Here is a 72,089-nt window from a genome sequence, read left to right as displayed (position 1 = left end):
TAAAACCATAATAGGATTCTTCATTACTTGAGAACAATAGATTGTTATATGCTCAGTTGGAGAAGGCATTGCTTTCAGAGGAAAATCTTTTGATAATGAAAGTATGCTTGGGGCGCCTGGGTGGCTCAGTCGTTGGGCGTCTGCCTTCGGCTCAGGTCATGATCCCAGAGTCCTGGGATCGAGCCCCGCATCAGGCTCCCTGCTCTGCGGGAAGCCTGCTTCTCCCTCTCCCACTCCCCCTGCTTGTGTTCCTGCTCTCGCTGTCTCTCTCTGTCAAATAAATAAATAAAATCTTTAAAAAAAAAAAAAAAAGAAAGTATGCTTGACTTGATAAAATATCCGATACACCCTGCCATCTCACATACTTGTTGAGAGTGGTGGTGATTCCACTAGGAGTAAATAAGCTTAGTGCCATTTGGACATGTCATTAGTTACTAAAAAAATATTCAGGGAAGTAACTGCTTTTATATTTATTCATTCATGCACTCATGCATGGATTCCACAAATCCTACTGAGTGTCTGCCGTGTGTCAAGCGCTGTCCTAGGAACTATGATTATAGTGGCATGAGGGTGAGTCCGAGGTTCTCTTTCTTTACTTTCTATTCTTGGAGTTTACATATAAAATATTCTTGGTCTCAGGCACTTCTAAAACTCGAATGTTCTGGAAGTTGTTTGAGGCCGGCCAACAAGGCCAGACACAATGGGAACCCTCCTCCTATTCTCAGCCCGAACAGTCCTCCTTCTCTTTCTTAGATGGTTTCTCTGACTCCTGACACAATTTCCCACATCCATCCAAAACAATGCCCATGGGTGAAGTCTTGCGAAAAAAAAAAAAAATCACCTTCTTTAAACTATAATACCACTTGTCTGCCCTGAAATAGGATTGACTGCTCTTTTTTTCTCTTTCTGAAATTCTTTTAGCAAACCCAAGTAATCACTAGAATTCTGAAATGTGAATATATATAATCTTTTAACTTTGGCTTATGTGAATCATAAAGCATTAGAGAAATTAGCTTTACAATCTTTCTTGCTGAAAAAAATTCAATTTTCTTTTAGTCTCACCAAATTGGCTGAAGGGATTTTTGCAAAAAGGCAAATCTATCATTATCACATTAGGATTTATCGGAGGCAAAAATGGGACCATGATTTAGAAACTACAATATAGACTATATTTTGGTGTTTATACTTTCAGTGAAACTGTGTAAAACAAAACAATGTGTAAATAAGATTTTAGAGTAGCAGGATAGGGGCGCCTGGGTGGCTCAGTTGGTTAAGCGGCTGCCTTCGGCTCAGGTCATGATCCTGGAGTCCCGGGATTGAGTCCCGCATCGGGCTCCCTGCTCAGCTGGGGGTCTGCTTCTCCCTCTGACCCTCCTCCCTCTCATGCTCTCTGTCTCTCATTCTCTATCAAATAAATAAATAAAATCTTTAAAAAAAAAAAAAAAGATTTTAGAGTAGCAGGATAATTTTAAGATCTACTGAGTCCATCCCATTAGAGAACTTAAAAAAAAAATTTTTTTATGAAATTCTAGTCATCCTTAATATAAGAATGCTAATTACTCAAGGAATAATTAAAAATTTGTCCAAGCCCAAAGAGACTGCCTATGTGGGCAACTGAAAAAGGTAGAAATTTCCCTTCACAGCTATAATTTGGAAAGAAAATTTCTAAACCATACAATTTACAAAGATGTCTTGCTTCCTCTTTGGAAAAGACTTGGACTTGATATAACACTTACCTGATGATGTGGAATTTTGAGAACTTTCAGAGCTATGGACAGCACAAGCACGATGAGTGCGGAATAACGAGCATGTCAGTTCTACCTGGCACTGCAAATACCAGCGTTTCCTGGCTTCCTTAGTAATCTTGTTGCTGCTGTAACACATTACCACACATTTAGTGTCTTAAAACACACATTTGTTCTCTCACAGTTCTGCAGCTCAAAAGCCCAAAATGAGCCTTACAGGGCTACAGTGACGGTCCCCCTTCTGGGCCCTACAGGGGACAGTCCATTCCTTGCCTCTTCCAGCTTCTGGAGGCTCCCACGTTCCTTGGCTCATAACCATTTCCTCCCATCACTCCAATCTTTTCCTTCCCTCATGGAATCTTCTACTGCTCTCTCTCATAAGGACCCTAGTGATTCCTTTGGACCCACCCAGATGATCCAGGATCATCTCCCCAACTCAAGATATTTACCTTTACCTCTACCTCTGTAAAGTCTCTTTTACCCTGTAAGGTAACATTCACAGGTGCCAGGGATTAGGGTGTGGACATTTTTAGGGCACCTTTATTCAGCCTATCACACTGAGTAACCAGAGTCAGTTATTTAACTTCTGCAAGCCTCTCAAATGGAGAAAAAATAAAGATATTTTGTAAACTCTAGAAGGATGATACCCATGTTAATATTTATTCCATCTTTAGCTCTGTGGATCTATGAAAATCTCACCCCAACCAGAAAAGTCTGCATCACTGATTTTTTCAGCCTTATTTAGGCATAATTGACAAATTGTACATCTGCAAAGTCTACAGTATCATGTGAATATCTGACAAACATATACTTCATGAGATGATTACCCCAATTAGGTTAACACGTCTATCAACTTATATCAAGCTACTTTGTGTACATGTGAGAATGCTTAAGGTCTACTTTCTTAGCAAAGTTCAAGCACACAACACAGTAGCATAAACTAGTCACCATGCTGTACATTAGACCCCTAGAACTTATTCATCTTCTAACTGAATGCTTGTACTTTTGATCAGCACCTCCCCATCTCCCCCACTCTTTCCCTGTTCTGTTTCTACGAGTTCAACCTTTCTTTAAGATTCCACATTTAAGTGAAGTCATATAGCATTTGTCTTTCTCTGTCTGGCTAATTTCACTTAGCGTAATATCCTCTAGATTCATTCATGTTGTTGCAAAGGTAGGTGTTACTTGTATAGCAATTCTTTCTCAGCTGGAGACTCTCCTAAAATTCTTAGAGTCTTAACCAAGGAGAGGGGTTGAGTCTATGCTTGATCTTAAAAGAGAACCTGGCATTTCATTGCCCATAATGCTGAGACAAGCTGCACAGAGGGTAGGGCTCACTAAACACTTGCAGCTGAATGGAACTGCACACTATCGTACTCATATCATCTGATTCTTTTTGACTAAGCGCTGTCCCACGGGCTAGTCAAGGTATGAGGGGTGAGTGAGAAATTACTGAGATTATAAGATGCAGTTGGGGTGGAAAAATATCCTTTGGCTTCTACTTAACCTACATGTTCAGATATCCCAGAACATATTTTTATTCTCACCATCACAATATGCCAACAGTTCTAAAATCAGCAGCAGTTGATCCAGTTTGGAAATATGAGGGTAGATGTAACAGAATGGAACAAAGGGACATGGAGGTAAGGCAGTGAGTGCTGAAAATGGTATGTGGGTTGGAGAAGGAATTAAAGGACAGTGAGATACAGATTAACCATGCAGCTGGTATCTGCCAATTAATACTATAGCTGTGAAATAAAAAAAAAAAAAGAAAGAAAAAGATGTGATAGCAAGTTAGTGATTATTTCAGGATGAAAGACCTACCAGTACAATAATTATTTGTTTAAGCATTGGTTTTTACAGAATATCACGCTCATTAACAACTTGTGACAAGATTTAGGTACAGTCTGAAGCTGATAATTAATTGGTACCATATATATCTTGTAATGTAACTAAAAAGAAAAGTAAATTTAGTTACAAAAATGTAATTACACACAAAGGTTACAACTTCTCTTGGGAGGTTGATTGATGGTGCTTGAAATGCTTCCAATTATTTTAAAATCTGCCTTTTGTTATAATATGAACAAACCTGAGGGTGTTTAAAAGTAAGCATTAGGGGTACCTGGGTGGCTCAGTTGGTTGAGTGACCGACTCCTGATTTTGGCTCAGGTCATGATCTTGGGGTCCTGGGATTGAGCCCCACCCCATGTGGGGGCTCCACTCTCAGTTTGAGATTCTTTCCCTCTGCCCCGCCCCTTTCTCATGCTCTCCCTCTCTAAAATAAATAAATCTTTTATTTGTTTTTTTAAAAGATTTTATTTATTTATTTACAGAGAGAGAGACAATGAGAGAGGGAACACAAGCAGGGGGAATGGGAGAGGAAGAAGCAGGCTTCCCACTGAGCAGGGAGCCTGATGCAGGGCTTGATCCCAGGACCCTGGGATCATGACCTGAGCTGAAGGCAGACGCCCAATGACTGAGCCACCCAGGTGTCCCTAAAATAAATCTTTTAAAAAAGTAAGCATTAAAATCTTTGAAAGTATAAGTCAATGGAAATTTTAAAACTGCTTCATAAATATTTTATTAAAATCTGTGGAATGCTAGGAGGGAGGCAAGATGGTGGAAGAGTAGGGGCCTCGTTTCATCCTGGTCCCTTGAATTTAGCTAGATAACTATCAAATCATTCTGAATACCAGTGAATTCAACCTGAGATGTAAGAAAAGAATTGCTGGAATCCTACAAATAGAAAACCAACCACTTTTTGCAAGGTAGGCAGTGCGGAGAAGTGAATCTGAGGGGATATATCTGAAGATAAATGGTGGGGGAGGGAGTCTCTGTAAACTGGCCATTGGAACATGATATAGCCCCGGAGCACAAAATCCGAACTTTTAGAAGTCTGCTCCAGTGACAGACATCCCTGCCTGAAAGGTGCTCAGGTGGCGCAGCGGGGCAGAATCCTAGGTTGGACAGTGTGGTCTCAGATCCCTGGGGTCACAGAAAGAATGGGGGGGCCTGAGCCAGCAAAGTTCCCAAGCATCAGAGCGGGAAACCAGCTACAAATAGCGAGCCCGGGAATGGGCTCTCAGCTCTGATTGCCATAAACCGCAAACTGCGGCATGATAGGGCGACCACCCTGTACAGGGACCCTGCAAAGGGCAGAAACTGCGGCAACCCTCCTCCTTCCTCTGGGAGGGGCGGCATGGGTGTGCGCAGGATTGGGTGACCCCTCTCCAGGCAGGGGCCTGCAAGCGCAGCTCCAAGGTGACCCCCTCCCTTTCCCGGGAGGATTGGCACCGGCGCACACCACAGGAGTCTGCAGAGTTTGACTCACACAAAAGTGAAGACTGCTTTTCCCTGAGGGTTTACTGAAGAGAGGGGGCCGGGATCTCTCAGCTCTGGGGCTGGAGATCAGGGCTGGGCCATTTTTATTTTCATCCTCTAAAGCTGAGCAGAAAGACTTCAGGAAACAAAAGCCACATAGAACAACCCCAAGCAGCTTACACTGAGCCCGGTCCCCAAGCAAGGGGTGATGCAATCCCACACAGCCAAAGATACCTGAGAATCAGTGCAACAGGCCTCTCCCCCCAGAAGACCAGCTGGAACATCAGGCCAATACCAAGTTTACAGAGCATAAAGAACTACGAAACTCCATTGCTACGGGAAAATAATATATAGAATTCAAGATTTTTGTCATGATTCTTTTATCTTTCAGTTTTAAGTTTTCCTTTTCTTTTTTTCCTTTTCAACTAGTTTCTTATTTTATCAACTCTTTATTTTTAAGTTTTTTTTTAACTTTAATTTTTACATTCACATTTTATAGATATATTCTTATTTTTGGCTTCCTTTCACTGTATTCAATTTTATCTCTGTACATATATTAAGTTTTTCTATCTTTACAATTGTGGGATCAAGTGTCTTCTAACAAACAGACCAAAATACACCCAGGACCAAGTGTATCACCCTGTTCTGTCAACCTGTTTGATTATATTCTTTTCCCCCACTTTTTTGGTTTTTGATCTCTTCTGATTTGTCTAGTGTATATTTTGCTGGGGTTGTGGTTGATACATTTTTTTAATTTTTAATTTTTTATTTCTTTTTTGTTCTCTCGTTTATCTATTCGTCTCTGGACTAGCTAGAGGAATGACTAGAAGGAGGAATTCACCACAAAAGAAAGAACCAGAAGTAATACCCTCTGCCATAGATTTATATGGATATATGGATATAAGTAAAATGTTGGACCTGGAATTCAGAATAATGATTATAAAGATCCTAGCTGGGCTTGAAAAAAGCATAAAAGACACTACAGAATCCCTTAGTGAAGAAATAAAAGAACTAAAATCTAATCAGGCCGAAATTAAAAATGCTTTAACTGAGATGCAGTCTAAACTGGACGCTCCAGTGGCTAGGGTAAATGAGGCAGAAGAGAAAGTCAGTGACAGAATACAGAATGTTGGAATGTAAGGAAGCTGAGGAAAAGAGAAAAACAACTAAGGGATCATGAGAGGAGGCTTTGAGAAATCAGCAATACCATAAAGCAAAACAATATTAAATTGATTGGGGTCCCAGAGGAAGAGGAAAGAGAGAGAGGGACAGACAGTATATTCGAACAAATCATAGCTGAGAACTTCCCTAATCTGTGGAAGGAAACAGGCATTCAAGTCCAGGAGGAATAGAGAACCCCCCTCAAAATCAACAAAAATAGATCAACACCCCAACATATAAAAGTGAAGCTTGCAAATTTTGGAGATGAAGAGAAAATCCTGAACACAGCTTGAGACAAGAAGTCCTTAACCTACAAGGGTAGAAACATTAGACTGGCAGCAAACCTATCCACAGAGACCTGGCAGGCCAGAAAGGACCGGCATGATATATATATTCAGGGTACTAAATGAGAAAAACATGCAGCCAAGAATCCTTTACCCAGCAAGGCTGTCATTCAAAATGGAAGGAGAGAGAGTTTCCAGGACAAACAGGAACTTAAGGAATTTGTGATCACTAAACCAGCCCTGCAAGAAATATTAAAGGGGATCCTGTAAGCAAAGAGAGAGTCCCACAGTAACATAGACCAGAAAGGAACAGGGACAATATACAGAAACAGTGACTTTACAGGTAATACAATGGCATTAAATTCATATCTTTCAATAGTTATTCTGAATGTAAATGGGCTAAATGCTCCAATCAAAAGACACAGGGTATCAGACTGGATAAAAAAAACAAAAAAAGCAAGACCCATCCAAATGCTGTCTACAAGAGACTCATTTTAGACCCAAAGACACCTCCAAATTGAAAGTGAGGGGATGGAGAACAATGTATCACGCTAATGGACATCACAAGAAAGCTGGGGTAGCAATCCTTATATCAGACAAATTAGATTTTAAACCAAAGACTGTAGTAAGAGATGAAGAGGGACACTATATCATACTTAAGGGTCTATCCAACAAGAAGATCTAACAATTGTAAATATTTATGTTCCTAACTTGGGAGCAGCCAATTCTATAAACAATTAATAACAAAATTAAAGGAACACATTGATAACAACACAATAATAGTAGGAGACTTTAACACTCTGCTCACTGCAAAGGACAGATCATCTAAGCAGAAGATCAACAAGGAAATAAAGGCTTTGAATGACACATTGGATCAGATGGACTTCACAGATATATTCAGAACATTCCATCCTAAAGCAACAGAATACACATTCTTCTCGAGTACACATGGAACATTCTCCAGAATAGAAAACATACTGGGTCACAAATCAGGTACCAAAAGACTGGGATTATTCCCTGCATATTTTCAGACCACAGTGCTTTGAAACTGGAACTCAATGACAAGAGGAAATTTGGAAGGAACTCAAATACTTGGAGGCTAAAGAGCATCCTACTAAAGAATGAATGGGTCAACAAGGAAATTAAAGAAGAATTTTAAAAATTCAAGGAAACAAATGAAAATGAAAACGTAACTATTCAGAACCTTTAGGATGAAGCAAAGGCCGTCCTAAGAGGGAAGTACATAGCAATACAAGACTTTCTCAAGAAACTAGAAAAGTCTCAAATATACAAGCTAAACTTACACCTAAAGGAGCTGGAGAAAGAACAGCAAATAGAGCCTAAAGCAAGCAGGAGATGAGAAATAATAAAGATTAGAGCAGAAATCAATGAAATAGAAACCAAAAGAACAGTAGATCAGATCAACGAAACTAGAAGCTGGTTCTTTGAAAGAATTAATAAGATTGATAAACCCCTAGCCAGACTTATCAGAAAGAAAAGAGAATGGACCCAAATTAATAAAATCATGAATGAAAGAGGAGAGATTATGACCAACACCAAGGAAATACAATTTTAAGAACATATTATGAGCAACTATATGCCAGCAAATTAAGCAATATGCATTCCTAGAAACTTATAAACACCAAAAGTGAAACAGGAAGTAATAGAAAACCTGAATAGACCCATAACCAGCAAAGAAATTGAAGCAGTAATCAAAAATCTCCCAACAAACAAGAGTCTAGGGCCAGGTGGCTTCCCAAGGGCATTCTACAAACATTTAAAGAAGAACTAATACCTATTCTTCTGAAGCTGCTTCAAAAAATAGAAATGGAAGGAAAACTCCCAAACTCATTCTATGAGGCCAGCATTACCTTGATCCCAAAACCAGATAAAGACCCCACCAAAAAGGAGAATTACAGACCAATATCCCTGATGAACATGGATGCCAAAATTCTTACCAAGATACTAGCCAATAGGATCCAACAGTACATTAAAAGGATTATTCACCATGACCAAGTGGGATTTATTCCTGGGCTGCAAGTGTGGTTCAACATCTGCAAATCAATCAAAAGAAAGGACATTAACAAAAGAAAGGACAAGAACCATGTGATCCTCTCAATTGATGCAGAAAAAGCATTTGACAAAATATAGCATCCTTTCTTGATTAAAATTCTCCACAGTGTAGGGATAGAGGGACCCTTGATATCATAAAAGCCATTTATGAAAAGCCCACAGTGAATATCATTCTCAATGGGGAAAAACTGAGAGCTTTTCCCCTAAGGTCAGGAACACAACAGGGATGCCCACTCTCACCACTGTTGTTCAACATAGTACTAGAAGTCCTAGCCACAGCAATCAGACAACAAAAAGAAATAAAAAGCATTCAAATTGGCAAAGAAGAAGTCAAACTCCACTCTGCAGATGACATGATACTCTATGGGGAAAACCCGAAAGACTCCACCCCAAAATTGCTAGAACTCATACCGGAATTCAGCAACGTGGCAGGTTATAAAGTCAACACAGAGAAATCAGTTGCATTTCTGTACACTAACAATGAGACAGAAGAAAGAGAAATTAAGGAATCGATCCCATTTATAATTGCACCCCAAACCATAAGATACCTAGCAATAAACTTAACCAAAGAAGTAAAGGATCTGTACCCTAAGAACTACAGAACACTTATGAACGAAATTGAGGAAGACACAAAGAAATGGAAAAACCTTTGGCTCAGGCCATGATCCCAGGGTCATGGGATCGAGCCCCACATCGGGCTCCCTGCTCGGTGGGAAGCTTGCTTCTCCCTCTCCCACTCCCCCTGCTTGTGTTCCCTCTCTTGCTGTGTCTCTCTCTGTCAAATAAATAAAATCTTAAAAGAAAAAAAAAGTACCATCAACCTTTTTCACAGAGCTGGAACAAATAATCCTAAAATTTGTATGGAACCAGAAGAGACCCTGAATAGCCAGAGGAATGTTGAAAAAGAAAAGCAAAGCTGGTGGCATCACAATTCCAGACTTCAAGCTCTATTATAAAGCTGCAGTCATCAAGACAGTATGGTATTGGCACAAAAACAGACACATAGATCAATGGAACAGAGTAAAGAACCCAGAAATGGACCCTCAACTCTATGGTCAACTGATTTTCGACAAAGCAGGAAAGAAGATCCAGTGGAAAAAAGACAGTCTCTTCAACAAATGGTGTTGGGAGAATTGGGCTGCTATATGTAGAAGAATGAAACTGGACCATTTTCTTACACCATACACAAAGATAAACTCAAAATGGATGAAAGACCTAAAAGTGAGACAGGAATCCATCAAAATCCTAGAGGAGAATGCAGGCAGCAACTTTTTGACCTCGGCCGAAAGACACGTCTCCAAAGGCAAGGGAAACAAAAGCAAAAATGAACTATTGGGACTTCATCAAGATACAAAGCTTCTGCACAGCAAAGGAAACAGTCAACAAAACTAAAGGGCAACCAATGGAATGGGAGAAGATTTTGCAAATGCCGTATCAGATAAAGGGCTAGTATCCAAGATCTATGAAGAACTTATCAAACTCAACACCCAAAAAACAAATAATCTAGTCCAGAAATCTGCAGAAGACATGAACAGACATTTCTCCAAAGATGACATACAAATGGCCAACAAACCCATGAAAAAAATGCTCAACATCATTTGGCATCGGGGAATACAAATCAAAACCACAATGAGATACCACCCCTCACCAATCAGAATGGCTAAAACTAACAAGTCAGGAAACAACAAAGGTTGGCAAGGATATGGAGAAAGGGGAACCCTCCTACACTGTTGGTGGGAATGCAAGCTGGAATAGCCACTCTGGAAAACAGTATGGAGGTTCCTCAAGATGTTAAAAATAGAGTTACCCTACAACCCAGCAATTGCACTACTAGGTATTTACCCCAAAAATACAAATGTAGTGATCTGAAGGGGCACATGCACCCCAATGTTTACAGCAGCAATGTCCACAATAGCCAAACTATGGAAAGAGCCAAGATGTCCATCAACAGACGAATGAATAAAGATGAGATATATACATATATGTGTATATATATATATATATATATATATATATACATACAATGGAATTTTACTCAGCCATCAGAAAGGATGAATACTTACCATTTACACTGACGTGGATTGAACTGGAGGGTATTATGCTGAGTGAAATAAATCAATCAGAGAAAGGCAATTATCATATGGTTTCACTCATTTGTGGAATATAAGACACAGCACAGAGGATCATAGGGCAAGGGAGAGAAAACTGAATGGGAAGAAATCGGAGAGGGAGACAGACCATGAGAGACTCTTAACTATGGGAAACAAACTGAGGGTTGCTGGAGGGAAGGTGGGGGGGATGGGGTAATTGGGTGATGGGCATTAAGGAGGGCCTGTGATGTGATGAGCACTGGGTGTTATATGCAAGTGATGAATTACTGATCTGTACATCTGAAACTAATAATGTACTATATGTTGGCTAATTGAATTTTAAAAAAAGGAAATAATTTTAAAAAATCTGTGGAAGGCTAATGTAGAGAATTCCAGACCATGGCCAGTGAGCAGAAATTATTAAGATGAAACTGGTCCTAATTTAAAGTCCTCAGATCCAAAACCCATAAATCCAAAATATGTATCTGTGAAATTATCCAAGGGGGTTATAAAATGTTACCATTGGCTCATGGGGTAAAAGTCAACTAGCTGTTCAACCAATCAAAACTTGAAGACAATATGCCAGGAATAAAATTCAGAGCTCTACCACTTCATGCTTCATAGTTGGATATAGCCTGGAGGAGCTAAGAGGAGGATGGGTATTTTTTAGGACATTTAGATAATCATATATATTATTGCCAATAGAGATATTGCCAAGGAGAAACTTTCTGGCAGGTGAGCATTATCTTGGATAAATTCATAGTCCTCAGCTTTGTTAGGCTCAGAAAAACAAATATTACTGGTTTGTTTAAAATTGATGCAATTCTGGGGGGTTGATTTATTCAAACCAAAAAAGAGACTAATAGACCTGAAAACTGTTATTTATAATGGGGGCAATAGCTGGCAGAATAATTTGGTAACTGCCATTTGCGCAGGGCACTCTGTCCTGGTATCTGCTCTGAAGAGTGAATCAGAGGCTAAGCACCACGATGGAAGGGGATGAGTTATTGACCAATGATGAATGCTCCTTGCAACTCATCCAAATATTGGCTATTCCTCAGTAACCCTCTAGTATCTCAGGTGGTTGAGGGCCTGTTTGGTCTTCTTGATATATGTATGTTACACCTCTACAAAGCTTATCTTGCTGATGTATATCTATAAATAAAGTATTTTGAGGTTGGTTAACCTCATCAGCATTTTGTTAATTCTCTGGTTTTCATGTTAGATGGTCATATTTTCTTTCTTCCTTCTTTTCTTTCTCTTTTTCTTTTTCTTTCTTTCTTTTCTTTTTTCTTCTTCCTTCCTTCCTTCCTTCTTTCCTTCCTTCCTTCCTTCCTTCAGATTTTATTTATTCATTTTAAAGAGAGAGGCAGAGAGAGCACAAGCAGGGGGAGAGGGAGAAGCAGATTCCCCACTGTGCTGGGAGCTGGACATGGGGCTCGATCCCAGGACCTGGGAACCATGAGCCACGCCGAAGGCAGACACTTAACCATCTGAGCCACCGAGGCACCCCTAGATGGTCATATTTTCTGACCTTACCCTTAAATTTTCAGATGTTTTCTTGCATTGTTCTACAGACTGGCTATATATCTTGGTATTCAAATGGAAATTCTGTCTTATGGTTTGTTTACCTACCACACCAATGGCACATGATATATCTTAAAGGCAAACTATGTAACTTCCCAGCTTAAAAACCCTTCAACAATTTCCTGCTGTCCATTCAGTAAGGCCTAAACTTCTTAGAGTGGTAGACAAGTGCCTCATGGGCTGACCCCGTGATTCTCTCTCCAGTCTTATCTTTTACTATGGACTCAACCCTTCCTTTTTCATGCTAAGGCCATGTGAAACTTTTTTGAGGTTCCTCTAACATGTCATATGATTTCATATCAATCCTCTCTGCACACACATGCATACTTCTGCCTGGGATGTCCTTGATTTCTCCTGCTGGCTTGGAAATACTTTTTCTATGAAGTCTTTTCCATCTCCTCAAGTTTCAGAATCAGTCACTCCTTTCTTTGATCTGAATATTTCTATCACAGCATCTTTAGCACTATATTCCATATACTCATTCATATACGTGTCTAGACAGCAAGATGTTTTGTATATTCATTGCCTGAAACAATCTCTGGCATATAGCAAGCGTTCAATGAATATTTGCTGAAAACATGAATAAAAGTCCTAAATCTATAAATTTTCAGTCTATAGCACTGAAAGGAGAGAGGAGAAAAAAAGGAGAAAGAGGGAGGCTACATGCTAAAATCTTTGAAAGACGAAGCCGGGGACTGCTCAGATATTGCAAAATTCCCATGACTGGAGAAAGGAATATGATGGAGAAGAAATTTCTGAAGCAGATTAAATGCTCTGATGACCCTACCATATTTTATCTCCCGAATTTTGACAATTGTGTATATTTATTCATATTTGCAAATTTCTTTACCATTCCTTCTCTCAGTTCTACCTTCTAGAATTTTACTTCTTTCTAAAGTATATCCTTAGGAAAATGTCTTTTTATTTTTTAATGTACAGTCTCTTTTCCTTTTTTTTCTGTAAAAAATTGAGCATAGTTGACACACAATGTTACATCAGCTTCAGGGATACAGCACAGTGATTCGACAAGTTCACATATTATATGTTCCTCACAAGTGTAGCTACCATTTGTTCCTACACATCCCCACTACAACGTCCCTGACTACTCAGTGCTGTGCCTTTTGTTCCCAATGACTTATTCATTCCATAACTGGAAGCCTGTATCTCCCTCTCTCCTTCACCTATTTTTCCCAACTCCCCTCTGGCAAGCATTAGTTGGTTCTCTGTATTTATGTCTGATTCTGCCTTTTGTTTGTTTGTTTAGATGCCACATATGAATGAAATGGTATTTGTCTCTCTCAGTCAGACTTATTTCACTTAGCATTATACCTTGTAGTTCCACCCATGTTGCTTCAAATGGCATGATCTCATCTGTTTCTATAACTGTGTAATATTCCACTGTCTATATACATACCACATCTTCTTTATCCTCTACTGATGGACACTTAAGTTGCTTCCATATTTGGCTACTGTAAATAATGCTATAATAACCATAGGGTTGCATATATCTTTTCAAATTAGTGTTTTTGTTTTCTTTGGGTAAATACCCACTAGTGGAATTATATCATATGGTATTTCTATTTTTAGTTCTTTGAGGAACTATTTTTAGTTCTTTCAGTTCTTTGTTTTCCACAGTGGCTGCACCAATTTACATTCCCACCAACAGTGTACAAGGGTTGCTTTTTTCCCCATTCTTGTCAACACTTGTTCTTTCCCAAAACTGCCTAGTCATTTACAGTACTGCTATTCTTTATTCATATTTTTGATACCTTTAAAGGAACCACAATGAAACTGACAGCTGGCCTCTGTAAATATTTATTTTATATTATCCATCTGATAATTTCAGTGTCTGAATCCTTTCATGTTTTATTCAGCCATTTCAGTTTCTGATGACTTTTGCCCATGGTGGTTTATTTGCTCATGTGTTTTGCCATTTCATACTGGGAGCTATACTTGGCTGATTTGGGGCATCCTGAGTTCTGAGTTGAAGGCATACTTCTCCACAGAGGACTTGTATTTCATTCTGTCAGGTGCTCCCGTTCACTATCAACCTGATACCCCTTTAAGTGTTTGGTGTTTCCTGGATGCTGTAGGTAGTGTAATTTGAACCACAAATCCAAGTAAACGGGTCACGTGGCTCTGACACATGAGAACGTAGGTGCACACTGAGAGTAGTTCACAGAAAAACTGTAGTTTATGTATCTATTTTAAAGATTTTATTTATTTATTTGACAGAGGAGAGACAGCGATAGAGGGAACACCAGCAGGGGGAGTGGGAGAGGGAGAAGCAGGCTTCCCGCTGAGTGGAGAGCCCGATGCAGGGCTCCATCCCAGGACCCTGGGATCATGACCTGAGCCGAAGGCAGAGGCTTAACAACTGAGCCACCCAGGTGCCCCAAAACTGTAGTTTAAACCATGTGAAGTCAACGCAGATCTCCTTTGAAAAAAAACTCACTAAAAAGGAGCTCACTGTTCCTTAAAGGTCATTTAATACAAAATCCATCTAATATCTAATCTGTGGTGTTTCATACAAATTCTATTCTTATTAATAGATTGGTGAAGGGTATGTCCCTTTTTAGATGCTAACACTTTTTTGTTTCCAGAATGCTATTAAATGGGAATAAGCCAGCCACTTTTCCTGTAATTATATTTGTAGAGATTATAGATCTCTGCAGGAGTTCGTTGTTTTCCAGGATAGAGACCAGCAGTAGATTAACCAAAAGAATCTCCTAAGGATATCTAGTTCAGATTTACTTTGGGGAACCACTACCTCATGCATATTGAGCCAAAGGGAAGCTAGGGTCCCTTGAGGCAGCTTCTCTATTTCAGTATTTGAGGCAGCTTCTCTATTTCAGTATTTGAAAAACTCGCCAGGGAGTTGGGAATCCTAACATATCATGGTGAAAAGCTCCTTCTCTGTAAACATGAAAGCTACAACATATGTATATCCTCAGGGTGCTTTATTGATAAAACTGACTCTATGGAGGAGAACAAGGTAGAGAGGGAGCAAAGGGAGGGGGAGGGGGAGAAAGAGGAAGAAGATGAAGAAACAAGACTCTAGTTCCCTGCCATTCTGATATTTTGAGATCAGGTGAGACCTCATAACTAGATTAGCACTCAGATACTAGTCTTTTCTTTATGTAAGATCCCTAGGCATTCTCTTACTTTTGTTTGATCTCAGCTACACATTTTTTGTGAAATACATCTGGCGTCTAGGTGTTCTGTTGCAGGAGGATTAAAAAAAAAACACCAGGGCGCCTGGGTGGCTCAGTTGGTTAAGCGACTGCCTTCGGCTCAGGTCATGATCCTGGAGTCCCGGGATCGAGTCCCACATCGGGCTCCCTGCTCAGCAGGGAGTCTGCTTCTCCCTCTGACCCTCCTCCCTCTCATGCTCTCTGTCTCTCATTCTCTCTCTCGCAAATAAATAAAATCTTAAAAAAAATAATAATTAAAAAAAAAAAAAAAAAGAATAAAAAAAAAACACCAAAACACCTGTCTGCCCTACTGCTAGAAGCCCACTATCTTATTTTTGATTCTTAGTAGGTAAGTGTGGTGCTTTGTTAAATTCAAAAATAAGCACATTCATCAAATCATTATTAAAAACAAAAGTTTGAGAGATACTGTCAGCTTCATTTCTGAGCACTGGTTTGTCCCAAATATAAGCGTTTTATCAGCTGACCTTTTTGTTCATTGTATGGCTTCAGAATTTCAAGAAAACCATGTAAGAGAAATAGCATCAAACAGTTCCACATGCCCTTTTAATTTTCTTTCCAAAGCAAATTTAGATAATATACTGTTTGTAACTTCGTACACCTTTGTTAGAATGCTTTTCTTTGTCTTAGCAAGCAAAAAAAAAAAAAAAAAAAAAATCTCTGAAGCCTTTAAAACTCTGAGATTTTTTTTTCCTGGAGCTTCAATGGTATCTCCTTAGTATAAGTAAATCTGAAAAGCTTTGCAGACAAATGTTTGAAAATGAATTTTATATCATTTCTACAATCTCACAAGGGAAATTATCTCTAAAGAGATCAATCTCATTGACTTGGCAGCTTTATTAAATTTTAATCACCTTTTCAATATTTTCATTGTTGAGCACATATTCCCATAAGGTAAAGATTCAGCCACCTAGAGTTTGAAAGATAAATATATTCATAAAGGTCATGTAATCCTTATATAGTGGTTGAGTAATAACAGAATTAAATAGTACTGTCAGCACTGAATCTATCAGTGAGACCAAGAGCCATAGCGGGTAACTTATTTCAACAAACTGTACCTGCAGAATATCATAAGAAAACTGATTCAGAATAGTTGGAAAGACAAAGCTTCAAATCTAATTAATCCTGAAATACTATTTAATTACTCAAATCAACTGTCATACTAATTCACATTTCTTCTATCACAGGGAAAGAAGACCAATAAAAAACCACTTTATTTAGGTTATAATTAACATACAAAAAACTTTACATATTTAATGTATATAACTTGATTAATTTGGGAATAAGTATACAACAGTGAAACCATCACCACAATCAGTGCCAAAACATATCTATCACTTCCAAAAGTTTTCTCCTGTCCCTTTTTTTTTTGGTGGTAATAACATAACATAAAATATACCCTCGTAGCAAATGTTTAGGAATACAATACAGTATTGTTAGCTATAGAAACTATGGTGTACAGTAGATATCTAGAACTTATTCATCTTGCATAACTGAAACTTTGTACCCTTTGACCAACACCTCCCCATTTTGAAGAGATCTTAATGTGACCTGATTTTAAAATCAACTTCCTTCAGAATAGGTATTCAATATTAATTTAATTCTTCATCTCAAAGGGAAACAATGATGCCTGCTTATTTTAAATAATAAATTATTGTATATAATTTCTAAGTAAAAACCAATTAGTGAGTCAACAGTCATATCTAACCACGACAGAAAACACACATTCTTCTGTTTTTAGAAATAAGTAACTGCTTTGGGGCGTCTGGGTGGCTCAGTTGGTTAAGCATCTGGTTCTTGATTTCAGCTCGGGGCATGGTCTCAGAGTCATGAGATTGAGCCCCACATTGGGCTCCACGCTCAGTGCCGAGTCAACTTGAGATTCTCTCTCTCCATTTCCCTCTGCCCTCCCCTCCATGAATAAATAAAATCTTTAGAAATAAGTAACTGCTTTCATCAGTCCACAGAGGGTTGTTGAGCTTCTGCTCTTCCTAACATTCTGGGCACCATGGAGATCAACCAAATAGAATAATTGTGCATTAGCAATGGCCTGACATCTCAAGAATCCAAGTCTTGGACAAATTAGACATTAGACATAACTATTACCTATGAGCCAAAAGGTATACTTTAAAAAAAATTTTTAACATTACGATGAAAAAGAAAAAGAACAATATTTTTCCTTAATTTCATTATAATAGATACAGAACAATATATATTCTTAAAATACATAAAAAGCATAATAACCCTATTCAGTGTAAGAAAATGTCAGTCTACACAGAAGAACTTAGGGTGTTACCTGACTTTGCAGATGTGTGAGCTCTAGCTCTTTTCCAACAGAAGACAATGTGTGCTGGATCCAGGTCTTTCCAGCTCTGAACGTGGCCCGGACCATCCACTGTCAGGCTCTCATCACCTCACAGACTGAGAAGAGAGCTTTCTCTAACAAGGGTCCTATCATTTCTTTGTGCTGCTCATTGGGACAATCTAAATTAGACCTCCTGAATTACTTCAGCGAACTCTATGTTGAATGGGCCTTTATGTATATGGTACTGCATTGGGTCACTTGTGTACAAAGATTAATCATATTGATAATGAATTTACTCCATAAAAATATGTATTAGCGTTCACACAATGATACAAAGTGAAATGAAATCCATTCGGTGAAAACACAGACTATGTTATGTATGGATTTGAAAATAATAAATTAATTAATGAGTGCTAATATTTAAAAATATTATATATGTTGATTAAAAAAACCCTAAATGAGAGCTAATCCTCTGTCTTCATAATGAAAAGGATCAAAAAATCTTTTTGGTCAACATGAAAATACAAGCATAATGGATGTTAATAGGATAGTCAGTGTTTACTTGAACTATGTAATAATGAATTCAGTTACATAATCATATTTAAAATCATCTTATAAATATGTCCATTTAGAAATATTCTCATTTCAGAAACAATTTTTCTTAAATTCTTTACTTACATTTTGACACATTGAGTCTTCACCCTCAGAAGAGTCATCTTCTGAGCCATCTAACAGTTTCCTAGCTTTAAGTCCTTTGAAACAAAACAATTTTTAAGTTGAGATAAAAACTGAATTGGCATCTGATGCTATAATTGGGAATTTTATCCATGGAAAAAACAGCCAACTGTGAAGCAGTAAGACAGTTGTTTTTCATTATCTTGTAAGACATATGTTTGTTATTTCCACAAGATAAACTTATTAATTGCTTTAAAAAAAGGTGATTTTGGGGGCATCTGGGTGGATCAGTTGGTTAAGCATCTGCCTTCAGCTCAGGTCATGATCCCAGAGTCCTGGGATCGAGCCCTGCATCAGGCTCCCTGCTCAGTGGGGTGTTTGCTTCTCCCTCTGCCTCTCACCCCACTTGCGTGCTCTCTCTCAAATAAATAAATAAAATCTAAAAAAAACAAAAAACAAAAACCCCCAAAACATGATTTTGATCACCTTGTTTATATCTGCATGCCAACATTTACAATAGGAAGGTCCTGACTGAAATAATGACCGAGTCTGTACTAAAAGCCTTTGTCTCCCCATTTACCGGTTCCATTAGAAGACCTTAGAAAATTCCCAATATAACATTGATTGAGACCTTTCCAGGTTAATGCATCTTTATAAATAGCTTTTTGTAATTTAAATAGAGTAACTGAAAGAATACCACCCCATCATATAAGAATTTTTAAAAGGACTTTGAATATTCAGTAACTCCCTTTTCTCTGAGGACTAATTTTGCAAAACACAAAACAAAACATGCTTCACAAATAACTTACCTTATGTTCTGATTAAGATAATATTTATTCACCTTCTGTGCTAGTCTTGGCTTTGATATTCCTTATCACTCCTTAGGGGAGGGCTTTTCAGTCCTCGAAGCCACAGAAATTCCCTATGCTGTTTAACTGTATATAGGACCGTAGTTTTAAAACATGGTCATACATTCTCTGACGCTTTTCCCACAGAAAGAATCTAATTCCCCTCCTTCTGAATATGGGCCAACCTAAGTGACTCACTTTTCACACATAAAATGTTGTGAAAGTGACGCCGTGGGACTTCTGAGCCTAGGCTAGAAAGGTGACATGGCCTCTGCCTGGTTCTGTCTCTGTCTCTCACCTCTGTTTGAACCACCATATTGTGAGGAAGCTCAAGCCACACAAAGAGGCCATGCATATAATGCTCTCCTGGCCAACAGCCCAGCTAAGGTCCCAACCAACAGCCAGTACCATCTGCCAGGTATGTGAGTGAATAAGCCATCAGAGGATTCCAGCCTTTGAGCTGTTCCAGCCAACACCAAGCAGAGCCCTGCCCAAGTTGTAGATTTGAAAGCAAAACACATCCTGTTGTTGTTTTAAGTCACTAAGTTCTGGGGTGGCTGGTTATACAACAGTGGATAACTAAAATGGGTTATAGAATAGTACATACCTTGCTCCAAAAAGAATGATGATAATAAAATAAGTATCAAGAAGATAAAATTTCTATTAAAGACTCTCAGGATTGGGGCGCCTGGGTGGCTCAGTCAGTAAGCGACTACCTTCAGCTCAGGTCATGATCTCAGGGCCCTGGGATCGAGCCCCACATCGGACTCCCTGTTCAGCGGGAAGCCTGCTTCTCCCTCTCCCACTCCCCCTGCTTGTGTTCCCTCTCTCGCTGTGTCTCTCTGTCAAATAAATAAATCTTAAAAAAAAAAACAAAACACTCTCGGGATCAAAATAAAATGTCTTTCTTTGAAAGTTGTTCCTTATCAGGAAAAATAAAACTATTCCCATTCTTCAATGGATGTAACTGAAGAATAATTCAGTGAAAGAGAGCAATGTAAGAAAGAAAACAAGATAAAGGCAAGGTTAAGGGCATCACATTAAAAATGGGCACAGTCTCTAAGTCACATTTATTTGATGTGTCTTACGGTGCTCAGTGCGTTGGTACCACATTTCTTACTCCCCAGCAAATTCTTCATGTTCAAGACTATATCTCCCAGTCCTAAACATAGTATTTCACACAGAGTGAATGCTTAATAAAAAATTCCTGAATAAACACATGAATATGAGTTGTAATAAATCAAATGTCCTTTTTTGGATGGCAATGCTGATACATGTTTTTTTCTGACATCATTCTTTCTCAAATGCTCTGTATGAATTGAATTGTATCCCCCTAAAATTCCTATGTTGAAGCCCTAACCCACACTGTGACTATGTTTGGTGAGAGGGCCTATAAGAAGGTAATTAAGGTTCAATGTGGTTATAAAGATGAAGCCCTTACAAGAGGAGGAAGAGACAACAGGAGTGCACTCACAGAGAAAAGGCTATGTGAGGACACAGGGAGAAGGTGGCCATCTGCAAGCCAAGGACAGAGGCCTCAGGAGAAATCCCAGCACCTTGATCTCGGACTTCCAGCCTCCAGACTGTGAGAAAATGAACCATTGTTGTTTAAGCCACTCAGCCTGTGGTATTTTGTTATGATGGCCCTAGCAAACTAACACACATGCCAAACAGGTTCCCTCTCAGGGTCTTTGTACGTGCTGGTTCCTCTGCCTAGAGCTGTTTCCAGATAGCCACAGGGTTTGTTCTCTCTTTATTCAGATCTCGGCTCAAATGTCACCTCATCAGAGGTCTTCCCAGACCGTCTTATAAATGGTAGGTTCTCCTCTGACTCTTTCCCCTCTTACCCTGCTTTAGATTTTCTTCCTAGCACTTATCATTCATTCTCATTATATATTTAGCTGTTTTTGTTTCCCTCAATGGAAAGTAAAGTCCTTGACAGCAAGAACTTTGCCTTTTCTATCTTACTATGCTATCCTTGTTTCTGTGACTTCTGGCTTCTGGCACAATGTAGCAGTTCGATAATGTCGAATGAATTTTTAAAAATGCATAATTTCAGATCGATGAAGAAAAAGGGATCTGGTTTCAGAAGTAACACCATCATAGAGTTAAAGTTAAAAAATACATATTTTTGATGTTGCAAAGGCAGCAGAGAGCTTCAGGCTGCAGCTGCTGGAGGAGGAAGGATGATGAGAGGTGAGGGGCCCCAAAGGGGAAGAACTTTAGAGAGTCCTGTTCTCATAGAGGACATGGTTGCACTAAAATTCTGGTTACAGCACTGGCATTGGGCACCTCTACCATGTCTCTAAACATCCATGGCTAATTCTGGCCAGAAAGACCAGGAGAGGTACAGAGAGAATCTCAAGCAGACTCTGCGCTGAGCATGGAGCCTGACCAGGACTCAACCTGGGGATCAATCCCAGGACCCTGAGATCGTGACCTGAGCCGAAATCAAGAGTCCAACGCCTAACTGACTGAGCCACTCAGGTGCCCCTCATCCAAACTTTTAAAAAGTTCTACATATAAATTAAACAAATCAAAGATAGTAGTAGAAGCTAGTTTTAAGAGTATTTTAGAGGCACCATGGAAATCAGAATTTTGCGGGTTTTAAGCCTATTTTAGTTCTGAGAAATAGTATTTAGTAAGAACAAAGTAGTTCCTATTTAATATATACGTAGAATATGATAGACTTCAATTCTTAAATTATAAGTTTCCCAAAGATAACATGCAGTATACAGTTTTCCCCCCAAAGGAATATAACAATATTCAGAAAACAAAACAAAACAAAACAAAACTGGTGTTCAATTTTGCTTCTACATAACTCAGATTCTCTCCCCAAAAGTGCAGTTTCAAAGTGGAAAATTAAGAAAGAGGTGAACTATAACTTATAGAAAAAAAATTATTAAACTAAGTTTTTTTGATTAATGACTTAAATTAAAATTTAAATGGATATGTTTAAATCAGTTCTACCCTGAAACACCCTTAGCATACATTGCTGCAGATTATTAATTCATTTCTATGTGTTAGAATTTCCAGTTTACTCATTGCATAAAAAACATCGCTATTGTTGAACTGACAGATGGTTGGTTAACCCTTAACAGATTGAAGTTTAGTAACAATAGCAGTAAGGTAGAGCATTACAACCCAATGTATGTGGGGAACATGGCCTGCCTATTCCTCCTGGCTTCAGAAGCTTCCCTCCTTTCTTTCTCCCTATGGGATTCAATTCTCATGGAAAGTTTCTCCCTCAATATTGCTTTGGTCTTTGCTTGAAATCAGTAGAAACCTTAATCACGATTTGAGAAGTTTCCATATTGGCTATTCCTTTTGATTTACCAACAAAACAAATTTCTTTGTCTCCCCCCCCCACCCCGTATTCCTTTAGTAAAAGGATCAAAAGCTAGCTTTTTACAAAACAACAACAACTTAAAAATGGTTCAATTCTAGTAAGATAAAATATTGACTGGGGATTCAAAGCAAGCAAACAGAAACAAAGAAAGTATCTATTATTTTCACCACCTCAGATATTGCTCAGAGTATTCTCTTATTTCCAAATTCATTTATAAAGTACACATGACTTCATCACTGCTTATTTGAACTTGTTTTCATTAACTGGGTAAATAAGTTTCTGGATTATTTTCCCAAAGAATTGGCATAGCAACACACTATTAGACTGCTCTCTCTAGCTTACTAGCTTCCTTTCCCTCCCTCCAGCCCAAATTACAAACTCTCCATTTCTCTTCTTCGTTTCTGCCATCTTCAGGAAAATTTGTAATCTGTTCTAAATGGATTTTCTTGGATTTGAAATTCAAAGAAACTCATAATTACAGCTGTATATCTTCTATGTTCATTGTAATTATAAAAATTTCTCCCAGAAAATTTCTACCCAAAAAACTTATCTTAATAATGTCCCTAATGTATTCTCAGCACATCTCTAGAATTTTTCAATCACTATAGTGTTCTTGCTTTATCAGGTAAATTAATAGATGAGGGGAACCACTATGGAATCTATGAAAAATCAACTTCAAACAAGGAAACTCAGGATAAAATTTGTTTCCAGTAACATCAAGAAGCAGAATTGTGAGCACAATGCTGCATAAATTAACTACTTATTTTCTGGAAAGCAAAAGTGTGTTCCTATAGATAAAGTGTCTCTTCAGTCAGGAAGCAAGAAACAAAACAATAGATCCCAAATGAGGACAGATCCTGGGTGCTGGTGAGGTATTGGTGGAGAGATGAAGATTTCACAAACACTGGTATCAGTCAGAAAGGTGAATTCTTAAATTAGGGAAGGAGAGTACGAATTTGGTCACAAAATTCAACATACAAATTGAGTAACAAAAATGAAGCTTAAGCTTCAATTTACATTAACTGTTATACCAGCATTCAGCAAATCTAAGTAAGTAGTTACATCTATAAAATTAAATGGTGAAAGTCTGATTAGTTCACCAGATTAACAGAAACCAACTTGATCTTTCAGTTGTTCTGGTTCTCTCTAGACAATTGCCTGACCAAGGAAACGGATAAACATTTCATTTTAACAAGGAACATATAATTTCTAGATAAACTCTCCTTGTTCATTTATAAATGGGTCTTCTTTATGAACTGCATGAACTCAATGTTTCTCAAAGAACCTATACTGAATACATGGCTTCATCTCATTATTCGTTGGTGCACTTTATCCCAAATTATGAAATACAATAACAACTTATAAAAGAAGTGTAAGAATAACTTAGGAGGAAGCTAGTCAAGAAAAACATTCACATTTGCATACACTGTAGAATGAGACTGTCCACGATGTCTATTAATGCACTGGGACTGATCCCAACCACCAAATATTTTATCCTGCCTTGGCCAATACGGTAACTGCTAGCTACATGTAACTACGTAAATTAAATTAAAAATTCAGTTCTTCAGTTGCACTGGCATATAAAATGCTCAAAAGTTACATCTGGCCACTCATCATATTGGACAATGCAGATACAAAACATTTCCATCATTGTAGAATTTTATTGGACAGTACAGCTGGTCTAAGCCTGTAACTTGCCATGATAATTTACATCTTTAATAATAACTTTATTTTATTGAGTGATTAACATTGTTTATGATAGGAAACTTAGAAACTATAGAGAAGCCAAACAAATTAAACTATAATCAGCTAATCCTATGATGCATAGGTAACTACTTAATATTTGGTATTTATTGTTGGTGCTTTTCTAAGCACATAAAAATTTTAAACAAAAATGCAACATACTAAACTTATTGTTTTTTTACTTTATGTCTCAAAATATATTATGAACATTTCTGTATGTTATTTTAAAATCTGCATTATTTTACATGGCTGCATAATAGTTATTCAGATTATTGCTATTTTTGAAGCTATTTATGATCACTTTCTTGGTATAAGCCCTGGATTTAGAATCCTTGGGTGTTAATTTCTGTAACTTCACTTTCAGGAGTTGAATTTTGAAAGAGAGAGAAGTCTGAACCCAAGTGTCCTCACCTATTTAGGGCAGGGATTAATGAAATGACCTCCAAGTATCCTTTTAGCTTGCCAGGTCGGAGAACTTTTCAGTGAGTGCCAAAATCTGAAGTTACTAAAAGGAAGAAAAAAAAAAAAACCCATATAGTCTTAAGAAAGCAATTTAAAGAAATTAGTGTTTCCCCTTTTGTATAGTTACAGTATTGTGGGTTCAGGGATTCGAGAGCCCATCGGGGGAAAGATATGACCACAAGGTGGCAGGAGCACACAATGAACTTCATTTGGGTGGTGCTTTGAGCGGTTTGCTTGGGGAAGGGGTGCAGAGGTGTGGATGGGAAAGTCCCTCCAATTATGAAATCCTCCAGAGACAGTGGCATGGGACCACCACCCAAAAGAGGACGAAAGCAAGGGAACTCCGGGGGAAGAGAGGAATCAGAGATAGGAGGTTACATGTCTAGGTGATGTCACTCTGCAGCATAATGGGGAGTCTCTGGGTCAGACAGTTGGAAGGGCAGCAGTAACTTGGGGGTTTTTATAATTCCAGGGTTTGTTTACCTAAGGCTAATAGATGTTTGGTGCAGTTTCGTGGGATATGCAAAGCAGGCAGGCTCCAAATAACTAAAAACTTGTTTATTTGGGCATATTTAAAACAATTGCATGTGCCAGAATTTGAGTTTGGTGTTAAGCAGGCTTTTGAGCTAATGGTCCTGGCCTGCTGTGAAGAAGTAGACAACATAGGGTCAATATACAGGGGCCATTATTGGCTCATTTATGCAACAAGTGTAAAGTCAGTCATTCAATCAACAAACATTTATTAAGTGCCTACTATGCTACTATGTTCTGGGCACTGTGCCAGGATATGATCTTACAAAGTTGAAGAAGATTCAGTCCCTGACCGCAAGGGGCTTATGGTCCTGGAAGAGGGCCTCTTGAATAGAAGAGTGAGATCCTGAAACAGGAGATAGGAAGCTGTTGATCTTTAATTCTTCGTGGTTTTTCCTGGAATTAGCATCTAAATACTAATAATTATTTTTTGATGGGAATACTAGATCAACACTTGAAAACTGTGTTATAATCTACCTCTACCTCCAATCCCATCATCAACCCCTGAAAACAAGTACAATATTCAATATTATCGTAACTCATACACACACAGGGTTGGAGGTGGAGAGAAACAGTGGTGGTCCTGGACAGTTATTAGAAAAAACTTCTATCATTATGATGTCCAAAATTAAACTCATTCTTCACTTCCTTTTTCCTCTGAATCCAGTTAATCTGGCATTGCAACTTATTCTGTCCACCCTACTATTCCTCCATCAACCTGACCTAGAAATTGCAAAATCATTTGCCCACATCTTCTCCTTCAAGCCCAACATACAATCACTTGCTAATTCATGTAGACTCCAGGGTCATGAGCCTTTTTTCTTTTCTGGGCCCACAGCATGGTCCCGGCTCAGGTCTTCATTTCCTCTAGCAATTGTTTCCCAAAGTATCTCCTAGCCCAAATCTTGGGCTATTCATTCGTCTTAGATTGTTTTCCTATAAACATAGTTCTAACATATCACTCCTCTGTTCAAAAGTCCCACAGCAAGTTCCTACAAGACATTATGTCAATATTCTAACTGTCCACTATTACCAAACTATATTGTATATTATAACCTCAGGTGACAGAGTACCATCAGCATTCCCCAGAATATATTTTGCAATTTCCTCCTGTCTTTACTTACACAGCATGCCCCCCCTTCCTAAAATAGACTCCTCAAATGGGGCCCATCCAAAACCATATTCAAATTTCAAGGCTAAACACAAAAAGGCTATCTTCAAGTAACCTTTTCTGATTCCCTTAATTAACTGAAAATGTACCTGGATTTTAGCCAGAACTTTCTCTGGACTTCTTAGACAACAGCCTTACTCTACCTTGTGGCAAATCAATTGTGTATATTTCTTCCTCTATAAGCCAGAACTTTAAGACTCTTACTCATTTATGTAACCCCTATGTCAGTCACAATTAAAATGTGTTGTGCTCTTCATATACACAACACAATGCACTTCAAAGGGATACAGTGGTTTTGACTGACTAGACAAATGGTTCATTAATGATAATAAACAACTTTGGTAATATGAACAAACCACCAAGCTGTCTTAGTTAATCAGAAAATATATCAAATGCCTAAAAAAGAACACATATACATGCAGACAACTTTATGACTCACTGTTGCTATAGGAAAAGTTATATGTGTCTGAGATTTCTTCTATCCAGATAGAATTTTCACAAGTGAGGACTATATAAATTCTTTAGGCTAGATAGTTCTGATAGTAATCAAAATGGTTTAACAATTCTGCAACAAGGTTTGGATTTTTTTTTTTTTTTTGTCTTTAGCATGGAAAACTGTTCTAACAATCAAAGTTTAGAATAGGAACTAATGTCATTTGCTGTGACCACTGTTGATACTATTGTAGATGAGCAATAAAAGGACTGAGGCAATGCAAAACAAATTTTACAAATATTCTGTGATTTACTGGCTGTCAGATTTAATTAACAAAAATATTAATAGGCAGACAATATTAATAAGTGGCTGATGGAGTTAACAGGGCCTGAGCCTGTCCTCAGATACAGTATTTATCTGGACAATAAAAGACGCAGGCAGCTGACATGGAAATTCTGTAACATTTTTAAATTAGAGACTGAGAGAGATAAATGTGAAACACAGGAAACCTATTTTATAGAATCCACTGCGTCACAGAACTGATGCTACAATAATTGATTTGCACAGAAAAACTGGTATAAACAGGACTATTAATTAAAAGGATATAACCAGGGACGCCTGGGTGGCTCAGACGCTTAAGCATCTGACTTTGACTCAGGTCATGATCCCTGGGTCCTGGGATCGAGTCCCGAATGGACTCCTTGCTCGGCAGGGAGCCTGCTTCTCCCTCTTCCTGCCACTCCCCCTGCTTGTGCTCACACTTTCTTTCTCTGACAAATAAATAAGATCTTAAAAAAAATAAATAAAAGGATATAACCAGTAAATGATAGCTAACTTTAAGGATGCAATGACCTCATATTAACATGAGTTATCAAATGAATTTTATTATTTTTTTATTATTTTTTTTTAAAGATTTTACTTATTTATTACAGAGAGAGACACAGTGAGAGAGGGAACACAAGCAGGGGGAGTGGGAGAGGGAGAAGCAGCCTTCCCACGGAGCAGGGAGCCTGATGCAGGGCTCGATCCCAGGATCCTGGGATCCTGACCTGAGCCGAAGGCAGACGCTTAACGACTGAGCCACCCAGGAGCTCCTCAAATGAATTTTAGACCTATGAAAGACTGGGTAAAATCCAGGTTCTTGACTTCCTCTAACAATAGATTGATTTTCACTAAAGATCTGGCAACTCAAAACTTTTTAAATTATTTAAACCACAATGGCTCCATCATTCCACTGAAACTTGTTTTTCTCTTGGCTCAGTCTTGGAGAGGATAATACTCCCTGAAAACTCAACTCTGCACCTTGCACTCACAGGTATCTGATTTTAATTGTGCACCTCTAGTTGAGTACATTATTAGGGATTGTGTCTTGGTAACTAAAGTCACCAGAATCTTCTCCCTTCTACCCAAGTTCTTGGGAGGTTGACTTCATGAGATAGTTGCTGTGGAGTCTGTCCCAGAGCCAGCAGAGACATACTTGAGGGATATTTTTGGACATCACAGTTTGTTGCTCTATCTTGGAAGGTACTGGATAAACACAGCTGAAAATTCTTGTTCTTTGGGCTCCCCCTTTCTAGGATATATGTAGACTATACCATCTGCCCTGCCAATTTTTTTTTACACTAATCATCTTTATTGTCAGATCTAGATACTGCTTCCAAATCTCCACAGCATGTATTATTCCTTTTCTCTAAGCTCCAACTGCTCCCTGTTTATATATCTATCTTCCCCATGGTGAAATAAACACTAATTATGCTGCACCATAACTATCTGTTTACCGTCTCATTGCCTGGAACAAAAAGCTCCTTGAGGGCAGGAATTATTTTTAATTGCTGTTCCATACCCAGCTACTGCCTGGTATAAAATGGATGCTAAAAAAATATTTGTAAAATGAGTGAATGAATGAAGGGATGCACTTTGTATCCTGTGAGGATATATGCTTCCCAAGGTTATACATTAAGGATGCTTCTCAAACTGGACTTACTTGATCCTTTGGTCATCTTCCCTAGAACTATGGGCTAAAATGTCACAAATTGCCCACCAGCTCCAACATCTGTCCCTCACCTTATATAGCTATTTTCTGAAATTAAATGTATAGAATGGCAGTGGTAGGCCCACGAAAAGACAAAATATGTCCCTAAACGGACTTCTGTCCTTAATATAAAAAAGGGGGCTCTTCTACTTTTTCATCTCTTTTTTAGCCCTATGTGAAAATCAACTTGATTTCATACAAATTAATGAAAACTGAAATGTTTGAACAGGAGGTTAATTATTAGCTACCATGAGCAAATGTAATAGAAGTAATAACAGCTTCTGAAATGCCAGGTAATTGCTGGCAAACAGAAAAGATTGTCTTTGAATTGTAATTTGGAAGGGAGAGGAATTGATTTTAACAGGACCACTGGGTTTTCAAAATTCCTAGCAAAGAATTCAGCTGTCATCCTTATTATGGAAATTAATCCCAGTGTCAAAACTAGCTGAGTACTGATTATCAGGCAGAAGTGCTGACCACGTAACTTTTAAGCTAAGAAAGTGTTATATCAGTATTTAAGTTTCCCCAAATATTTTAGACATTAAAGATGTATTTATAATTAAATGTATGGTTCACTTCTCAAGATATTAACAATTCAGATATTTAAAATTGACTTAACTTTGAGTTCTAATCTTGATTTTGCTCTAACAGCAAAATTAAAACTGTATCTCACTAAAACTGCATAGTTTGTGAGAAAGTCTGTTCTACTCTCTCTGCTCCTATTTTTCTAAATTATAAGGCTGTTTTTGGTTTAAATTCTTAATGAAAATTGTGCACCTATTTATCAGTTGGGTTTATTTTTATAAAATATAAATCATTATGATAAAGCATAGTTGGAAGGCAGGCAGGCAGGGACAAGGACCGCCCCCCCCCCCCCCCCCCCCGCGAGAGGAAACCACCCTTAAAAGAATTTTACACCACCCTGGAAGGAGCCCTCCACCCTTTCCCTCATGATAGGCAGATGACAAAAACCTGATTGGATGACAGGCACAGAGAGGGTTAATCAGATTAAAACAGCCTACTAACAAGTCCATAAAAACTCCTGGACTTAGTAACTCCAGTGACAGGTGCCTGGGTGGCGCAGTCGTTAAGCGTCTATCTTGGCTCAGGTCATGATCCCGGGGTCCTGGGATCGAGCCCCGCATCGGGCTCCCTGCTCCGCGGGAAGCCTGCTTCTCCCTCTCCCACTCCCCCTGCTCGTGTTCCCTCTCTCGCTGTGTGTCTGTCAAATAACTAAAATCTTAAAAAAAAAAAAAGAAACTCCAATGACAACCCTCTCCGGTCCTCCCCGCCCCGCCCCCCCCCCCCCCCCCCCCCGTCCCCTGGAGCTTTGTACTATCACTTTGCTATCGCTCAATAAACCTTGCTTTGCTGCCCACCACTCTGTCTGCTCTACCTCTTCATTCTTTGAAGTTGCTTGACCAAAAACCGGGGGCACGGAGAGAGAAAAAAATCCTGTAACAATTACTTGTTCAAATACTTAGTGAAGATTTAAGTCAAGAAAGCCGTAATATTGTACAAGTTATACAAATACGTGGATTTATATGCATACACATAAAAATATATATAAATATCAGTTCATCTGAATTACTCGCTAATTTAAGATCTGACTGGAGGACTACAATTAATACTTAATTCTAAGTCCTTAATTCTAAGGCAGCACAATAAAAACATAAGCCACTATCACTTCCCTTTGCCAAGTTGAACAAAGTGGAAGGAAAGGATGGTAAGATGTAATGATAATAACATTTCATATGTATGTATAAGGGAAAAGGACTATGAAATAATCCGAGGATCTCACCTTGTTAAAAAAGTTTTCTTTTTTAAAGGCAGTTTTCAGACTCAAGACAGCTGAGTGACACTAGACACCTTAGAAGCCTGGTCTTCTCCTCCCGACTAGGTTAAGGTCGGGAACACCCAACTTCAGCAAAGCTGCCTCTGCTGCCTCTCAAGGAGCTGCTACCCTTTCCCCGCTCAAGCTTCAAACTCAGAAAAGTGGGTCAAAACCACAGGCTACAGGAACAAACATTGTACTGGCTCCTTTGTTTTGGAAGAAAGGCAGAGTGAGGTCTTCCGTCATTTTTTTGTCGAGGCAATCGATAAAAAATGACGCACAGCAGGTCGGGTCACGTGAGTGCGGAGAATTCTTGAACCCGCCAAAGCCACCAAGACTCCAGGCAAGCCTTGCTCTCTCCCTGACGGAGTTCACCGCTTGAGGCCTTCAGCGTCCCCAGAAATCACAACAGTGTCGCCAGGTGGGGGAGGGCTCTCGGGAAGACTTCCAAAACCCGCGCGAGGCGAGGGCAGAAAGGCCCTTTTCCTCCGCCAGGTGGAGGCACCTCGCAAAGCATTTGGGCCCTGCCTGCATCTGGCTCAACGGTGGCCGCAATCGAGATATTGCTAAGGATCCTGTGTTACCTTCATTTTCAAAGGTACAGAATTCCAGGTGCAAGGGGATTCCTGCCTCCCAATGAAGGAAAGTCGGTGATAAACGTGATAAAAATTAGTTCCTGCACTCCGCACTGATTTCCAACATGCTTCCCAACTTCCTCAACAGCTAACTGGAACAAACGCTTTCGTCTGAACTTCAATTTTCCCGTTAAAATAATGCATACCCAGCTCGCTAATGAAGAACACTTAAAATATTTTTTTTGGTAAAATTAACAATCATTTCCATTCAAAATAAGAAGGCGATAACTAACCATTTCTTAAAGTGGCCATTTAAATAGCTTTTGGGGGGTCTGCTTTAGAAATTTAGGGATACGTGTTTAAAAAATTTTAAAAAACAAAACGAAAGCAGTAACACTATATATGCAATGTGTTTGTGTGTACACACACATTTGTCAAATAAAGATTATTTTACCTGTTTTGCCAGTTACCTCTGTAGGGTGCCAGAGCTCCCTGGTTTCAAGGACCCTCTCCTCCCTTTCTGTGAGGGCCCCTTCCCCTTATTCCCACCTCTCCCCTTATATAAGGCCCTCTGCTTTCTCCATACTTCGCCGTGGGCCTCGGGTTCCAGGGATTTCCCTTCCCACGTTGCCAGGCCGCCTGCCCAGCCCCCACTTCCGAGTGCCCCGCAACGTCCCAGGCCCCAGTGCTGCCGCCTGTGTTCCTTCCTCTTCCTGGGCCACTATCTCGCTGTTCCTAGACCCGCTTCACGCCGTGCCTGCTGGAACCCGTCCGGGAATACCTCTTGTGGGGACTGCGAGCACCACGTGCGACCCTAAAACCCCCAACCTCTCTCGCCCGGCCGGGCCACATGCGCTGGAACTGGGCCGGCCAGGTGCGGCCTCTGGTGCACAAGGATCCAAAATGACCGAAGGCAAGCCGCCACCATGGATTAGGAGGCCCCGGCTCAAACCTCGGGCCAACCCGCTGCTTCTCGGCCTCTCTCTGGCAGGAAGTGTAGGTGTGTGAGCCGGCGACCGGGAGCGAGACGCGCCCTCGGGCGGGCGCGGTCACGGCTCCGCGGCCTGCGCAGCCCCGAGGGCCCTGCGTCGCTCTCCCGAGCCAAGGTTCTCAGGAGCGGGCCGGGGAAAAGACGTTAGCGGGAGGAGTTAGCGGCTGTTGGGAGAACGGGTTTACGGAAACAGTCCCTTCCAAAACCCCGGCCATCGCGGGGTGGTCCTCCTTCTTCCCTCCCAGGCCCGGGGCGCCGGCCTGAAAGGGCGCGTGTGCCGACGGCGACCGCCTGCCCCGGCACGCCCGGGCTGGGCAGTGCTGGGGGATCCGGTGGCTGCCGCCCGTTGGCCCCGCCCGGCCCTGAACCCCCAAGGGGTCGCGGCGCGTCCGCCAGGGGCGTGTCAGGTGAGGAGGTCGTCATGGCGATGCGGCCCCGGGGCGCGCACGCCCGCTGCGGTTGGCATGGAAGCGGCCCCCGCGAGGCCCGGGAGCGCCGCTGATTGGCTGATTCAACAGACGCGGGGGGGGGGTAAAGTAATTAGCGCTGAGCGCCGCCGCTAGGAGCCCGGCGCCCCCGCTGGAATCTATTAACACCTCCGTCCCCTCCCGCCCCGCCCCGTCCCGCCCCGCCCCCGCCCGGCCCCCCTCCGGCGGCCCCTCATTCCCAATCCTCGTGTGCACTTGCTAATTGTTCGAGACTTATATAAAGATATAAGGCTGAGAAGACCGAGGCCCGCTGTGGGTTCCAAGCAGGTTTTGGGGCCTTCTGTGTGGTGGAAGGAGGGCCGCGGAGGAGGACCCTACTTGTCATTTGGGAAGGGGACGTACTTTCCCGCAGTGATGTATCCTGGATCTTTTGTTTGCAGGGAGGTGGGGGGAACGGTGGGGGTAGGAGGGATAAGATAAGCATCGCAGTCAGGGAAAGACTCGGGCTTGCAGTTTTAGACTCCCAATGAACATGGGGCTTGGTATATCCTTTTTGTCAGGATTAATCTCTCCTTCCATCCTCAACCAGGTCTTGGAAGAAAGCCTTGAGAGATTCAAATCACTGTTTTGGTTCAAAGGAGCTTTGATCGCTTGCACAGAGGTTCATGCCCTTCCGTGCAGCCCTGATAATTGCAGAAGGTCATATGCCTTCGTGCTCTTCCTCCTAGAGATTCACTGCATGCTTGGACCCCGTGGTGGAAGAGGTTGACTAACCGTTGACTTGTCTCTTTCTCCTTCCCTGATTAGCTGCATTCTGTGGAGACTGAGGGTATGCATCGCAGCAGCTCCAAGAGCGGAGTAGCCCTAGCTCCAGTGCCTCGAGGTCCTGATGCCTGTCAGATGATAACCAGAGCCCAGCTCGGCCAGGATCCCCCACAGAGAACAGTGCTAGGGGTGCTAACTGAGAATGGGCAGTACAGGAGGACCTGTGGCCAGGTAATGACAGAGAACTGCTGTGGAAGCTGGTTGTTGAGGAGGGCTATCATGTCATGGTGGGAGGTGGGTTTCTCTTGGAGTTTTACCTATAAATACCCTTGAGTATTCTAGCCTTGGAATCTGGACTGTAGGGACCCTGGTTTTGTTAAAGATCACTTTGGTCCCTTTTCCAGCTAGAAATAGTGAATATTTTTCTTTATTATTTTTCCAATATCAAGGAAATGGGTCTAGGAACTGTTTGAATATATGTAAAGCTATTTCAGTGCTGGGCTAAGAGGAAGTATTAATGTACCAAAATAAACTATGGAACTGGGGTTCCTCCAGATCAGAGTGGTGTTCAGACTGATCGAGACTGTGCCTGAGGCAAACCTGAATAATCTTTGCTATGTTCATCGGAGATGATGTTAGAATCCAGATTGGATAAGGCTAGACTAAATTACTTACAAAAGTGGGTTTTGAAAGTAGACATCTCCCCAGGACTGAACAAAGGCAGTTGGGCAAATTGATCATCGGCCATTAGATATTAGTTGCTTATGCCTAACTGATCGTAGGTACCTCCCTTAACAAATTGGAAACAAAATCAGACACTTAAAAATGTAAATGAGGGGGTGCCTGGGTGGCTCAGTTGGGTAAGCGTCTCCCTTCGGCTCAGGTCGTAATCCCGGGGTCTTGGAATCAAGCCCCACATTGGGTTCCCTGCTCCGCGGGAAGCCTGCTTCTCCCTCTCCCACTCCCCCTGCTTGTGTTCCCTCTCTTGCTGTGTCTCTCTCTGTCAAATAAATAAATAAAATCTTTAAAAAAAATGTAAATGAGGGGTTTGAATCCTTAAGAATGAATTTTGGGATAGAAAAAAAGCTTCCTTGAGTCTGTTATTAGGCAAGCCTCTCATAATGATGCCTTAAGCTTATATTTCACATCTGTAGTGGAATGATGCTGACAATAGTATAGTGAAGTAGGTAGGCCAGGAATTCTTCCCGTTTAATAGGTGAGAAAATTTCAGAGGTTTAGGAAAGGTAAAAAAAAAAAAAAAAAAAAAAAGATATGGTAGAGGCCAGATTAGAAGCCCTTCATCCACTGACCATCCATGCCTTTTGGTGGCATCTGATTAGTGGGGGAAAAATACCCAAAGTGATCTGTCCAAAGCTTTGGGGAAAAAATGAAATGAAAGCAGTTTTAACAAACAATGTGCTTAGCATATTTACTTTTTTAAACTGGAAGACTGAAACCTTGTTCTTACGAATCGTCAGTTCTGCCTATGCTGCCCAGGCTCTCTTTAAATTCGTAACGATTAGTTAACCTCTTATGTTGCCTAGCGTTACTTCTACATTTCCTTGCTCTATTCCTCTACAACCTCCTCAGAAATCTGTTTTCTAGATTTCTTTTTAATCCTCCCAAACCTTTACCTCCATCCTTACTCTCAGCTCATGACTTTGTTAGCCTATTTTCCTAAAAATATAGAAGCAACCAGAAGAGAATTTCCACACGTTCCCATGTGTCATATACTCTGCCATCCCCATCCTGCTACAGGACTTATGTGTCCCTGCTCTTATGCAAGGTGACCCCACCCCCCCCACACACACACACGTGCAGTACACCTTATGCCTTCTTGCCTTTTCAAGGATGTCATTTCTGGCAACTCTCCTTTCTCTCCTCAGTCTTGTCTACTAAGTCAAACTCATAAGCATGCAAATATATTGTATTTTTTTTCCATCTTAAAAACCTTTCAACTACAAAGCTCTTTGCAGTGACTGTCCATTTTATAGCAATAATTCGAGAGTTTATCTATCCTGCTCGACTATAAGCTCCATCAGGATGAGGATTGGGATGTCAGGTTCTCTGCTGTATTCTCAGTGCTTAGACCGGTGTCTGGCCAGGGTAGCATTCAAGTATTTGTTGAATGAATACTCTCTGTCTCTAATTCTCTTATTCTTAGTCCTTTCCTTACTTGACTGATCCAGCAGCATTTGACACAGTTGATTTTTCTTTATTCCTTGAAATAATTTCTTTTCACTCAGCCTGGAGAACACCACTCTCTCCTGGTTTTCCTACCTCATTGGCCATTCCTCAATATCTAAAAGAGTGCTCTAGGGCTTGGTATTTGATCTGAATCTGCACTCACTCCCTTAGCAACCTTTCAAGACTCTTAGCATTAAATATCATCTATCTGTTGATGACTCATACTTTTATCTTTGGTCTGGACCTCTTAGCTATATTACAGGCACCCATATTCAGCCTACTTAACATCTCCCCTTGGATCTTACAATAGGCATCCCAAATTTATGCAAAACCAAACACTAACCCTAGCCCCAAACAGCTGTTCCCAAAGTCTTCCTCATATCAATAAATGGAATATCCATCCTATTATTCAGCCCCAAAACCTTTGTCATCTTTGACTCTTTTTCTCCCACCCCACATCTGATTTGCTGAGAAAATACTATTGGCTCTACTTTTTAGAATGTCTAGAATCTCTACTTCTCAGACTTTACTACTACTTTACTACTTTACACTAGTTCAAATCCCTATTGTGTCTCACCGTGAATTGCAAGTTTCATAATTGGTCATCTTACTTGCTCTCTGTACGTATACACAGCCAGGGTGATCATAATAAAACATAAATCAGATCATACCACTCCTCCTCCATGGCTGCTCCCGTGGCTTCCCACCTCTGCGTAGTAGACAGTCTTAAATGGCCTGCTTGATCTGGCTTCTCTTTTCTTTCTGACTTTGTGACCTATACCCCTCTCTTTCTCATTCTGTCCTCTATGCTCCTTACTCAGTCTCTAAGACACACTTGAATGTCAGGGCATTTACCCATGCCATTCTCTCAGCTCAGAATGCTCTTACCCCCTCTATCTGTGTGACTTACTCCCTTACCTCATTTCGTATCTTTGCTCACGTCTGTCCTCTTCATTAGGGCCCTCCCTGGCCATACTGTTTAAAATGGCAAGGACTCTCTTTTCCCTGTGTTATTCTCCTCCAAAGCACTGAACACACCATCTGACATAACATGTCTTATTTGCCGTCCCCCACACTCCGAGCTAGAATGTGAACTCCATGAAGGCAGCCCTTCTTGAATGTTTTGTTCATGGCTAAATTCTGAGCACCTAAAACAGTGTGTGGTACATAATAGATGCTCAGTAAATATTTAATGAATATATGTCTCAACCCCCGTACATATATCTTTGAAGCAAGAGTCAAACTTGGTAGTGACTTGGAATCATGGTTCTAGTAACTTGTGATTTTTATATGTTCCCTGTTCTTTTTTTTTCTAGTATTACCATAAAGAATGTTTTCTTGGGGCATCTGGGTGGCTCAGTCTGTTAAGTGTCTGCCTATAGGTGAGTCATGGTGGACTCACCTTAATTCTGCCTATAGGTCACAATCCCAGGGTCCTGGGATTGAGCTCCGCATTGGGCTCCGGAGCCTGTTTCTCCCTCTCCTCCCTGTTCATGCTCTTGTTCTCTCTCTCTAATAAATAAATAAAATCTTCAAAAAAATTTTTTTTTCTTCCTAGACGTAAGCCAAATATTTATCTGGCTAGCTTGAAGGGAAAACACATACTAACTTGAAAGTAGCTTCAAAAGTAAACAACAAGATTAATTATTAAGAGTAAAATATTAATACAGCAGCTAGACCTAACTTTGCATAAATATAACTCAGATTCATAAACCTTGCCCACCTGCCCTGGTTCAGCTGACCTTCAGGCTGTCCGCCATGACTCACCTTAATGTGCTTGTTCATGGAGGGGGTGCACGTAGTCATTCCCACTACTAATGCTATAGGAATAAATAGAAGGGAGAAGCGATTGCGAGGTAGATTTCCCCAAGGGTAAGGTTATGTCATACAAGAGATTCTACAGCTTTGTAAGAGCAGTTAGTAGTATGAGTTTCTAAAATGATCAGGTTTCTAAATATCTGGGTATAAAATGGGAACTTTATAAAGGCGCTTACTGCCTAAAAGCTGTTTAAGGAGGAAGACTATAGGAACTCAGTGACTGTGTGTCAAGAGCTTTGCTGGGTACTTATAAAATCCTGTAAGGCTAGAAGTATGAAAGCCAATTAATAATCTCCCCCCTACTCCTTTCCCCGCCCCATACCTATTTCATTTTGGAGGAAAGCTATGGTTTCTCTTGTTCCTATAATCTTGAGTTCCCTTTGATAAATATGTGAGGAGGATGACAAATTATAGGTAGCTCTTTTCCCAAATGTTACATGTAGACAGAGATAAGGGAGAAGTCATACTTCGGAAGCTTCATTTTCTGAAATTAAATTGCAGACCTAGATGTTTCAATTTAAGCCTGTTCTCGTCTTCCTAGCCTGCTGGTTTGAGTCACACAGGCTTACATCACCTATACGGTCTTTGGGGTGACCTCTAACAAAAAACTTAACCCTCTTCTAGGGGGTCACAACAATCAGGTGTTTCTCTGGATCAGAAAATGTCTTCCCTCCAGCTGGAAAGAAAGTGCTCTCTGACTGCACGGTCCAGATGCCGGCCAAGCAAGGATTTGATATCTACATGGATGAGGCTGAGCAGGGGGACAGAGACAGCTGCACAGGGAAAGAGGGGATGGCATCTGAAGATGTGTATGAGGTAGACACCAGCACACTCAAGTCAGACCTCCACTTCCTGCTGGATTTTAACACAGGTAACCTGACTCACCTGTGGCTGACAGTACCCTAGACCCATAATCGCCTGCAGCACTCAATAGCATGTAACTAGCAGGATAAAACCATGAAGTAATGACTTATTTTCACAACTACCTGTGGAGGGTTAGTGGATGGAATGAATTTTTAAATGGAATGTCTTACCTGGTATTGTTGAACCCCCGCAGTTTCCCCAATGGTAGTAGATTCATCTCTCCAGTCCCAGTGTGAAGATGCATCAGATTTTGGTACAGATGTGATAAACGTGACTGAATATGCTGAAGAAATTCATCAGTACCTTAGAGAAGCTGAAGTGAGTTTTCCCAAATTCTATTTCAATTTCCAGCACTCAAAACACTTAATAATAAGATGGTTATAAACTCTTGGCCAAAACCACTAGTGAATAGCATTCTTATGACATCTAAACACAGGAATATCTATGAAAAATAATAGTTATGGGGCGCCTGGGTGGCTTAGTCAGTTGGGTGTCCAACTCTTGATTTCAGCTTAGGTCATGATCTCAGGGTCCTGGGATTGAGCCCCGCGTCAGGCTCCTCACTCAGTGGGGAGTCTGCTGGGGATTCTCTCTTAATCTCTCTCAAATAAATAAATCTTAAAAAAAATAATAGTTGTGAGGCAAGTAGCATTACTTGGACTATTTCTCCATGACTCAAAAGGGTTTATACATTAAGTATTTCACTCTTAGGAATAACCCATATTGCTGTTTCCCCTTCCAAGGGGAAATATTGCTATTTCCGCCCCCTCCAAGGTGTACTTGGCTCTTGATCAGTTTCTTCCTAACCTTTGCTCACGAGATTCTTTTTTTAAATAGCAGCTGTACGGTGGAGTGATCTTTCTGATATAGCAACTATTTAAGTATCAGAACTCTTTTCCCAAACAGGTAAGACACAGGCCCAAAGCACACTACATGAGGAAGCAACCAGACATCACAGAAGGCATGCGAACGATTCTGGTGGACTGGCTCGTTGAGGTCAGCGAAGAGTATAAGCTTCGAGCAGAGACTCTCTACCTGGCTGTCAACTTCTTGGACAGGTTTCTTTCATGCATGTCTGTTCTGAGAGGGAAATTGCAGCTTGTAGGAACAGCAGCTATTCTTTTGGCTTCGTAAGTGTTCTTTCAGCTTAAATAATGTCAAACTGCAGCCTGTCACAACACTTGATTTTCTTTCCCATTTATTGAAGAAATCCAGTGCTCGATAATTAAAGCTTATTCATGCCTCCCTTGATAAAATATCATTTTTGCAGTATTTACTGAGAAACTGAATCTAACACACGTTCACTCTTCAATTCAGATGTTTAAGATTTATAGCAACAAGTTCAATATCATGACTGCGGCAGTCATCAGCTCAAATTCAAGATCCAATTTAACTATTTTGCAGGGTGTTTTTTTGACTGCATTCTAATACAAAAATATTTTGGTTATATAAAAGATTTTGGTTATACAAAAGCCAGCTTCCTGATCTAGCAAATGACCTGTAATAACACGGTTTATTTGGGTACAGTGAACAAACTATCATTGTGTACAAAAAAGAGCGGGCCTTGGGCCTGAGCTGCCTTAAATTCAGTGACCTGTTGGTGGATGGCAGTTTCTTCAATTCTTCTGGTCTCCGACATTCTAGTCATCAATGCCTAGAAACTTGCAAACTACAGAAAACAGAAACAAAAGCAAAAGCAAAAAGTTGGTAACAATGAAATTATATCATTGTCTTACTCTTGGATCCATAGCATCATTTGCTAAATCAGTAGAGATTTCTGAACATGATCTCTTTATTTTTATTATTTATTTATTTTGAACATGATCTTTCTAAAGATCTAAGATCTAAGGAGTTTTTGTTCTACAATTGTGTTCAATATAACATTCTTTTCCACAAGATGAGTGGGGTCGATAGAATTAAGACAAATTTATCTGTGTGTCTGTCATTCAGAATCTTTCAGCATATCAGAGGCCCAAACCTAAAATTCTCAGTTGGAAATTGTTTCTGTTACTACTGCTAGCAGTAAGTACAACATATCCTTGTAATACTCATGTTCTTGTTCTGGCGCTTAGGTATGAAATCCCTAATATTTTTAAGGCCAGTACCATTTAGTGATATTCAGGAGGATATGTGGATACAAAGTAAAGAAGTCTGCAAAAGGCTGGTTGTGATAGCATAGGAAGGAGCACTACAGGTTCCAAGCTTTACTTCCAAAAACTCTTTACCTTTCATAGGAAATATGAAGAAATATATCCACCTGAAGTCGACGAGTTTGTCTACATAACTGATGATACTTACACAAAACGCCAACTGCTAAGAATGGAACACCTGCTCCTGAAAGTCCTGGCTTTTGACCTCACAGTGCCCACCACCAACCAGTTTCTCCTTCAGTACTTACGGAGACAAGGAGTGTGCGTCAGAACTGAGAGTCTGGCCAAGGTAGGCCACGTGACTTCTGGGAACTTGGGAGCCAAGGAGATAAAAAGTAGCCTTTCCCGATCATCCTTCAGTTCTTCCTTCTTTTTCAGTGCTTTGTCTTGGCCCCAGAAAACTTTTTAGCAATGGAAGAGAGCCAATTTTAGGATCATGATTTCTGGTTACGAGACAGTACTATTGATCATGTTTGGTAGGCACGGGTTGTCTGATCACCCAACTCTTAAAAGAAATTTAAGTTTGGAAATTGTTCCCTTGTCAAATACAGACCATGTGCAGGCAACACCTCTTCTTAGTTTAGAGAATGGGAACAAAGTAAATGCAGTTTGATTTCGCTCTAATCTTATCCTAACATATTAAGTAATAAAGCCTTATTTGGTCATCCGGGGTTATAGTACTTTAGTTGAAGGCACTGAAGTATTGGTTTGGAAAACTTGGTGTCCAGCCACTGTGATCTAGTATATATGGTATTTGTATGCTACTCAAAGAGTAATAAGGATGTATGTATAAATTTCCCAGTGTGTTTCTTCTATTCTCACAGGTACTGTTCTAGCCTCTGAACTACATGCATTTGCCTGACCAATTAATAGCTTCAATATGGTCATAGTTTTGCCACTGACCAAATACTCTAGTCCCTCTCCAGTGGCCCAGAACAATGCTACTTTATGTGACTAGCATGCACCTGTACTAGTAGTATAAGACAAGAAAAGTAACCTCTCATATATACTGTGCAGGTGGACCAAATTCTTGTATATTGACATTTACTACAGCATAAATGTTATTCTGGTTATGGACAGGCATAGCATTATTAACCCAGTGAATAATTTTGAGCATCTGTTTCTTTCTGCTCATCACTAGATACAGGATGAACAAAGATAAGACAATTTTTTCCCTTTACATTTTTAGGTTGACTTGTAACCTCAGTCAAATTTCTAATTCCACTGGGATTTTCTCTCTTGTGCTTAGTATGTAGCAGAACTGAGCCTTCTTGAAGCTGACCCATTCTTGAAATATCTTCCTTCACTGATAGCTGCAGCAGCTTATTGCCTGGCCAACTATACTGTGAACAGGCACTTCTGGGTAAGATTCTAACTACTACTTTCTAGATGAAATTCCAGGCCCATCTAAGAATCTGTGTTCAGTAACTCTCAGGACTTAGAATGGACTGGCCTCTTAAGAGGGAAAGTTAGTTTAATAAGGAACTGGTTGTCTTGCCAGCAGATGACAACATGCCACTGAGTCTTGCAGGTCAGTGTTTATGACTTTGACTCAATGGCTTTGAGTAGATTGTAGAAAGTCAAGGAGCAGGCCTGGAAACCTCAATGCCCACCTCACGTGAGGAGTGCTCTTGTGGTGCAAGCATTGAGTACTTCAGGCAAACGTTGTTGACTTTTGTCCGCTGTGTGTAAAACAACCTGGATCCAATTAGGATGGTCAGAAGGTTGCATCAAGTTTTCAGGGGAATAGGGCAGTTAGTGCTGCCTCTTGGTCCAACAAGAAGCAAGATTGGAAATGGGCCCCTCGATTTGGTTCTGAAGGTTTACTTTTGTGCTAAAAGAAGTGGGGTATCTACTTTTCTTTTCTTTTTTTTTTTTTTTAAAGATTTTATTTACTTATTTGACAGAGAGAGACACAGTGAGAGAAGGAACACAAGCAGGGGGAGTGGGAGAGGGAGAAGCAGGCTTCCCGCCGAGCGGGGAGCCTGATGCAGGGCTCGATCCCAGAATCCTGGGATCATGACCCAAGCTGAAGGAAGACGCTTAATGACTGAGCCACCCAGGCGCCCCTACTTTTATTTTCTAAAACACTTATTTATTATTCTGCATTCACTAATTCACTTTCATATATAAGGTGTAAATAGGTTGTTTGGGTAAGTAGAGGCTTTTTTAGGGACCAGTAGAAATCCTGTTCATGAGGGAATCGGTAAAAGTAACTTTCCCCCCAAACTGAGCATTATAAATATACAATATGAGCAAATGGAGAACTCTGGCTGTTCTTCCTAATATTTTATTTCTAAAGTCACTGAAGGAGGATTACAGTTTCTTTTGAGATGAATGTGGATACTTCTTCCTAAGTAATTAATTCCCTTTATTTCACAGTTTTTATCTTCAGCTGTCTGATACAAAGTTATATGATGCAGTTTTTTTCTTTTGTCTTGATTAGCCAGAAACCCTTGCTGCATTTACAGGCTATTCATTAAATGAAATTGTGCCTTGCCTGAGTGAGCTGCATAAAGCATGCCTTGATATACCCCATCGACCTCAGCAAGCAATTAGGGAGAAGTATAAGGCTTCAAAGTAAGTTTCTGAAATTTTCTTCTCTAGGCTTACTAATTTAAAGCTTGAATGGGTTATAGTCATGTGAGAACTAAAAATAGAACAAATTGGAAATCTCATGCTAGGCTTGCATGTTAAACCAGGAAAATCAGTGTAGAGAGGCCTAGATTTATAATCTGTCAGCTTGGAGTACATACAGTTAGAAAGCTTTCTCCATTTCTGTTGAAACTCCTGGAAAGTTCCGTGGCCTGAGATTTTACAAAACTGAAGTCCTTTGGGTCTCATTTCAGGTACATGCACGTGTCTCTGATGGAACCACCTGCACTTCTCCCTCTGCAATAAGTTTCCTACGGAAGCACTTTCAGAACTTTACCTCCAGATGAACCGAATTTGTCTTAACTTTTATAGGTTTCTGCAGGTTGGGTCATCTAGTGTTGCTACAAGATAGATGCCATATTTTTAAAAATGTATATATATGTAGTTAGGTCCTCTTAGACATTAGTAGCTTGTAATATCATCTAACATTTTTTAAAGAATAAACAAACAACTTGCCTTGTGACCATGTGTTAGGCTTATTTATTAATTAGGATGGCCCATATGCTCACCTGGAATTTTTAGTGGGGAGCATTATAAACGTCATCTCTATTTCAAGAATTCTCCTAAGTTGGTTTCATAAATCTGGCATGCTATTAGGATTAAGTGTTTTGAGGAATTCAGAGATTTTTCTTGTTTGGTGAATGGCACCCCTGAGACTTTTTCCTTCCTATCGCTTTACTCTTCACACAGCTCTCCATAAATTGGCAAAGGAAGGAACTCCAAGCTTAGACTCAGTACAGGGATATAAACAGGCCCTCTCTATTCTAGCTTGCCTGAAGGACCCTACGGAGTAAAGACAGTGAGCTGAGGACTAAATGCGGTCAGGTACCTCTGAGGGGTGATTTACATTTAATTCTAATCCAGGCATGTGACACTCATTTTGTAGATATCATTATGTCAATGTTGCGTTTTCATTTAGTCACCCATCAAGCGTATATTTCAGCCTCAGAAGATGCTCAGAGAGGTAGAAAAAGCAAATTTCACCACAGGATGGGACTTCAGAATAATGAAGCTAACCCCTCATATTTAACCCTTGGGAGATATCCATGCTAAGCTCTACTCTAGCTCAAATTATTCATGATCCTGCAGTTCACTACAGGTTCCTTTATGGCCCCTTGCAACAGGACTTCTATAGTATGTAAGATGAGGAGAATTGAAAAAACAACCAAGCAATCAAGTACTTGTTTTAACTTTCTTTTAAAGATTGGAAGGAAAATCCAGAGTACACTTAACCTGATGCAGGGTGCTGCTTATTGGGGATCGAATATACATTTTGTAAATCTCATACCAGTAGGCCCGGGAGGCACATAAACTTTCTGTGCCGCGTCCTGTCTCCAGGCCTGCCCTGGGGGGGCCTCAGCCCAGAGGGCTCCATGGAGGCAAGAACAACAAGAAACGTGTTTTCTAGATCCCTTTACATAGAAAAGAGTAGACCCAGATAGGTTTTGGTAAAATGGTAGTAGGTGAAATTAACTCCAAATTTTATGTTTGTTTCAAGCTCTAATGAAATTATTAATATAAAAATACAGCCGTATTTTACATATTTTGTGAAGCCTTTTTTGTAAGTACCCACAAACTCTTAAAAGGTTTTAGCATTGCCTTTTTTTTTCCCTCTGCAGATAAACATTCTCAAGGTGCCTCCATTTCTGGTTCCACTGAAGAAATCAACATTTCCTTAAGTATTCTGTGATTTATTTTGCATAAGTTTCACAAAGGAGATACACGGCCTATGTCGCTACTGAATTCTCTGTTTTTATGTTATATAATCAGCAATTTGTAATCTCCCGTTCTCCCTTAGGTCTGGGTATATTTCTGTTCATCGCATGTATATGCTTAGCTCTGTGGGTGTTCTTTTGCACTTGGCAGCATGACAGACATGCTGTGTGTTTGCCACAAAATTGCCCCCTCCTCAGGAGGCAGTGGGAAAGGGCAATTCTGGCTAAGATTTTTGCGGTAGAAGTGCTGTGTTTGTCTCTTTTGGGCATTAAAGATTTGAGGGACCTGGCCGGGGAAGCTTCCTCTCATTCTCCACCCGTTGACATGGGCCATCCGCCTCCCTGTGAAACATGCCTGTCTCAAACTGCAGTTTGGATCCTGACAAAATAACATTTTCTTTTACTAGCAATGTTCTTGTTTTGGAATGTTTTGCTTCAGCTAGACGGACCTGAGAAATTGTCCTTCATTATGAATTATTTTGCAAAGGAGGATTTTGTTGCTAACCTGGATCCAAAATGTAACCTTGACTTTAGGTCACAAAACCACGCTACAGGACATAGAGGTCTGAACCCATAATTCTTAGGTTCTTTGCTGCCAGTGATTTACACGCACTTATTCCCAACCCCCAACACACATACCCACCAGTTGCAAAGAACTGGTCCTCAACTTTGACTTGCTTGTCTTATTTTGTGTCCCTGAAGTACTTTATTTAGAACTAGAATATAACTGCCGCCTATGGACCTCCCAGCCAGCTTGAGACAGAATAGCAGCCTTCATTCAATGTGTCCCTCCTTTCATCCCATTCTTTTTCTTTCCCTGAATCCGGTGTTGATCACACATGGTTTTTGTACTACATAAGAATGTGTCCATAAACATTAATGCTTGCTTTTAAAGTTTAATGGTTGCTGACTATCTTGCATATCCTTCAGTGTTATGTGTTTTAGGCAGCACTGCATTTTGAGATTATCTGTGTTGAGAGTAGAATGAGAGTAGAATCCTAGTTATTTATATAATTGAGGAATGTTAAATGAATATACCATGATTTATCTGTTCTCTTGACTTTCTCACATCTTTTTCCCTGCCGCTCCCCGTGCACGACTTGCTCGCCAGTGTAGGAAGCTGGTTGGGACAGGGCCGTGGATGTGGGAGTGCCCCACCTGTCTGCCTCTGTGGCCTCTTTGGCCTGTGGCTTCAGGCAGGTACAGGCCTTCCCAAGGAACTCTTACATGGCCACAAACTGAGGGGCCCTTGATGAAGTGGGCCATGAGAAAGGACCGTGGGAGCAGTATTTGCCCACCCATTATCAGGAGCCCAAGAAAGAGGTTGAATATACCTGTCGTCCCAGTAAGCTTTCTGTCCTCCCAGTAAGCTTTTGCCACCAGAGAGTTAAAACATCTAGACCCGATTCACCACTACAACCTTGAAATTGAAACCCACACTGTTTGGCCGAGAGTGCCCTTGCCGCGGCTCCCATCTGGCTTTCTGTTTCATGTGTCCAGATGGTGGGGATGGGATCTACCCCGTGGGGCTCATGGCAATGACCCCAGTTAGCCTCCTGCCTGCCGGGGAAGGCCCAGCATGGAAAATCCAGAGTCCCCTGTTACAGTTTTTACTTCAGGGAGGACGTTCCCTTAGAAATTATAACTTTTATTAGTGATTGTTGGACTTGACGGTATCCTTACACAACTGAATGGCCAATCTTAATTCAAGAGCATCACGATGGAGGAGGTGCAAGTGGAAAAGCATGAGGGGAAGGGGCAACAGGAAGGAGATCGTGTGTGACACACACAAGTTAAAACAAGTCAAACCAGGATCTGTGGATGGAGTGTCCGTCATGAGGAGAAGGCTTACTGGGGCAGGCAGCTGACTGACTGAGCCCGTGGTCCCATTCACCTTGTAGGGTAGGTGATCACCCAGGCTACACGTTTGCTTCTCCTTAGTTGTCTCCTTCCCTTCACTCTGACTAGATTTCCTGCTTGCATCAGTCAAGATATTATTATTTGCATCAAGTTACTTGCTACCTTTAAACTTGATCAACTAGGTAACAGGCGTGGCTATTCACACACTACAGTGAACACCGTGGAATGTTGGCTGGTCACTATGTAGTTTCAGCCACACACTGCCAATACATAAATACTCTCAACTGGGTCATAATCACAGTAACTCTTTATCCTAAACGTCCCCCTCCTTTCCCCATGGTTGATCATCACATTGGCTGCCCCTTGCCTGCCTCATCAAGAGCTTACCTGTAGAAGCATCCTCCATGTAACATCCATGCTGGTCTCCCATCTTTATGCCCAGCACATGGGCCATCATGTTCAATGACAAAACCAACTTTTCCCTCCCTGGTTGGTAGGCAAAGAGAGAAAGAGGGTCCCAGAGCCACAATCCCAGCAGGGAATCTGCTGTTGGGCTGCAGTTGTTATAGATCTGCCCATGCCCCTGTGCCAGATGGAATTCCTTTTAACCGCATGGAGCGTGCATATAGTACATACAACTGAGTAGACAGCAGAGCTCACTCTTTACCAAGCCCGGCCTCAGCTCATGGAGGCAGTGGGTCAGGACGTGTTTGTCATCACATTCAAATCCCACAGTGGAAGCCTGGATTCTGGAACTACCAGCTGCGGGAGCTGTGCTATCTTCTGGACCCCCTGGTTTCTCCAGGTGGCTGACACTGGAGTCAGACTCAAGAATGAGAGGAAGGTGCTATCCTGGTGCCTGCTCTCCTGCCCCAGCGCCCCACTGAGCTGGAGATAGGCAGTCAGGAAACTGTCAGGGTCAGGTGCTGGGGGAGGCAAGGGGGCTGGCTTGGGCTCATCTGACTAAGCTCAGCCTACTGGGAAGAGTTTTCTCTCCTCAGTTTATTTTTATTTTTTTTAAAGATTTTATTTATTTATTTGACAGAGAGAGACACAGTGAGAGAGGGAACACAAGCAGGGGGAGTGGGAGAGAGAGAAGCAGGCTTCCCGCTGAGCAGGGAGCCCGATGCGGGTCTCGATCCCAGGACCCTGGGATCATGACCTGAGCCGAAGGCAGACGCTTAACGACTGAGCCACCCAGGTGCCCCTCTCTCCTCAGTTTAATCAACGATGAGAGAGAACTACATCCAGATATGTTTGTGGAGTTGAGTGTGTCAGTCTTCAGAGAACTCATTTCAAAGGTGTGTCATCTAAAATGTCCTTTCTAGGGGCGCCTGGGTGGCTCAGTCAGTTAAGCGTCTGCCTTCGGCTCAGGTCATGATCCCAGGGTCCTGGGATGGAGCCCCACGTCGGGCTCCCTGCTCAGCGGGAGTCTGTTCTCCCTTTCCTCCCAGCTTGTGCTCTCTCTCTCACTATCTCTGTCACTATCTCTCTCTCTCTCAAATAAATAAAATCTTAAAAAAAAAAAAGTCCTTTCTACTGTTCTGGTGACTATCAGCAGCTCATTCTTTTATGGGAATTGAAACTGAGAGGCAGATACATGCGGTAGAAGGCCAGAACTGCCTCTCTTTTCACCTAGGAATTTATCCTTAACCAAGACCCTTAGGAGACCAGGTCCTAATTCCAACTTGACTATTAACTGAGTGACATTGGTGGTACTGGGTAAGTTGATTGCTTTAACCACCCCCAAATCTGTGTGGCTCATTACATTAAAGGTTTATCTCTTGTGTCACTCTCCAGTATGTATTAGGAAAAAGAAGGCTTTTGTTTTCACATGACCATCCTTCCCTAGGCGTGCCCCTCCACTGGATTCTTGTTTTCAGCAGGTGAGGGAAGAGAAGAAACATGGAAAAAACACCCCCATTCTTACTGTGAGGGCGTGGGGAATGTAATTGAGCTGTAAGGCCTGGGACGAGAAGGGCATTCGGTGTGGATAAACAATCAGTCCTTGCCAGTGGGCATCTCACTTAGTGCCTGACTTTAATCCCATCATGAACAATGAGTTTGATTGGATTAGTCTTTGTCAATTTTGAGTTACTTATCCATTTTTACTATTTCTCTTATATCTAAATATCTCCTTTAAAATGACTGACCTTTTAAACAAACCTTTTCTGAATAGTAATGTCCCTTAAATAATGGATGTGATATGCTAGTTACAAATTTTCTAGTACACATTCCAATACATAATTACTGAACGTGAGTCACTTAAAATTCTGTATGACGTGTCACCCCTTGGGAAACACCAGATTCAATTATCTGAGATTCTGTCCAGTTCTGTGGAAAATCTGTAATGCTTCAGAAAGTAAATGCCAACAAGAATTCACTTTTTTAATGTGTCTTAAACTTGAGGGTATTTGAAGGGTTGGTTGTCAACTACACTGAGAATGGCACTATCTTAGGATGATTAAGGGCCACAGAGAGGGGTGATATGGATGCAGGCCTTTAAAATAATGGGATAGCATCTCATTTCAGCCTTACTTCTTTGCCCTTTCCCTCCTCCTCAAGCACTAAAAGCAAAAGCCAGGGAAGACAGAAGATTGACGTATCTGTTTAGAATGGACATTTTGATGTGGAAGTTCTGACATTTAAGGGAAGAAAAGGGCTGGGAAAGGTGCCTAAAGTTGAGATGATACGTCATATAGAATTTCTCAGAGAAATCAAACACAATAGGGGTTATTTTCCTGATGCCTGCATCTATCTCTGTCCTTACCCTCCTACTGTCACTGCCTTAGCTGAGACCCCGTCATTTCTCATATGCATCAATCACTGTGCAACCTCCTAATGGCTCTTCAGTTTCCTTTTCCATTTCCAGAGTTTTCTGAAGTGAAATTGATATCTCTTTCTTGCATCTAATTCTTCAATGTCTCATCACCAGTGGGATAAAATAGGGGGCATGCAGGCCCTTCATTAGCCAGACTGCCCACCCTTAACTAACAGCTTCTGCTTTAGTTACCCTGCCAAGTTACTTGTGGTTCCCTGAATAGGCCATGTTCTCTCTTCCCTTACTCTCTCCCACAGACTACTCTCTCTTTGAAAAACTTCCCACTTCCCAAAACCTTTTGGCTACCTCTGAGGTGATTCTTCAGAACTAGGCTTTGGCTTCACCTCCCCATCTCCCTTGGGGTAAGTGTCTCTCACTACAACCAGCTGTTACTCATCTGGTTGCCCATGTCTGTCCCCACCCAGAGTACACATTTCATCCCTATACCCCTAGCATTGGGCTTCATGCTAAAGATTCAATAATATTTTATTGAATGAATGAATGCATTATACTTTTCATAGACAATTGCTAGCCCTCAATTTAATCAATTATAAAGTGATATTGCTGAAAAGTATAAAGCTTTTCGAAGTACATTTGGATAAAATGAAGTTACAAGAAGTCGCGAGGCACCTGGATGGCTCAGTCAGTTAAATGTCTGACTCTTGATTTCAGCTCAGGTCATGATCTCAGGGTTGCGAGATCAAGCCCCTTCTCAGGCTCCATGCTAGGTGTGGAGCCTGGTTAAGATTCTCTCTCTTCCTCCCTCTCTGCACGCCAACCCCCCCCCCCCATGCTCTCTCTCTAAATGAAAGAAAAAAGGAGAAGTCATGATTGAAGGTAAGAGTAGAAGGTACCAATATATTATTGTACAAAATTCATTCTTTTCATAATTCTTACCATTAGAAACTAGAAAATAAAAGGAGAACTTTCATTAGGGTCTTGAAACAAAAGGCATTTCTTAGATGAGAATTGGGAATACAGTGGCTTTTTGAGAGACAGATCTAGGGCTTTGCTGTCTTTTGGCCTTTACATATTTCTCCATCTGCCTTAAAGAGATTTTTGCCTTCAGAAGAGGTCTTTCTGAGCTGCCATTTAATGAGCAACAACAGCTTTATTTTGCATGTGCTCTGATCTATCATAAATCATACTCGCTTTTGAAATGCATAAAGAAAAGCCCTTTTAATGGAATGATTTATTCTTTGATCCCTTAAAGAAAAGAAAAGAAAAGCTTTGGCTCTGTGGCAGAGTGGTAAGGGGGCACCTTCATCAAGGCTCACCAGAAACAGAGTGACTGATGCAGGGTTATTTGTGCTTATGGAGCAGTTAAGTAGCAAAGGCCAAAGCAACCAGAATGAGCTCAGCCTAGGGAGCAAAGGTGGAGAGGACAGTGATTTGGTGGGTAGGGGATAGGGGGTGGGCAGGAAATAGGTACAGAGAAAGGGGCTTTTGAGTTGTAAGGAAGACTCTTCTAGGGCTCATTCATCATGGAAGATACTCCTTCTTCCCTAAATTCTGGGGGATGGAGACAGACCTTCTTGCCGTAACAGCATAGAGCTAAGCTTTTAGGTTTTTGAAAGAAGCTTTGCAGAATTCACACCTTCCTAGGACTCCTGTATTGTATGGATTGTTACGTTAGTCAGCTTAGGCTAAGCTATGCTGAAATAACAAATAAGGCTCAAATTCCAATGGCTTAAAACAAGTTGGCCAGCTTGCCTATATACTTGCTTTACACCATGACTCAGAGCCCCAAGTAGTTTCCATCTTTCAGCTCTGCCAGCCTGGAGACCTCTGTTTTCAGATGCATCCGTGGATAAGAGAACATGGAGAGAGGCGCCTGGGTGGTTCAGTCGTTAAGCGTCTGCCTTCGGCTCAGGTCATGATCCCAGGGTCCTGGGATCGAGCCCTGCATCGGGCTCCTTGCTCCGTGGGAAGCCTGCTTCTCCCTCTCCCACTCCCCCTGCTTGTGTTCCCTCTCTCGCTGTGTCTCTCTCTGTCAAATAAATAAATAAAATCTTTAAAAAAAAGAGAGAGAGAACATGGAGAAAACACACAGGAACATATCTGCCCTCAGGCTGGAACTGCACATATTTCTGCTGACAGAGGGGCTGGAAAAAGTAGCTTAACTTTTCCCCCTGGGAAAAGGAAATGGTTAGAGGAACACATACCAAGGGCTGCAATAGTTAACATCTCTGTAGATTCTCTGTTGAATTTGAGAGTTGGGAATTAGAAACAGAAATAGCCTGGGCAGTAAAACTGCATTCTGAACTGCAATGAAAGCAAAAATGTTGTTCTTCAAGCATTGAAGTTTGACCAATTACAGTCAAGGATGGTGGACAAGAACAACAAAAGAATCAGAACAAGAATGGTATTATTACCCTGGTGTAGTGTTGCCCAGGCTGTGTTCTGGGGGACCCGAGTGCTCCTTGAGATGCTGATGAGTGCTCTTTCATGGAGGCCGGCAGCGGAAGCATGTGCATGTGAGTAGTGGTGAGGCATTTTGTAGTCAGATAAGCCTGGTGGTTAAATAGTTCCAACGATTTCTTTATTATTGGAATTAAGCTTTAACTGGCTAATGAGCTGGGGTGGCCATGATGTGTTCCCTTCAAAAGGCGATGTGAGGAGAACATAACTGATGGCGCGCCCAGCTGTTGCGCTCTGCGGTCCCTTGCTGTGTTTGCGTGGAGGAGGCCCACTTCCCTCTAGCGGTTCCTGACGACTGGGCAGAGCAGAGATACTAATGGAAGACCACTGCAAAGAGGTGTGGGAGTCTGACTGGTGACTTTGGCTCCAGGACTCATAACAAACAGTCTCCTGAATACTTTCTTTCCTTTTTTTTTTTTTTAAAGATTTTTTAAATCAGCAGAGAGGGAATACAAGCAGGGGGAGTGGGAGAGGGAGAAGCAGGCTTCCCGCTGAGCAGGGAGCCGGATGCGGGCTCTATCCCAGGACCCTGGGGTCATGACCTGAGCCGAAGGCAGATGAGTAACGACGGAGCCACCCAGGCGCCCCTCCCGAATACTTTCTTAGTTAGCACTGTACCACAGTCTGAGTCTCTTCATCTCCAACCCTCACTTCTCCCTTCTCTCCTTCACGGGGGGGCCTACATTGTGGTCTGAAGGCTCCCCCTGCCTCCCTCCAGCTCCATCCCCTTTTTCGTCTCCCAGGCAATTTCCCCAATAAATCTCTTGTGCATCTACCATCTTGGTGTCTGCTTTTCAGAGGCCCCAGACTAGCACAGCAGTCTTGTAAACCTGAAAAGGGGGGATAGACAGTGTTTCCCAAATGTACTTGGCCAGAGAAAATGTTCTTTACAGAAACCCGCCACGTAAAAAAGGACACTAATATTTCAAGGAACACGGATTGGAAATGCTGCCCTAGAGAAAAGGGATTAATTAATGATTAACTAAGCCAATCTACATGTTAATTTGTATGTTATTTATCATTTGATTTGTACACATATGTTTAAATTCTCTTTTAATTAGTGTGGTTCTTTCATCAGCTTACCTAATTACTTCAGTTTTCTGGATTAAAACAATCCTTCAGATGTTACTAAGGACCCAACACCACTCTAGTTATTGCCCTGGGCATCAGGGCAGGACAATGCTGCAGCCTTCTACCTCCTGTTCCCTGGGGGTATTCTGTTGAATGTTGGTCACGCAAATCACCAAGTTAGTGACCATATATTAAGTATTGATGCAAGAGGGATTTCTGGAATCCTTAAGAATGTTATTAGGCATTTAGAGATTTTATTATAATGTCTCATTCAGGAGGAACTAAAGTTTTGGTTTCTAACATTTGACAGTATGGAATGCTAAACATTTACAACTCCAGGGCATTGGCTTTTTGAAAAGAATTGAGCCCCCACAGCACATACTAATATTGCATCTAGGAGAATCCTTCCGGTGTTACATTTTGAAAATTATTCAAATATTCTTACAATTATCTATAAAGCAGCATCCTGAAGAATTATTTATACGTGCATATTGATAGTAGCATTATTCATAGTAGCAAGAGGTGGAAGCAATCCAAGTGTCAATCAGTGGATAAATGGGTAAATAAAACGTGGTATATACATACAATGCAGTATTATTCAGCCTTAAAAAGGAAGAAAATTCTAACACAGGCTACAACATGGATTAACTTTGAGAACATTATGCAAAGTGAAATAAGCTAGTCTCAAGAAGACAAAGACTGCATGATTCCAATTTTGAGGCATCTACAGTAGTCAAACTCATAGAAACAGAAAGTAGAATGGTGGCTGCCAGGGGCTGGGTGAAGGGAAAACAGGGAGTTGTTTAATGGATATAGTTTCAGTTTTGCAAGATGAAAAAGTTCTAAGAATTGGTTGCACACAACGATGTGAATATAGTTAACATTAATTGTACACTTAAAAATGGTTAAGATGGTAAATTTTACATGTGTATTTTCCTACAATTAAAAAGTAATCTGAGAATCAGCTTTACACTGATTCTTTTAAGCAATAATGTAAGATTAGTCCGTCTTGTGGCAAAATGCAAGCTCGTTAAGAGCAGAAATACTATTTCATCTATTTTATTTATCTTTGCATCCCCTACAGCTTCACTGCTCAAAGTGTGGTCCATGGGTCACAACATCAGCATTGTCTGGGTGCTTGTTAGAAATGTACAAGCACCCCAGATTTACTGAGTCTACACATACTTTTAATAAGACACCTGGGTGATTCACATGCACTTTATAAAGTTTGAGAAGCACTGTTCTACAGCACCTAACTCAGAAATATCAGAGAATATTAAAGTTTGGCTGTTGTTCATGGATTAGAATCTTCTACTGATAGCTGCATTTAACTTCTTTGTTCTAGGGTTGCTGTGAACTTTAGATTTCACCAATACACATCTGCTAGAAATAAACAGTGAGCCAAGATTTACATAAATTTAAAGTGGGATTTTTAATCACCTTCTATTTGATTCTCCATCCTGCACTTGGAACAGAACACTTAACTTGAAGATGGAACCATCTCTGCCACCCTCCCATTTTCTGTGACCACGTAATGACCTCTATGTGGCAGTATAACTCTGAGAAATGTGCAGAAAAGTCAGCATTTAGACTCCAGTTACCATTTCTCAGCTCTGAGGTGTCTGTCCCACACCCATGTAGGGGGAAAAGACCATGGGTGAGACCTTTGATTACAGTTGGTAGGCCCTCAAAGCTTTTCAGTCCTCCTTCCCTTCTTCTTCCCTCATCATTAAACTTCAGAGGCCAAGCTTGCCAGATCTGGCCATTATCACAGTCCTATGTACCCAACCAACTCCTCTACCTCCACCTTAGGATGCTTAACTAGAAAGGAATCAAGTTCACATCCAGGACTCCTAGCTCCTCCTCCTAGGACAGCACCCGGCTCGGGTCTGAGGGAGATGGTGGATGAATAGCCCTCATATGGAATCCTCCAGCAAGACTTCTCTTGAGCAACCCCCTCGTGGTGTTTCCTGAGACTCACATGAGCTCCAGGTATCACAATATTGAGAGTGGAGGATCTAGGCAAGAATGGTTTGTATCCATGGATATGTGTTCCATGGTTGGAGAAGTCAACAATTAGTATGTCCTCTGCATGTTCAACATGCTATACTATCACACAGAGCTTTTGTAGCTCTGGGCTGGGGAAAATAGTCATTGCATGTGCTGACAGGACAACAGGAAATGGTAATTCAATGCTACAGTGGCTGGAAAAAGAATTAGTATCTTTATTGGACCTACGCTTGTCAAAGCACTTTACATTATCTCATTTGATCCTCAAAAGACTTTGCAACATCAAATAGGACAGGCGTGATTAGCCCCATTTTATAGAAAACTAACCCAAGTCTTGGCAAGTTTAGAGTTTGTAGTGGTAGTTGGCAGCAGTGGCTTAAATTCACTCACTTCACTCATTCCTTAACCATGAGCAAGTAACTTAATGTCTCTGGGATGCAGTTTCCTCATCTGCAAATGGGAAGGAAAATAATTGGGTCTCGCCCACAAGGTACATGGTGCATGTGAAGACTATAGCATAGTGGCTTCCTGAACACAGTAAGAGGTGACACCTACTAGCTACTATGATTACAGACAGATCACATAGCTAATGTGTGATCACATTAGACCTAGGACTCAAACCATCTTCTTCAGGTTCTAAGTCCAATGGTCTTTTCACTTTGCAGCAGTGTGCGTGATTTTAGACACATTTGCAGCATCATCTCCTTCAGGAAGCATTTTCTGATCCCATCCCATTCCTGGCCAAGTGCCCCAACACTCTTCCTAGTTGCATTCTGTACATCACTAGCTCTCCACACTGTGTATGAATCCACTGATTGTAAGCTCCCTCAGAGCTGGGATCATGCCTCCTTATTGGTCTTGGTATCACCAGAGCTAGATCATTGCCAGCACATAGTAAGCACAGTAAGTGTTTGTTAATCTGAACGCCAGTATGGCTTAGTGATGTGGATTTTGATAGGAAGCAGTCTTGCATTCAATCTTTGCAGCCGAGATCACACTGTATCCCCCTCTGCCTGTGTTTCTTTGCCCTTTTGTCTTTTTAGCTCTTCTCCTAGAGGCCTATTTATTATCTATGTCTATAATTCTCCAATTCTCATGCAGAGTTTGAATAAAATCACAGTTTAGCACCAGCTGTGTAGATTTCTACAACCCAATATGAAGCTCCTGCTTGCTGCTGAGAAAACACACAGATGCAATTTATAATCAGATTTCAGGGGAATGCGGCACGTTGTTAAGGTTTCATTTCTGGCCCAACAGGAGGGAGGAACTAAAAATGGGACTGCTAGAACAAGACGAAAATGTCAGGTGCTTAAAAGGAAGTGCGAAACTCAGACTTCAAACAACTAGATGATGCCACAACGGCCTTTTATTTATTTTTGCTTTGTCTGTCTAATTCGGGGGAAGTGAATTATGTTTGAGCAAATCAGATTCACTGCAGATTATACGTATATGAATACACAAAGATATACACACACATATGGATATAGATGTACGTATGCTTTTGTTTTCTGGAATTAGAAATGTTCATCCTAGGGTGCCTGGGTGGCTCAGTTGGTTAAGCGACTGCCTTCGGCTCAGGTCATGATCCTGGAGTCCCGGGATCGAGTCCCACATTGGGCTCCCTGCTCAGTGGGGGGTCTGCTTCTCCCTCTGACCCTCTTCCCTCTCGTGCTCTCTGTCTCTTATTCTTTCTCTCTCAAATAAATAAATAAAATCTTTAAAAAAAAAAAGAAATGTTCATCCTATGTAGCAAAGCCTCGACATATAAGCCCATCGTGTCATTTAATCGGTGTTATTACTACAAATAAATTATTCAAATTTCTTACTGTGATATAGTAAAAGTCATAATCACAACCCATTGTCAAGCATTAGCTACTGCTATTGTACACAACACATTGAAAGATGTGTCCATTAGTCATTTATGAAGTGGATCTCCATTCTAATAAATTAAACAGTTTTAAGGAGGAATTTCATAAGTTTAGGGCAGTATTTCAGGGCAACAATTCATTAAACAAGTATCAGCAATCTTTTTCTTCCATACTAGAAATCTTGTTGCTTTGGACAATATATTGAAAAAATAGCTTCTACTATTTTTGCAAGTCATCCATGAGAAGAAAAAACAAAACAAAACAGCGATTGCTCAATTTGAAACTTCTAAAAGGATGGAATATAATATTTAGAGCTAATTTAATATATGAAATACAAATAAAGGCTTTCTGGATTGGTACAACTATTTTTAAGTTCTTCTATCCTTATGAGAATAACAATCTTGCTTAATTTAAAACATCACACCCCCTGCATTTCCTTAGTTTGAGAAAATATAAGCAGATTTGACTTCACATTATTTGGCAAGAGCATGGTTAGCTGATGAAAGGTGGGATGTGACATGTTAGTCAATGACAGCCCAAGATAACCATGAGATCATCAGAGTAGTTTTTAAAATCAATTGGTAACACAGTCCCACGGCGAAGTCAAGGGATAATTTTCTCAGACACCTAATGTTTCAAAAACTGTTACACTATTAATTTTGATTATGGTCGTAATTTAAACTGGCTCTCCATTTTAAAAATGATTACATAAAAGCACTGATTTGGTGCCTGAGACACATTTCCTCAGAAAACACACTGAGGTGAAATGAGCAGTTTTTAAATGCGCAGTATGCATTGTCTTCACTTTAGAAAACAACTAGGTAATACATTCTTCTCTAATGGATTCTAGCAACCCAAAGCTTTATTACATTTGTCTTTATGTTAATATTATTATCACCTAATTTCTGATACTGGATTAGCTGCAGTATGAGAAAAAAGAAAAAAAAGTTGTTTATTTTCTGTGAGTGACTCCAACAACCCTCAGTCTCAAAAAGAGAAATGCTGAAAACGCTAACACCCGAGTTCTGCCATCGGGCCTTGAACATGCCCTTCTTTGACTGTGTGGTTAGAGAAATTTGCAATGAGAACAAGAACTGCTTGACATCCTTCTGGTGGTCTTTTACCTAATGTTTGCCCAGAGGCCAGATTTAATTTGAGTGATAGCTCCTGGGGTCTCAGTTTATGTAATTTTCATTGAGGTAAGAGAAAGATGGAGGAAGCACTCCACATTTAAGAGATGTCCAAGCTTTTAAGTCACCTGGGAGACTATCAAGAGAGTTCCATGTTTCAGGGGTTCTGGAAGGCAGGATTCCAGTCCAATTTGGAGAACAAAGAATGAAAAAAAGAATTCCAAATGAAAATAATTGAAGCCAAAACTCTGTTGAGAATTCAAGAGTACAGTTCAGGAAATCTGTTTGAAGTATGAATAATAGGTTGTTGTTATGCTTAGACTTAAAGACTCTCAGAGGAGCCCCGATCCAATCTTCATTTTAGACTCACCTTGTCCCTGGACTCTTTACTTGTTGTCACTGTAGAATACCAGACTGATAATTGCTACAGCTCACTGAATCAACTGGGATTTTGCCACTATTTCTTAGGAGAGGTAAGAATGTGAGGAGGTGAAAAAAGGACCTTAGTCAGTGATGTGCTATTAAGTGTTTAACAACTGGCTCCGTGAGGTGGGGTTGGGGGTGGGGGAGTATGCCTATATTTACATACATAAGTTTATTATAAACCATACTGGTGTAAAGGATATGTAGCACACAATTTATTAATAATAATAAAATACATAATACTCTTTGTTGTAAATCCCATACAGTTAATTGATTCTTACAGAATATTTTTGTTGATTTGTGCCCAACTGTTATACCTATAGCCAATCTATAGTTGCAGTTGAGAACCAGATACGGTTCTTACATGAATGTTAGTGGATGTTTTCATTTAAGTCAGTGAGTAAGACTAAGTAAAACAAGAAAGACGTACGTTGGAACTCACTTGTCAATGATTTGAGTCCTGGAGGAATACTGGAAGAATATCTCCTCAATTTTTTATTCACAATGTAATAACCAGATGTGACACGTTTAAAAAATTTAATCTGTATTATTTAAGTTTTCTCTACCACTTTCTTCAGTCCAAACCAGGGATTGGCCAGCGTTTTCTGCAAAGGGCCAGATAGTAACATTTTAGGTTTCTTAGGCCATAAGGTCTCTATCTTTATCTCTATCTGTACAACCCGGCCATCACAGTATGAAAGGAGCCAGAAGCTGCATGTAAGCAGATAAGCATGGCTATATTCCAGCCAAACTTTATTTGTGGACACTAAACTTTGAATTTAATGTAATTTTCATATATCCGGAAATATTTTTCTTCTTTTGATTTTTTTCAACAATTAAAAATATAAAAGCCATTCTTAGCTCATAAGCCATACAAAAACAGGCAGTGGGCTAGATTTGGTTTATGAGCTGTAGTTTGTCATTCCCTTAATCTTGTCCAGCCACAAAACAGTAAATTAAGCTCTGATTTGCAGCATTTGCCAATCCCGTGGTATAAAGATTACCACTATGGCTGATTTCAAGCTACCAATGTGACACCATTGAATGTTGTGAAGAGATGAGGAGTAGCACAACATTATATTGTATTTCCACCCCATAGATACAATGGGTAAGAATAACCTCAAGAGCATAGATAATAGTAAAATAATTAGAAATTCCGAGTTTTGGGTATTTATTACCTTACTTTTATATTATTCACTTATTTGTAAGATTATATGATTTCATTTTTAATAATGGCAACAACCAACTTGCAAAGTTCTCAAAAACTTAACTATTGGCTTCTGCAAGTTGGTACAAGCTGGTTTCCCAAACCACTACATTTAGCACTTATTCTAGGGGATACTGCAACTCTTCACTCTGATATTCCCCCACCAACACTGATTCATCTTCTTCTTTTTTTTTTTAAGATTTTATTTATTTATTTGAGGGAGACAGAGAGAGAGAGAGGGAGAGAGAGAGAACAAGCCGGGGGGAGGAGCAGAGGGACAAACAGACTCCCCGCCGAGCAGGGAGCCCGATGCGGGGCTCGATCCCAGGACCCTGAGATCATGACCTGAGCCGAGGCAGACGCTTAACCGACTGAGCCATCCAGGCGCCTCAACACTGATTCTTCTACCATAGAAGCAGAATTACCTTTTAGAACTGCCGGCAAAGTAGAGAGAGTGCAAGGAATCCTAGGCCTTGAGTCCATCTAAGAAGCTTTTGCTGATTCTGCCTTCCACGTAGAAATGAAATGATGGAAACCTTCACGGCCAGAGGTACAGTGGGTCTTGACTTATCTCCCAGATGGAAGAATTGTTATAATAATCATAATAGCTCGCATTTCTTGAGTATTTACTCTGGACCAGGCACTGTTCTCAACTTTTACCTGTCCCAATTCATTGGATTGTCACCCAACCCCAAGACGGAGTTTCCATCATCATCATTTACATTCGAGGATAATGAGACACAGAAATGTGAGGCTTCTTGCCAAGGTTACAGATGTGGAAAATAAAAAGTTCCAACTTCCTTAAACGCTAGCTCATTTTCTCTCTAAGTTGCACTTGTGGAGATCAAGTATCTGTATTTTATTATTTACTTATTTATCAATCCAATAAAAGGTTATCAGTAAAATTCAGTAGGTCCCAAACTGGACCATCATCTTTCCTCCCCAAATCTGTTTCCTCTGTTCTCTTTTCCATGTGCTTGCTGTTCCTGGTACCGACATGACACTAGGCACCCTGGCATCTTGGACTCTTTCCTCCTCATTCTACACAGCTGCCAATCCTGTCAATAGAACCTCTAATATTACTTCTTGGGCCTTCTCCTTTTTATTTCCATTCTCCTTCTAGTTCATGACTTCGGTACCTCTCACTCAGATGATTACAGAAGTACCCTCACCATCTTGAAGTATTTGTTCCAAATGACATACTGTGTTGCTAGAACATGGTATCAGTCTCTTGCTCATAAGCTATAATGATTGCCCACTGCCTACTCCTCAAAGCTTTCCCCTTCCTCCTCCTCTTCACTCATTTTAAGCTGCAAGCTTACAGAACTTTTCACCATTTTTCGCAGACACTGCATGCTTGACCCACCTCCACGCCTTTGCTCAAGCTGTTTCTTTTGCTTGCAGTGCCCTTCTCCATAACTCTGTATGCCTGCTCTCTATCCTTTTTTTTTTTTTTCCAGTTTAAATGACCCAAAATTTTCTTGGTCTCCCAGCCAGAAAGAGCCTCTCCCTCTGCTGAAGTCCCATAGCATTTTATCTACCTGTGCTTTTCTTGTGGCACTTTTAGCTCTCCCCATCCTAATTATTCTTTTTTTTTTAGATTGTATTTATTTATTTATTTTAGAGGAGGTGGAGGGAGGAGTAGAGGGGGAAGGATAAGCAAACTCCACACTGAGCATAGAGCCCAACACAGGACTCAATCCCACGACCCCGAGATCATGACCTGAGTTGAAATCAAACTGACTGAGCCACCCAGACGCCCCCAATTATTCTTATTTGTTGTTTCTCTTATCTCTCCTGCTCGACTCTGAATTCCCTGAAAGCATGATTAGTTTTCCATCTATCCCCTACGGTTGCTTGTGCACTAGGTGCTTAGCCAATATCAGATGGTTGAATGAATAAAATACAGCAAAGGCAACTTCTTACCACTTACTATTAATATTATTTAATATTCCTTTTGTGCAACTGACCATGCACAATATAGAGCTGTATTGTCCAACATGGCAACCACTAACCACGTGTGTCTGTGGAGCACTTGAAATGTGGTCTAAGTCCAAAATGTACACTGGTCCAAATTGAAATGTGCAATAAGTATAAAATATATACTGTACTTTGAAGTCTTAGGATGAAAAAAAATCTCAGTAGTTGTTTTACATGTTGAAATTATAATGTCTGTAATACACTGGGTTAAATAAAATATAAAAATTCCACCTGTTTATTTTTACTTTCAAAAATGTGACTACTGGGGCGCCTGGGTGGTTCAGTTGGTTAAGCAGCTGCCTTCAGCTCAGGTCATGATCTCAGGGTCCTGGGATCGAGCCCCGCATCGGGCTCCCTGCTCGGCAGGAAGCCTGCTTCTCCCTCTCCTACTCCCCCTGCTTGTGTTCCCTCTCTCGCTGTCTCTCTCTCTGTCAAATAAATAAATAAAATCTTTAAAAAAAAAGAAATTCTTAAAAATAAATAAATAAAAATGTGACTACTGGAAAGTTTACAGTTACATACATGGCTTGCATTGTATCTCTATTGGAAGCTCTGTTATTGAGTGTACTCATGATCCCCTTGAAACATCTCTGCTTTCTAGACTGACAGTGTGTTGTCATGGAAAGGGTTCTGAGAGCTTGTCCCAGTTCCTTAAACTTTTGGAGGCTTTGTTTCCTTGATTTTAAATTAGGGGTAACTGTGCCTTCCTGACAGGTGGTTTAATAAGGTAATATACATTAAGCTGCCGGACACTTTGTAGATACTTGGTAAGTACAGGTTTCTTCGACTTTCTGAGCCAGCACAAACATACCACAAGCATCATTCCCACCCATCATTGTCAGTATATTAGTATCACTGCACTGACCAGTACTGACCATTGTTGTAGGTCAGCTCTATATATCTTTCTATTATCTCTTACTGTTGCTTTAAGTCTCATACACCTAGCAAGAATACATGGTAAATGCAACTGTTAACCTGAAAACAAGGAGAATTTGGAGACCTTATCCTGCTTACATTTTCAGGGTCTCGTTCCAAATTACCATGTAAGCAGCCTGAGGCTCACCTCTCTGGAGGAAAGAGATATCCACATCTGCCACGTTGCTCAATTTGAGGGGGTCGGTTCGCATTATACAGCGTCCTATGTTGGACACCAACAGTACGGTGTGAAGGGTCCTTTCTGGAACTGGGCAACACTGGAATATTGAGTAACTTGCTGTTCTCATTGGTATTATATGATCGATGGCAGGGGGAGTAGGGAGATATGTACAAATTGTTCTTCATTTTAGGCAAGACCACGAACCTAGGTTTTGAGGTCCTTAAAGATTACAGGGTAATTATCAAAAAAATGAAAGAATTGGGCGCCTGGGTGGCTCAGTCGTTAAGCGTCTGCCTTCGGCTCAGGTCATGATCCCAGGGTCCTGGGATCGAGCCCCGCATCGGGCTCCCTGCTCCGCGGGAAGCCTGCTTCTCCCTCTCCCACTCCCCCTGCTTGTGTTCCCTCTCTTGCTGTGTCTCTCTCTGTCAAATAAATAAATAAAATCTTTAAAAAAAAAAAAAAGAAAAGAAAGAATTATCAATGCTATATATAAGTGTCAACATTTTCAGAACAGATATTACCATTATAATATACTGATATTAATACTAACCAAGGATTTCTGGGAAAATTTTCCTTCATCAATAAAGGATAGAGTTGTCATTGCTGTCATGTTCTATGGGATGCATGTCCTGCATCTGCTTGTCTCCTTCACAAAAGGGCTTATATATCTAGAGAAGGTGAGGTCTTCACTATGGGAAGAGGAAGATTTTAAGTCTTCATTATCAATGTAGGACAAGTAATTTTAGATCCCAAAATAACCTAACAATAGAGTGATGATGGTGTTTATCATCTTGGGCTGTTGGTGCATGAATATTGTTAATCATCAACTTAATCCTGAATATCTTGGGGCTGCAGCAGAGTTCCAGGATTTCATTTCTTAATGTCTTCATTACAGCTGTAAATCTCAAAATAAATACAATAATTACAAGGAAGCATCAGCAGCTGGGGTAATTAAATATTACTTGCCTTCTGCTATGCAGAGACTTGCATTAAGCAAAATGTGTGCTCTTCATTACAAAAGAATTCTTTACAGGTAAATGTTCCACAGTAGAAATGTCACTCCTTCTGCCAAAGGGAGCAACTTATCAGGGAGGGTGCCATCCCTGGGGTCCCTGGATATCCAAATGGAGATGCTCAAGCTCAGATGTGAAAGAGAAATGGGACATGAAATCTTCAGGCCCCTGGGGCTCCACTAATCAGATGATTGGGCACAAAGATGGGTTTTCTCTTTTCAGAATGAAAATGTGTTTGCCATGGAAAATCAACCAAGTAATCAACAAATATTTACTGAAGACAAACCATCATCGTCCTTGTCATCAACTACAAAAACTTATTTTGTGTGTAACACACACATTACCTGGATTAGACCACAGAAGAGCAAAACTCTAGATTGTAATAGGGGAAACTAAATATGATACAAAGGTAATAACACATAAATTTCAACAGAAAGTACTATACAGTAAGAGATATAGGGTAAGAGATATAGGGATAGCCACTTCAGTGGGCATTATTCTAGAGTCATGATACATTTAGTAAGAAACATAAGAACTGATCCCTGTGCTTAAGAAATTGCTGTTTAATTGGGGGATGAACTAAACATAAAACTATAAGAAAGCAATCGGATATAAAGAGCTAAGTTACAGATGCAGAATGAAAACCTGTGAAGATTGGAAAGAGAAAAAGAGAGCAGGCTCTATGGTGTCAATAGTCAAGGGTGGCCCCGTGGAGGGGAGAGTGCTTTAGAAATCCTTTAAAGTCAGAGACAGTTTGGATAAATGAAGGGGAGAAGGAGAGTTCAAGGCTTCAGGTGAAAATATCTTCAGTTTTGGTAAACTTTGGAGAGCTGGTCAGCACATCATTTATTCCACATCAGCATTCTGATGGAGGAACTGGACTATTTTGAATGGGAAATGAAGAACAGGTCCTTATGTCTATAACTGCAGGTTCTACTGATGGGCACACTCTTGGGTTTGGAAGTCATCCTTCTGTTCGTTCAGTAAACACTGACTGAGGACCTGGTGTACACTAAGATTATACTAGGCTACATTAGGCAAGACAAGATACACATCAAGGGTATGGAAAAGTTAACAGGTTTAATTACATACAATGTGGTCCATGCTCTTAGAAGGACAAACACAGAGTTTTAGAGGAGAACCCCCAAACTCAGGCTTGGGAAGTCAGGAAAAGTTGAGATGTGCAGGATAAATAGGGGTTATCCTGGCAAGGGACATGGGATTGTAGGAAGCATATCCAGGTGGCATGAATAATTTGGGTAAAAAGCCGACCTGGCTAGGTTTAAGAACCCAAAGTTGTTCTGTTTGGCTGGAATGAAGAGGCAAGAGTTGAGGCCAGGCATATAGGCCAATGCCAAATGGTAAAATACTTTCAAGCAGTGATAAAGAATTTGGACTTTGTCCTGAGGACTGTGGAGAGTCAGTGAGTAATTTTAAACTAGGGATGGACATGATTGCATCTGTTTTGAAACCTCATCCAGGCTGCAGTGTGGAGAATGGATTGGATGCTCCAGGGTCAAAGCTGATGTTATCATATAGCATTTTCATAACCACACTAAATGAGAAAGGGAAAAATGTGTGTAGTCTAGTCTCCTCTGCCCATGCCTATCGTCTGGTTCTTGACTCAAGATTGCAGTCTTTATCCTTAGTGGCATGGGATTCTGATCCTCAATATCTACAAGAAGGTTTTCCTGATTCTACCTGGTTCTACCCCAGCAATGGATAGATGACTGCTCAAATTTCTGTCTGCTCAAGTCCTAGCCTGATCCGAAAGGAGGCCACTTGCTAACACATATAACAATCATATAATTCAGCACAATTATGTTGTGGAGGACAAAGCATCAGGGAATTATAGTGATTCAATTTAATATCTGCTGAAAGCTTTGATAAAGGTTTATGTGGCTGTTCAGAGAAATTGCATGTGGTAAGAAAGCCATTGCCATAACCACTGAAGAACACTTGGTATTTTGACAAAATTTAAAATGCTCTCTCAGGAAAGATTCTATTCTTCCCTTGAATAACTTTTTAGATCTTGAGGTAAAGGCAAGGGATATGTGTGGTAAGGAATTATGTTCATATTATACACAGCTCTCAGCTTGTATTCCAGGAGCTCCAAATTTCTTTTTTCTTTTCTTTTTTTGTTTCAGTCAGTATAAGAGCAAAATTGATCTGACTTCACAAATTGTGCTTCTAGCAAATTTTAAAAGTACTTAAAATGTTATCTTTGAAAATCAGATAATAAAATGAGACATCTGTGCATTCTTTTTATTCTGGGCATCCCAGCAGTCTTCCAGGTAAATAGAATCTATGTGTGATTGCAGATGTTTAATATGCATAATTAATTAAATGCTGATCCCAATCATCATGCTGCCAGATATAAATACTATCTGGGAAGGGCTGTTTCATAAGATGACAAGTCTAATAGTGCAAATGTTGCAACACCATTCAGAGGAGGAAGGAAGCCATTCTGGAGTTTTACTAAAAATAAGATGCTTGTACCGAAAAAGGAAATTATAAGTGCATGTTCTACCCACCTAAGTTGGCCATCTATTCCATTCCAAAGAGTAGCACTCACTTCCAAACCACTCTCTGAGATAAAAGGAGCTGCAATTGAGGAAGAGTAAGAAATTGACAGATCTTCTGTTATTTGGATAAATGATCCTTTCTCCTTTCCTTTCATATAATTGCACTCCTTGAATTGAATAAACAAGAAGTTAGTGGATTAAATAAACATTAATACGAGGGCCTAAGCATAGAAACAAAGGTTGCATCCTGCAATATTTAATATGTGCTTCTTAAAACAGATACACACATTTAATTTTACTTTATGAACAGATTATTTTTCAGTTGCATTTTGGGAGCTGTATTATTGTTTTGATCCATTACTTTTAGGTTCTTACCCTAACTGCATGGAACTACTTAAACATGAGAAAAAGCAGTTTATTGGAGAGTATATCCCATTGAAAAGCAATTTATTTCTAGCATGGCAAGGATACTAAACTTCCTTATTGTTGGCACATTTAATCCATTTTTAGAATCCTAATTTTTGAAGCTGAACCAAAAATGGAATATTTTCAGGGGAACAAGAATTGAAATGGATAAATCACTTCTGAGAATTCTGCAGCAATCCAGGTGAGAGATGGTGGCAGGAGAATAGGAGATGGTGAGGAGTAGGTTGACTCCAGATACATTTAGAAGGAAATGGTGCAAGAAAAAGAGAGGACTGAAGGATGATTCCAGCATTCCTTTGAGCTGCTGGCTGGTGGTGGTGCTAATAAAAGAGATGGGGAGGGGCGCCTGGGTGGCTCAGTTGGTTAAGCGTCAGACTCTTGATTTTGGCTCAGGTCATGATCTCAGGGTCTGTGAAATTGAGCCCAGGTCAGGCTCCACACTCAGTGGGGAGTCTGCTTGAGATTCTCTCTCTCCCTCTGCCCCTCCCCCACTCATACAAGCGCATGCAAACACGCTTGCGCTCTCTCTCTTCTCTCCCTCTCTAAAATAAATTTAAAAAAAAGAGAGAGAGAGAGATGGGGAATATTTGCAGATGGGACCAAGGTTGAAGGAGAGAGCGGTTGAATTCTGCCTTGCCCTCCCTGCCTCTCTCCCTCTTTTCCTCGCTAGCTCCTTTTTAGCCTTCCTTCCTTTTTTCCTTTCAAGCAGGGCAGGAAGGTGACTGGACAGAGGCTGGAACTCTCATGGCTGAGTATTTTAGGGGTCGGGGGCCCTTGGGGGGCTGGTGTCGACACAAGGAGATTGTGAAGAGGCAGCCTGGTAGCAAGAGACTGGCTCCATGAGGGGGATTAAGCAAATGAGTAAATATACTGGTGGTACCTGGAGCCAGGTTTGTTATCGTTGGAGAAGTTACAGATATGGAAAGGGGGAGAGCTAGAGTGAACCCGATGGTGTTGGAGGGCAATCAGATGTATCTGTGTGAACTCATGGCGCGCGTGTGTACACACACACATATATACACACATCATATGTATACACCTAAATGTGTACATGTATATGTATTCACATATGTGTGTGTATATATATGTACATATATTTCCTAGATTTGGCCGACATCCATAGTAAAAAAATACAAACAAAAGGCACACATTTCCCCACATAAAGCTATATTGTGTAGTAACTAGAATACTGTTCGGGCTCCCCCTTCTCTGTGGGGAGCCTGCTTGTCCCTCTCCCTCTGCCTGCCACTCCCCCTGCTTGTGCTCACTCTCTCTCTCTGTCAAATAAATAAATAAATAAAATCTTAAAAAAAAAAACAAACAAAAGGCACACATTTCCCCACATAAAGCTATATTGTGTAGTAACTAGAATACTGTTTACTAGAATTAAACAGTACAACAATACACAAAAAGAACCCAGTAGCAGTGAATGCCCTGGTAGCAATGGACGCATCTTGGTTTCTAAATAGCACTCTCCGCTAAAACAGTGAAAGGAAACACTCCTTAAAGAATTGGCTGACTCCAGGGCTGGGCAGGGAAAAGAACAAGACGAACTTAGAACATCTTTTTGTATCAGAAAGTAAGGAAGTGCTCACAGAATGATGGGGCTATGTAAAAAAGACACAAAAGCCTTCTTGAAGGGCTTCCTCTGATAAGTCTGGGTCAACCTGAGCATCAAAATAAGTAATGACAGCAGTGGATTATAATTCATTAAGCAATAGAGGAATATACGAATTTACACTGATATAAGTAAATGGCTAAAAAAGGAGAAAGCTTCTTCACAAGGGAATGCCAATTAATAAATGTAAAGGTAATGACAGAATTAAAGAAACCCCATTTGTTAACCATCATAATAATAATTGATTCAGGCAAAAAAACCATTGATGATGCTAAAGCTAGTAGGCGAAAGTGGGATGGGGAAGGGAATTTTACTATGGTCTCAAAATATCTCCCTATGATATATAATTACTAAGGAGGAAGTAGAACTTCACAGTGGGGAAAACTGCCAGAACATTCTTCATCAATTCATCGAAGTTAAAATACGAGGAAATGTCAGACAGACTCCTACTGAAGGTCATTCTACAAAATAACCTACCTGCAACCTTACAGGTCAGGAAGTGAGGAAGGTCAGAGTCACTGAGAAGAAGACAGAAATGCGGCAATTGAATTCAACGTGTGATCTCAGTTTGGGTCCTTCTGCTATCAGATGCTAGCAACATCACTGGGATAGTTGGGAGAAATCTGAATGAGATTTTTGGTGAAGTTTATTCAGTTCCTTACACCCTTCAACTATTCTTTAAGTTTGAAATTATTTCCAAATTAAAAGTAAAAAAAAGTTCCGTTTTGATAGGGTATGTGTGCAGTAGATACATATGAGTGCGAAATATTTTTTCTTTTTAAAAAATTTTTATTTCTAGATTTTTTTTAGACCTCACATATTTTTATACAAGACAATCTAAAAGTGGATGGTGTTTTCTCAATTTATTTTCCCTCAACACCACTAAATGAGATCTGCAGACCAGAAGCAAGGCCATCCCCTGGGAACCTGTGAGAAATGAAAATCCAGGGGCCCCAGTCCACTCCTGCTGGCTGAGATTCTCTAGGGACTGATTGGGATCTGTACTTCATCAAGCTCTCCAGGTCACTGATGCTTACTGCAATTTGAGAAGCCCTGCTTAACACTGGATAGTGATCAGCTTTTCATTAAAAAAAACCAAACTTACAGTTTTATTTACTTATTCTTATTTTCAAGCTGATACCTACATACAGAAAAATATACAAATCCTAAGGGATATTTTTATTTTAATAGTTTTACACATATAAAAAATAGTTTGACATATATTTCCTCCTAATATACATTAAAATAAATAGCACATCAAACCTGCAATTTCACAGATATAATTGATTAAAGTAATTATTTACATTTAAAAGTGAGTCCATTTGGGGTGCCTGGGTGGCTCATTTGGTTAAACGACTGCCTTCGGCTCAGGTCATGATCCCAGAGTCCTGGGATCCAGTCCTACATCGGGCTCCCCCTTCTCTGTGGGGAGCCTGCTTGTCCCTCTCCCTCTGCCTGCCACTCCCCCTGCTTGTGCTCACTCTCTCTCTCTGTCAAATAAATAAATAAATAAAATCTTAAAAAAAAAACAAACTCCTGCTCTTTAAGAAAAATAAAAATAAAAAAAATAAGTGAGTCCATTTAAATAAAAATAATAGGTAAATAACAGGGCAGGTGGTTCACAGACAGGGTGGCTGTCAAAGGACAAAAGCTTGGGAGATACCAATTTTATTGATCAGATTAACTAGTTACTTGAAAGAGAAAATATGTAAGAAAGACATGTTAGCATGATAGTGGGAGCAGAGCTGGGGAGACAGGATTATGGGGGTGCCATTGAGTCCTGCGTCCCTGAAATTTGATAAAACATGTCAGCACATGTTTAAGGGTTGTAGTAAGGGGGGGGATAGAAGATGAGGAGGGCCACAACACACAGACGTGGAAGAAACGATCTTTCTTCATGAAGTTGTGCAGGGCTGGCCTGGCGATGGTGAGACAGTGAATGGCAAGCTTTCTTCTGGGTGGTGAACGTCCAGCTTACATGAGCAAAGAATAGGTCCTTGCAGATGTCTTTGCAGTTAAGACAGACACTCATTAGACGGGATTGATTTAGGTACCTGCCTATTGCAAATGCTGCCCAGGCATCCCCGAGGGCATTTCGGCAGACTGATGGATGAGAATTCAATGACAAGCAGGGTAGGTGAGTAGGAATTTTGTTTTTGCGCAATAATAGCTTATTATTGACTTAGCTGGCAATAGCATTTCCCTGGCTGCCGTTTTACATCATAAGTGTTCATAACATCTTTGAAAATGAAATGCCCCAAGTTCGGAAAGGGAGCTGGTCCCTCCTGGAAGCAGCTGCTGACCGTGCCTTTGCAGCCCTGCCTTTTCCAGCGCCTCATGATTCGGGGCTTCCTGCAAACCAAAGCTTTCCTAAAGTTCTGCCAAGCCGCCCTGGGGCCGTCCTTATTACTCTGCGTGCCGAAAAATAATCTCAGCCTGGAAAGCAATCTTCGGTTTCTCACCGCCAAGGTTCAGCAGGCTGAGGCAGGAAAAGCTTCAGTCACGAGTGCCTCGGAGCTCCAGGCAGAGCTGGGGGACTTCCGACCTCCCAGTGCAATGTTCTGAAGTGTGGATTGAATATAGGAAGAAGAGAGTTCATGACTTGACTGTTTTAAGGCCAGTTGGTTGTAAGGTTCAGATGTTTCCCCCGGTAAGGAGACCCGAAAACCAAAGCTGGTCACTTGCAAATTAACTGCTACAATTTGGCTAATGTATCTAAATGCCCTTTAGAGGAGTGGCATTTTTATTCCTCAAGGTCAGCAGAACTGTGTAATTAGAGTTTCAGTTTTGTGACTACACAGAGAACTGCCAGGCTGGGTCAGGCATGGCCATTAACTAGCTGCAGGCCTTGGGTGGATGCTATCCTCTCTGGGCCTTGGTTTCCTCATTTTAAAGTTAGAAGTTTCGAGCAGATAATTGCTAACTGCCCTCCCACTGTAACAAGCTGTATGCCAGCACCTTTCCAGAGGTGCTTGTCAATTTGTTCTGGTGTGTCAGGGGCAGGAAACTGGGGCTCAGGGAAGGAAATGGAGAAGATATTTATGTCTCACACACAGAGGAAGGCTTTGTGCATGTCTGGCGGTAACTGGTCAAGGTCAAAACTGTACAGAGTCATCTGACAGAGCAGGCACTTCCTTGTGGGCAATGAATAAATGAATGTTAACAGAATGGAAGAACAAGTCTGGGCATAGAAATGGCCTCTGACCACGGCACAGGTGGATAATTGCATCTTATTACCCAAGGCATTATTCAAAATAGTAACCTAAAAGCTTTTCTGTTTTGTTTTGTTTCTTAAAGCTTCTTTGATTTGTCCTTGTATCTAAAAAGACTCAGCCATTATCTGCCTGTTTACTCTGAGTAAATTTGTACCCTAAGGAAATGTTTGTGTTCATTCTGCTTGAACACATTGACATTTTGTGTTTGCTGACTGCCCATTCTCATGAGGGGTCAACCCGTAGGGCAGTCTTTAAGGAGTCAGGTGCAAGCCCTCCTTCTCCGAAAGAACTTGGAGCCTGAGTAAGAAACACAAATCCTGTTTGTAAGCTTTTTCTACAATTTCAAGAATTAATCTCCTACTGCCTATTATTTTGGAATTTTTATTCCCTGCTCTTAGGTC

The 72,089-nt window shown here is 40.7% G+C and overlaps 1 protein-coding gene across 5 annotated transcripts; it reads left to right on the top strand.

Moving 5' to 3' along the window:
• Positions 1 to 32,155: 32,155 nt before the first annotated feature.
• CCNA1 (cyclin A1) lies at positions 32,156 to 43,752 on the top strand. Of its 5 annotated transcripts, none has more exons than XM_036090997.2 (9): positions 32,156 to 32,431; positions 33,658 to 33,846; positions 38,245 to 38,491; positions 38,678 to 38,802; positions 39,391 to 39,614; positions 40,719 to 40,923; positions 41,884 to 41,997; positions 43,081 to 43,214; positions 43,484 to 43,752. In XM_036090997.2, the coding sequence occupies exons 2-9, from the start codon at positions 33,682 to 33,684 to the stop codon at positions 43,533 to 43,535; spliced, it is 1,266 nt and encodes a 421-aa protein (XP_035946890.2). In that variant the 5' UTR covers positions 32,156 to 32,431; positions 33,658 to 33,681; the 3' UTR covers positions 43,536 to 43,752. The 5 variants fall into 5 exon arrangements, with proteins under 5 accessions (XP_035946890.2, XP_035946891.2, XP_035946888.2 ...); XM_036090998.2 differs by lacking the exon at positions 32,156 to 32,431 and adding an exon at positions 32,727 to 32,829; XM_036090995.2 differs by lacking the exon at positions 32,156 to 32,431 and adding an exon at positions 33,079 to 33,162.
• The last annotated feature ends 28,337 nt before the right edge of the window (positions 43,753 to 72,089 follow it).

This window comes from Halichoerus grypus, chromosome 4, assembly GCF_964656455.1.
Source record: "Halichoerus grypus chromosome 4, mHalGry1.hap1.1, whole genome shotgun sequence".
In the NCBI taxonomy this organism is placed as follows: domain Eukaryota; kingdom Metazoa; phylum Chordata; class Mammalia; order Carnivora; family Phocidae; genus Halichoerus; species Halichoerus grypus.
This window is presented reverse-complemented; position numbering and strand designations above follow the sequence as displayed.

Coding starts and splice junctions, on each gene's coding strand:
- CCNA1 (XM_036090997.2), top strand. CDS start 33,682: ATGCATCGCAGCAGCTCCAAGAGCGGAGTAGCCCTAGCTCCAGTGCCT. Junction 39,615..40,718: donor GCAGCTATTCTTTTGGCTTC/GTAAGTGTTCTT, acceptor TACCTTTCATAG/GAAATATGAAGAAATATATC. Junction 40,924..41,883: donor GAACTGAGAGTCTGGCCAAG/GTAGGCCACGTG, acceptor TCTTGTGCTTAG/TATGTAGCAGAACTGAGCCT.